This window comes from Uloborus diversus, chromosome 7, assembly GCF_026930045.1.
Source record: "Uloborus diversus isolate 005 chromosome 7, Udiv.v.3.1, whole genome shotgun sequence".
NCBI classification, from domain to species: domain Eukaryota; kingdom Metazoa; phylum Arthropoda; class Arachnida; order Araneae; family Uloboridae; genus Uloborus; species Uloborus diversus.
In genome coordinates this window covers 148,609,768-148,681,856 of record NC_072737.1, presented here as the reverse complement: position 1 = coordinate 148,681,856, position 72,089 = coordinate 148,609,768, and the positions used below count along the sequence as shown (strand labels likewise).

Below are 72,089 nucleotides of genomic sequence, written 5' to 3'. Positions count from 1 at the left end.
AAAAGGACCCACAAAATATTTTTATTTTCCCAACAGTTTTTTTTTTAATTAATTTTTTTAAATGTCCGATTTGTTAAATATGCGTGGTCTTGATGACGTCACAAATGATGCACTTTGCCGAATTTTCTATTACGTTTCCACGTTATGATAATCATGAAGCGAATTAAATATTGCGGTCTGCGCTTTCTATCAACCATATCGTTGCCAATGCAGCTGAGTAAAGATGCGAATTAAATATTTTGCATTGTGAATGGCAACACTGAATGGCATTAAGCAATAAAAGTGCTCCGCGATTTAAGTTTTTTTTTAATATTAAACTTAAACAAATTATTTAAAAAATGGTCAGATCCTATGTTTTTAAGCATACTCTTTCAGAAAAAAAAAACTTTTAAAATTTTAGAAACGACACCATTCTCTTAAACAGCATAAAAATTTCAATTTCTGCAGCAAATTCAGTGTCCAACCATGTATAATAAGTCCCAGTTAAGTTACAATATTTAAAAGCATGAAAATTTTCCGGATCCTGTCTGATACGTCGACTTATGCTTCTAAAATATACATTGAAAATAAACACTTTAAAGTAAAATAATAAATATCTTTGTACAGGGCCCGATTAACCTCTAAAACTAGAGGAAGCTCGACCTCATTCATTTTGGAGCCTTCCACTTCGTGTTAAGGTAATTTTTTCTAAACGTTCTTATATGCACATTGATACAACCCTGACTAATGCTAAGTGGCCCTGCAGATTTCAGTTAAGTTTATTCCACCTTACCGACTGACAGAAATTTTGTTTGTTATGTATGTTGCACTTGAATTCTCACCAAATTTGGGTAGTAACATTTTAAATCATATTTCGCACTTCACAAAGGAAATCGAATATCATAAAAGTACATTGTAACAAAATTGAATCAAATCCCACAGTTGAAAATCTAGCTTGTCCCTACATGTTATCAAATGCGTCCTCAATTTCAATAATTTTATTCTTTCAAACACTTTTGTTTAGCAAGTTCAAATGTTTGCAATCGTTAAAAAAAAAAAAAAAACGCAATTAAACGCAGAAACTGGAATTGTTAAGCACAGTTTTAGTGATATTTGGGCCCCCTAAAAATTCTAAAGGGGAAACTTAAGTTTCTCGAGCCTTTTGGGTAATCAGGCCCTGCTTTTGTGCTTGAAAATTAAATGAATGATGTACCAACGTTTTAATGCACAAAAAGTGCAAATTACTGCAGACACGTGTTTCGGTGTTACAAGGAACACTATTTTTCAATGCAAAGAAGTGTGAACTTTTGGATGAAGAGCTTGACTCCTAAAAAATATCAAAAACTGCGGTAATAATTTTTAAGAAACCCTGAGCAGTGGTGCTCCCGCTATCACGTTTGATAAATAGGTACCAACAAATTATTCTCTTGCTAGGGGGCTTCGCTCCCTGCTTGTTTCGCTCGGTCTTTTCAGATTAAACGGAAACGCCCTTTATGTATGTATTGTATGTATACTGTGGGTGTTTGAGTATTGCTCGAATTTGAAAATTATGTTAAACGCTATTTCTTTTTACATCAAGAGGAAAAATATCAAAAAAAAAAGAAATCGCACGCCTTCCACTGACGAGCCCTACTATAGATGTCTTTAGCTTGCTCAGTTAATCGAACTGGAATTTAATAAATGCACGCCATGGGAAGAGTTCCTTTTTTTTTTTTGAAGTGAAAACATCTTTAGGCGCGTTGAGCATTTTAGGTGGGGAAAAACCATCCATTTCGCGACACCAAAAGACCGTCGCCTCACCAACATTTGGAATGCAGCGCATGTGCGACTTTTCTCTCTGCTCCTTTACGCAATAGCGGATTTTGCGAGGGGCCCAGGGGGGGGCACGCCTTCCCCCAAAAAAAGGATAAATTAATTTTCCTGTTTCATTTATTATTTTTAATTAACTTCTCCACAGAATGTTTTTTTTAGTCATTTAAAAAGAACATAAAGCATGCAAAGCATATTTTGAATAAAAGCATTTTTGCTTGCTAAAGAAGTAATACTGGAGTCAGAGCTGCAAATTACATTTAATTCACAATTGATTTCGAATTCAAGGGAACGTAATATTGCGATTCGTCCATTCATTCTTCTGTGATGGAATTAATAATTAACAGTTTTAAAAAATGTGTAGACGTGCTTAAAATTTCGATTGAGGAAGCTATTTGCGAAATAATAGAATTATTTTTCAGCTTATAAAAAATACAAAATTAAAGAATTCACATGGTAGTTTATCTGCAAAACCATGATGTTAATGGAAACAACATGTAGTATCTATCAAAATGTCACCTTAACTGTATCGTGGCTTTAAAAACAAATCAGTAGCTACTTTTAAATTCGCAAAAAAATAGTTTCTGCAACCCCGGATGTATACATTTTGGGCCCCTTGCATCCTACAAAAAATCTGCAGGGCCCCTAATTGCCTACTGAACTGGATTGCTCACCTTTCCCCCACCCTCAATAAGGAATTTGTAAAAGATTGTTGTTTATTTTTAACTGCTTTAATATTTCTACCTGAATTCATTTGTGCAATCATTTGTGAATTCATTTGTGTAATGTTTATTTATTTACTACTAGCTGTACCCGACGCGCGTTGCTACGCCAACAAAAAAATACATCATTATACTGATTTTCATGACAATCGGTTGAACGGGGCAGAAGTTGCTACTCTGCAGTGCCACCTGGTGGCGAGTGGCTTCAATGAGCATATTATGCACCTTCTCTGTGGAAAAATACATATATATAGCAATTTTCATAATAATCGGTCCAGGTATCAAATGAAGCCGTGACTATACTCAAATTGTGTACTCACGCAGCTGGTAAGATCAATAAATCGCTAAAAACATCAAATAGAAAAAGTTTTAAATCCCCTCGTTGCATGAAAAGCCATAAAACAATAAAGAAAGAATTTATTTGTTCAAACTCAAGAAAAATGGCAACAGCTAACTTCTTATCAATGAGATCTTTCACGCGAATTAATTTCTGCAGCCGATAATTTTATTCGTATTTATCCAATGGATTGTGACTTAAATTGGAATAAAAAAGGAACTATCGATCGGATTTTTTCGAACTGGTGTATAAACATTCCCAGTACCAAAAATAACAAACGGTGAAAGTTTCAGCCAAATCTGCCGGGTATTTCATGGATGACATACAGACAAACATTCATTTTTATATATATAGAAGATTATTATTATTATTTTAAGGTTTTTAACTTGCCTGTTTAAATATTTCTAGGTAGTTATGTGGGTTGTTTAATCTTGATTTTTGAAAACTAATTTTATTTATAAATGATGTCAGCAAGGAGACCCTAGCTGACATCATTTATAACATCATGTAAAGATCGCTGACATCATGTAAAGTTATGGGAGACAAGTCTCCAATGACTTTACATTGCTCCCCTCCCCCGAGATACAACCCAATATTGTAATTTCAATTACGGTTCATTATTTCTATGAGTTAAGATTAGCTGTTGTTCTTGATGCGTGACGTTTTCAACTTTCCTCAATTTTATACTGAAACATTAAAAATATTTTCAAAGTTTTAAAACTTGAGTATAAGTTCATTTTATTTATTTTTTGGTTTCTTGGGCTGTGGGCCCCTCAGTACTGTGGGGCCTGCGATTGCGTAGATCGTGACCTGAGCTTCTGAATTCTTCAATACAACCTATGTGTTACGAAGCTATGATTTTCTTAATTACATACAATTTTATATTTAAAGTATAAATTAATTTATATGTACTCAAATGAGGTATGGGTTTATTTAAAAACCTTCTTCTCGTGTTATAGTCATTATTAAAATGTTCCTAATTAAAACCGTTCATTTTTGTAGCATAACGGTGTTATTATATTGGGTTTACTTTGCTTGAAATGTTAAAGATATTTTACGTCCACATTCAAAGCATATCAGCACATAATATTTATGTACCTAAAAGTAGTTTAAAAGGTTTAAGTGACCCTAAAAAAAACATTTAAAAATAAAGTCATGAAAACTTTGGCATGAAACATTGTTTGGGGGGGGGGCTGCGTTATTCAATTTTCGGGCCCCCTCCAAAACTTATTTCTGTATCCGCCCCTGCCTTTACGTGCGATTTTTACTTCTTTCTACAAAAAAGGAAGTATTGTATTCGCAAAAGAATTTTCACTCAAAATTCGGCCTTAATTTCCACTTTGCTCACCCTCGAATTAATGTTGAGTTTTTTTTTTTTTTTTCAACCTGACCACACGCGGATAAGTGCCTAAGAACGTATAAAAACTCTAAGTATCCATTTTAACATTCCCCGAGTTAATTACAACGACTTTTCTCGTGACGTCCGTATGTACGTATGTATGTGCGGATGTGCGTATGTATGTCGCATAATTCAAGAACGGTACGTCCTAGAAAGTTGAAATTTGGTACGTAGACTCCTAGTGGGGTCTAGTTGTGCACCTTCCCTTTTGGTTGCATTCGGGTATTTCTAAAGGGGCCTTTTGCCCCTTTTTGGGGGAAATCATTGTTAATTTCGATGTATACTCAAGTGGTGTTATAATTTGACGGACACTTGGCGATATATCGTGAGTCTTTTGGTCGCCAAGTTGGCGAAAAAATTGGTGATTTTTTTTTTAAATCTGATTTTAATTTAGCCACAGGTGGTGATATTTAGAGAATAAACTATTGAATCACATTAAAATTGCAAGTAATAGGAAAATGACATTAAAATTGGAGTAAAAGGAAGTTATGTGATGCACACATCAGCTCTTTTCGTTAAGATTACGATGCTCAGTGGAGCGATTATGTAATTTTATTAACAATAATATGAAAATTGGCTCAAAAAATTGGATGAAATTTCAAATCATTTTTGGAAGTTTAGGAAAGAGAAGTTAAAAGTACTTCTCAGGAATAAACTATTCACTATTTTTAAAGTGAAGCGATATGAAAAAGAAAGAAAGTGGCGGATTTTGGTAGAATAAAAAATAATCATTATGATCATTAATCGGCACTGACGATTAGTCGGCGGATTATCAACAGCCGGTGATTTGGTAATCGGAAAATTTACTTATTGGCTCATCCCTAGTTGCAAGTCTTTTTATACAAAAAAAAAAAAAAAAAAAAACTTTTAAATAAAACAAACTGCAACAAAATATCATGTACCGTACCTGAGATAAGGAACTTGAAAAAAATGGTCGAAATCGCAACGATACCCGGTCCATCATCTTTGGCGGAATGTATTTCGGTCTAGGAATTCTTTTGGACGAAACCAAACCCTGATCTTAGTTTTTCATGAGTTTTAAGATATGTTACATACAAAAAAATCCAAGACTATCAAGAGGTAACGCCCTGGATAAATTGACATAGATTATCCATTAAAATTATAACTATGCCTCCTTGACGAGGAGCATAGTTCTGCTTTGCATAAAAAAACATTAGTTTCTATACCCAATAGGTTCTTGGTGAACTAACTGAGATGCAGTATTTTGGTAACGGAAGGACATCAAATTGTCACCTTAGTAATGGACCATTTAATGGGATAATTTCATGGTTGAAAAAAAAAAAAAAGAGAATTTGAAATTACTTATCAAAAAGTTTAATTAGACATTCAAAAGATGAAAGTTAACCTAAATATTATATGCTGATGACAAGGTGATTGAAGTTACAGTGTGTAACAAAATTGAGATTTTTTGCTCTGTAAAAACACAAAGAGAAAACTTGATTTTTGCACTTGATTTTCTAAAAGTCATCAAACTATTTGGGAAAAACAAGTTAAGATTCAAGTTACTCATGTATTTCTGAAGAGAATGGTATATGGCAAGTGACAGAATATTAATTTTTAAAATTCAAGTGTCATGTCCCCTTTTTTCTGGAATTTACCAAAGACAAAAAATGAAATAAGAATAAAGAAAATATTTACTTTGAAGTCATAAAATTCTTTTTCTCTCACAAAATCATCAATTTTACTCATTTGCTGCTGATTTTTACTATGGCACCATTGAGTGGTGAAGGTTATTATGAGAGTTTACAAAAACATGGCTGCTAAAAATAGATTCTTAGAAATTAGTAGTGTCCCAAGGTACAACACTCTCCCCTGATATTTAACTTTTCAGAATAATAATTAAAAAAAAAAAATGTATGGTACAAGTCTGGGTTATTACAAACTAGACCACCTCCATTTGAAACACCTTTGCAATTTTGCTTTTCGAAGGAGTTTGATCGCTGCAATTATCTGTACCAAACCATGGCCCCACTGAATGCGCTGGCGCTTACCAGGCCTTGACAATTTTTGACTTTCTTGTGTTAAACCGGGGCAACTATTCCTGCACTTGAACATGGCCACACTAGATGGAAAAACTTCAAAACTTCATATTTGCCCATTCTGACCGCAAGGAGGCGCCACAAGCCACGGTTGCATCCACCAATCAACGACAAGTTTCAAAGCTTGTTTATTTTAATTAATAAATGGAACATGTAACAAACATCAATATTTCGCAAGATGCTCAGAAATATACCGTAAAAACCAATTCGAATCGAATTAGTAAAGTTATTTAGCTGATTATTTAATGCGTAAATGGTGGATCTAAAGTTGGTTAGGCAATTTCTTTTAATTTAATTTTACATGTTTATTTATAGCTTGTGTATCATTTGATGGATTATTTTACGCTTAATGGAGAAACATAATTATTCAGAGGATTATTTTTTATTTTAATGGACTTTTAGATCTTGTTTCTAGGGCTTATCGCTTCGCTTACAAGTCTTTGAAAAAGACAAGGAACTACTTTGATATACCCCCCCAAATCGGAAATTTGGCGACTTTTTTTGTTTTTGTTGACACAAAACTTCGTTGCCACAAAAATTGTTGCCACAAAACTTTTAAAAAAACTCAAAAAATGGTAAAAATACAAGAAAATACTAAATTTGGCAACAGCAAAAACCTAAAAGCTGAAAAAACCTAAATTGGCAACACCAAAATAAGAAACAGCAACCCTAAAAAGTCCGTAGGAAATGCCAGATTTGGCGTGTAATTTTTGGGGGTGTATATCAAAGTTATACCAAAGACAAAATAGTTTATGGTATCGCCAAATAAATACTTCATATGTAACTTGAAATAGTCCCCGACAATAAATAAAATTGAAACTAATCGCCAGATTAAAAAATGCTCCGCTACGTACCTATCACGGAAAATTACCCGCCCCTCCCCCCCCCCCCCCCCACTTTTTTTTATTTTAAGAAATGCTAGATATTTAGAGCTGCTCCTAATGCTATACTATTAGAACAAGATTACAAAAATTTGTAAGCAGATCTTAGATTCCTGCGGATACTTGACGGTCTACTGTGTGTGTGTATTTTATTTTTCCAACAGAAAATTCATATCCTAATTTTCGCCAAACTTGGCGATCAAATTTCCTGCAAAGTTTCTAGTTCAAAGCTCCTTTCTCATTCATGCTTAAAGTGTAGAAAATAGTTTTTTATGACGAATTCAATGTTTACAGGATTTTACATCGCTAAATATTTTAATTTTCTTAAAAGTATACAGTAAATTTGCGATACTTCGAAGTCCGATAAATCGAATATTACTATAACTCGAAATTTTTATCAAGTCTTGACAACTTAGTCTTTAATTCCATTCTAATTATTCTGAATAACTCGAAGTTAACTTCTTTCAACTCGAAGTTTTTTCCAAAATTACTCGAAATTATTTCGAAAGAACGAAAAAAAGAAAAAGAAAAAGAAAAAAAAAAAAGAAGTGACTATGGGAGAATAATTATTTCACCTTCACTTGCAATCCGAATTTGAAACGAATGAAGATGTGCACATTTCCTGAAGTAGAATCAGCTCTATTCAAGCGGTTCCAGCATGCTTTTGATTTTTTTCTATCAATACATTTGATTAAACTGTGCACATTGTGCTAAAAAACTTAAGTTCTGTAATTTTGTCAGTTATATGTATATATTAATTAAAGTATTCGATAGTTTTTAATATTAAAATATCAAAAACCAAAACTATCGTTAAGTCAAACTTTCTATAAGTCGAAGTTTTCCGTCGTTCTTTTTACATTTGAGCTATCGCAAATCGAATGTATGTTTAAAAATATCATAGAAATGGCAAGTAAAAAAAATCATATTGTTTTGCTTTTGCAAAGACAAAATAAATTTTGTACGGAACTCTCCCCTGCTAGGATTTTACAAAATATCAACAGTGTTGATATTTATTAAAATAATCTGTTCCCCATTTTTTTAAAAAAATTAGTTTCACAAATTCATGTGTAGATATTTGAGGAGTTTCTTTCCCTATTGCATGTATTTGTTAAATGTTAAAAATAAATTTTAAAAAATAATAATAATTTGAATTTTGACTGCTTGATGAGTTCGAATTAAATTATTCACGATCATGAATTGCGATAGGATCCTACTCGTTGGGTTTCTTGCTTCTACAAATGGAATGAAATGGAAATGACCAAGAAATTTGCACCCGTCATAATATGACTGTTGATTTTTTAGAATAGGTAATACGAGGCCGTAAGAAAGATAAATATTTTATGGCCGAATCTGACCTTTATCATAAAAATTATTTACTGCGTGAACACTTTATAACAATTGAAAAATATATTGAAGTAATAGCGCCTCGGATGCTATAGGTAAGGTGGGAGCCTGGGGGTGGGGATAGAACCTGAGCTAAAGTGAACGCTCTCCGGTCTGTGCGCCTTCCGATGTGTGTGTGTACACCCAAACCTGTTTTTGTGCGGACGTTTTTTTTGTGTAGTTTATAAAAATTATTTATAAAACGAGCGAAAATTATTTATCAAACGAGTGCTTGGTAGTATCATCAAGGGTCGACAGGGGCATCCGATGGGAAATCACTGTGACTTTCCAAAAATTTCTTAATTCGGGACATTTTTCGGGAGTCGGCAAAATTATCATCGCTTGGTTTATTTTGATTTCGTTTAAATATAATATTTAGGGTATTTTCTACGTGAGACTTTTTTTATGCAATCCCTATCCACCGCATAAAAAAATATTTTTTTACTCAGTTGCGAAAACTTTTTAAAGCTACTGGTGAAGTTTCAAGCATTTTTTTTTACACGATTTTTTTATGCGGTCCCTATTCACCGCATAAAAAGAGGATTGGGTGTGTATATATATACATTTTTTTAATGCTCAAAGCGTGTGAAGCAACAGGGTCGTTTCCGAAGTTTTAAGGGTTTTTTTTTTTTTTTTTTTTTTTTTTTTTGAAAGAACATTTTTAAAATCATAGGATCTGATCATTTTTTAAAATAACTTGACTAAGTTTAATATTTTTAAAAAAATGCATTAATCGGTGCGCTTTCATTGTTTACGCTTCTGCCGATGACATCACAAATGATGAAATGCCATTCACTGATGCCACTCACAGAGCACAATATTCAATTAGTTTCTTTACTCACAAGTGTTGGCAACTATATGATTGATAGTAAGCGTAGAGTGCAATATACAATTCGCTTCTTGATCATCATAACGTAGAAACGCGGTAGACAGATGCGCCAAAGTACATCATTTGTGACGTCATAAAGACCACGCCTTATTTTCAAAATCGGACATTTAAAAAAATTAATTAGAAACTAAGCTTTGGGAAAATGAAAGTTTTTTCTAGCTCCATGTTATTTTTATTTATTTTTTGATTATGCTATGAATTTCCTTTTGTAAGAAAAAAAATCTGCACTTTTTCGAAATAGCTCTTGTGCACTAAGCGTTTGTGCATCTCTATGCGTATAGTGCACTAATATACTACTAAAATCTACACTAAAGTTATTATAACATGAGATGTGCTAAAAATGGAAGGGGAAATAGATAAATGACATTATTGTGGTGTCCATACAATATTGGTGCGAGAACCACGGACCCGTCGTAGAACCATGTATTTGTCACACTCTGATTTTAAATGTTTTTAAAATTATATTAATGGTTCATTTTCTTAAATTGCCATCATATTTTTAACTTTTCTATTGTTCTTCTTCATTTGAAAAAGAATATTCCTAACCAGGCCTGTCAAGTGGGGATATCACGGTGGGGAGGAGGCAATTATGACACCCCTAAATTTTACAAACATACTAAAATTAGGCATTCTGCTCGTATTTTGTTGTTTTTTCATCTACACAAAACCTTTGCGCCCCCCCCCCTCGCGAATTTTTAAATGTCGGGCCTGTTCGTACGTTTTTAATTAGATTCTATTCGTTGTAAAATATACACTACATTACGAGCGAAAAGAATGGCAATTGTTAACGTAAATTCCTATACCCCCCCCCCCTCTAATCCCCATCAGGGTCAAAAGGGGCAATGAATGACCCTCTCAAGTTTTGAAAAATGAATGTATTTACAGATTGCGGAGCGTGTTTTTTTTTTTTTTTTTTCGATGTAATTTATTGAGCAGAAAAAATTCGCATGTAAATGAGCATGTAAAATTAGAAATGAGGGCTGCCTGCCATATATCATCAATCTTAGAACTGTTGTATCCAAAAAGGAAACCCCAGGGGATTTTCAATAAAAAATTTGAAAATTATTTGCAAAGCTTTCAAAAAAAAAAAAAAAAAAGTTTGAAAAAATATATTAAGAATTACGCATTAATATTTAAAAAAAATCATATGTTTTCTGTGTTTAGTTAAAATTTTTTATTACACGTAATTTTTGATATGATATTAAAATAACAATAAGAAATGCTCTTCACCTTTGTAATACAATGTTTATTCAGCACTTTTTCTCTTCATTCCTTCTTTTGGAATTAAAATTTTCGTCAAATGACGTACGCCCGATAATAAGTCGAGAAATCACGTATTCACAGATGCCAAAGCGCCAACGCTCACAATCACGCCAAGTGGAAACAAAAACAGGGGTAGCCAGTGGCGCCCTCTTTGTTGCCATGAGTTTCAGCGATTGCCACGGCCGTTAAGTATTCAATGGGGCCATGACCAAACTTAAATTGATGAAATGTTCTAGTTGCCACAATTTTTCATCTTTTAATCATTATTTTGTTCAGTATCATATTTGTCAGAATCAGTAGGATATTTTTCTTCCTTTCGACATGCTTCTTTTATTTTTATTTTTCTATACATCCTATTTGTATTTAACATTAATCTGCTTATTAAATTTTCTCAATTAGAAGTTTTTTTTTAAATTTATATTGCGTATTAAAGTATGAAAATTAACTTTTCACAGAAACTAAAAGGAATACTCCTAATAACTGCTTCTAATAATAAGACTAGCTGCATTGCCCGGCTTATCTTGAAAATAACCATTGTGTCAATGACATACATATTCAACAATCAGACGTAAATAAAAGGAAACAAACATCATGCAAAATTTCCCTTCCAAACAATTACGACTTTAAGAAATTAAAATGAGGCAGATTGATTTAAAAAGCGTAACCATGGAAACACAAAATAAAATAAGTTTAAAAAATTTTAGTGAGAAAGATGGAAATAAACAATGGATTCAAAGCGTTACCACGGAAACGCAAAATAAAATGGTTAAAAACTTGAATAGAGAACAGATTTTTGGATATCACTTAATTTGCTTGTAACCTTTTTTTCAATTGAGATAGAGGGTTAAACTTTTGACCTTAGGTCGAGCTAGATCTGGAGTAAAAAAAGTAACTCTTTCTAATGGTGTCAAAAAAAAAAAACTGTCTTACAGTTCCTTCACTTTTTAATAATGGATTTGATGAAGAAAGTAGTGCCTAAATCTCAACTAAGCCTAAAAAAGTTCGAGGCAAAAATGTAAATAACTCCCGCTGCAATTACGTTAGAGCAGTGAAACAAATTGCGTAGAACGCGGGAAATTCTACTCTTTCCAACGATGTATAATATTAATATGTGCAAGCAATTTTTCACCCCCATTTTCGGGAATTTATGTGGAAATTGGGCCTAAATTGGAATACAAAAAGAACTATTCACAAGGGCGCCCATATGCAAAATTGTAAGGGGGGAAGCTCAAATATTTTCCCCGTGGTTCAGCTGGATATTTTCCCCATAGAAACCAACTTCAGGACAGATTAGAGCCATTAAAATTTGACATTTTTAATAACTTATTCATTAATGGCTGGAGAAGAAATGTTTTTACATTTTTGCTAAGAAAAAAGTACTAAAAGATAGAAAGCGCTAATTTCCAGGGCGGGGGGCTCGAGTCCCCCCCCCCCCCCCCGAAATTAGAACGTTCATGACTATTCATCGAATTGTTTTCGAACTGGTCTGCAAACCTTTTTAGGGCTTCAAAGAACAAACTGAAAATTTCAGCGAAATCGGCCGGGTAGTTCTCGAGTTTTATGAGTTTAAACTCACAGACTCTTTTTGGAGACTTCATTTTACACTATGTAGAGAAATATTTAAAATATAGTGCATCAATAACAATATAATTAACACTTTAAGTACTAAAGTAAAATAAAATATACTTAAAATATACTAAAATGCAAAAATATACTTTTATCCGGGCGGCAAAACTACTAGAGCCGGCCCTCTTTGTATTCGCTCCTGTATTGTCGAATGTCGATGAATCTTTCGTGGTTGAATTAGGAAATAATTTCTCATAAGACGCAAGTAGCTCCATAGACATTTTTTGTTGTAGACGCTCCAAGTTCTAATGAGCAACAATGCTTTGTCTCCTGAACAAATTGTGCCTTCAACGTAAATATTAAACTTTCACTTTCACCGAAAGACTGAAATGAATTCAGGACTAAGCAGCCGGTAATCTTGGAAATCATTAATACTGATAGAGTGAAGTTCACTCTTACGAAAAACATGATGAATGGGTAAGAGGAACGTCCCCTCCCCCTTTTTTTTTTGGCAAAGCTATGTATATTGCTTTATAAGAGCAAAAACCTATTATTTTACTTGAAATCCACTTTTGTTTTTGTTGTCTCCTTTTTTAGGCATTGCCCTTACTTAGCCATCGAGATTTGTGACAGCCCTATTAATGTTCTAATCAGCAGGGATCTCCGAGAAAGAATTTCAACCATTTCTTGATGAAAGGTGTTCACATAATATTGAAACATTTTTTTCCACCAGACTTTTCTTCATTCAATCACCAAAAAAAATCGTCTGACTGGCTCGTCAAAATATTCATTCCGATGATATTTTTATTCATTTTTTATAGAATGTCATCCAAGTGCGTCGACAGGAACGTGCAAACGGCGGCACGGTTGGGCACTCATGTAATCCCCAAACATCTCGGAGCCCGGCTTCAGCCAAAAAAATGAAGACTACCCTAGCACCTTGGGCTAGGATAAGTGGAGCGAAAAATAACACCATTCCAGAAGATTCTCCTCCAACAATTAAAAACCGCTGGAACACGGAAGTATGTGTGGCGTAACGCGTTCCATCGTCCTGTGACGCTGAGCATAACGGACAATATCCCATCAGAGAAAGGAGGGTGGAGTCGATGCATAATAATGGAATACTACGACAGACAGAAAAGTTCTTTGCCCTGAACAAATCCGCTATTCTAGACTCTCATCTTCTCTTTGAAGTTACTTAAGGATTAGTAGTGTTGTCCAGTGAAAGGTGTTCTGATACAGGTTTCAAAAGCTGACAAGGATTTTTTATACTGTTAACTACCTAACTAGGTAAGTGGGGTTTGTGTTAAGTTGGTAGTCCGACAAACTTTTATTGATGGTCTTAAATGTTTTAGAAGATGTGTGCTCTTTGGATTATTTCTATCAATATCAACAATGTTACTTGATTAGGCTCTGTGATTATTCTTTGCAAGACGAAAGTAGTTTCGATTTTTGGCAGGTTTTTGATTGCCAGTTCTTTTCTACGAAAGAAACCTTGCCCTGATATAAGAAATTATAGCTTCCCATCTTCTGTTTGAAGTTACTTTAAGCTAAATAGTGTTGTCCAGTAAAAAGTGTTCTGATACAGGTTTCAAAAGTTGACAAAGACTTTTTAATACTGAAAACTATCTAGGAAGGTAAGTGCGGCTTATGTTAAGTGTTGTTTCGATAAACTTTTATTGACGATACTAAATGATTTCATAAGGTTTGCTCACAGGATTATCTCCATCTCCATCAACAATGTTACTTGGTTAAGTTCCGTAACTATTCTTTGCGAAACGAAAGTAGTTCCGATATACGTCAGGATTTTAGATATCTTTTTGACCGCTGGTTTAGTTTTCGAAGATAACTTCTTCTTGTGCATTTTAATATTGCATCTATTCAGTTAACTTCTGTTAGTTTTTACAAACTAACAAAGTCCACTACAAGCAATGACTTAGAATAAAGACCTTATCAGGAGAACCCCCAACAGAGGGTGATCGTGAGAGACAAAGCCAGTGCAACACTTAGGGCAAGTTGGGAAGGTCTTGGGATAGAGAGAATTTTCTAAGGTGACCTTTGATTAGCCTGCTAATGATCGCTTGCTCTTACCTACATTGGAGAGACATCCCCTTGTGTGCGGGTCGGATATGGTGTTGTTCCTTGCGGCACTATTATATATTTTTTTCCCTCGAAAATAGTTGCAGATAAGCCAGTGAATCAGAGATGCCCTGCCAAAATGTCCGCTGTCTCGCCTGAAGGTGTACCTCCCGAAATAAATCTTCATCTGATGCTTTAGTTTGTTAAGAATTGCCACACCTGTACCATCACCCACTTTGTGCCTGTTCGATAAATATCATAAAACTTCGGTTTTCAGATGAATAAGATCCGATGGCAGATGACTCAGAGGGGAGGAAGGGATGGAATGATTCTTTAAAGATGGAATGTTAATAGTATTTATTTTGACTAAGATGTTCAGTGCCGTAACCAGAAACAATGGCTGTCTCCAGGGCTCTATCCAACCGGTTAAACCACGTCTTAAAACTTTAAGGCTGTCTTAAGAAATGTCAAGGTAAATGGCGGAGGGGTTCTCAGTAGAAAAAATCCAAAACAGAAGTCTTAACGACTCAACTGGGCCATCTTTCGTGAGCATAGGGTGATGGGTTGAGGGCTTGCCACGCCCCCCAAAAAATTAGAAGCTGCATTGGAATTCTCGAACTAAACTGTCTTTCGGTAACTTACAAGAAAAAGTATCCAGAAGCTGACACCCAAAAAATTCTCGAAATTGCAGTCTTAAAACTTTTACATCGTGTTTAGAGATGTAAAGATAGAGCGGATGTTCTTTCTAGAAAAAAAATCCGAAACTGAAGCTTTATAAACGCTAATTTAAGTCATCTTCTGGTGAATTTACGAAAGGGTGCAGGGGCTTGTCGCAAAACTTTTTCGAAGCTAAATTATCAAGAACTCCGCTTTAAACTATCTTTGCGTGACTTATATGTGAGGAAGTTTTGGGGCTCCTGCAGGAAAAATTTCCAAAATTGAAGTAATAAAAATTTTATGTTGTCTTTGGGGATGCGAATACAGGAGGAAGGGGGAGACTGTTTAGAAAATTTTTTAAAACTGGCGTCTTAAAAACGAAAATTGATGCCTTTGGTGAATGTAGGGGAATGTTTGGGGATTCTTTCCCAGTCCCGCAGAAATGTTTAAAATTGATGATTTAAAGCTGTTGTGTCTTTTGTAAAGATGTGGGTTAGGGGGATGTTCCCTGAAAAATTTCCAAAGCTAAAGTATGTGTAAGAACCAGTGGCGTCGATTTAAGGGGGCAAGGGGTACCGCCCCCTCTCCCACATTTCATTGGAAATTTATTCATTTTACTTTCCTACAAAGAAAACGAAACTAGAAATTATACAATAAGCAGAAATGTCAAAATTTTCAGATCATAATCGTTTGTTTTACTTTGTATATCCGTTTACGAAACATTATTTAGCACAAACAGTAACTTTTGGTTTATGTATTCACTATTTAGATATTAGTAATTCAATTGTTTTACTTAAAAAAGCCATATTTGCTTAACGAAATAATTGTGAAGTGTTTGTGACTCTCAAAATACTTTGGAGTAAATAATGTAAGCTTAATTCATTTCTATGTGTTTCTTCGGGAAAAGTTATTGTATTCATAATTCATCAAAATCTGAAGAAAAACGTGAGAGAAGCTGTTAGATTTACATCAATTACCATTCATATGCTCTCGAAAGCAGCCTCAGCAAAATTTCATAGCCGCCACCCCCCCCCCCCCCCCCCCATTTTTTATTTTCATTTTTTTGCTGCCGCTAAAAATCTAACGGCTTTTAGTCGTCTTTCTTTCTTTCTTCCCCCCCCCCCCCCCATTCAGTTCCAACCGCGCGCCGCCGCTGGTAAGAACACTACTTTAGGAATTCTTTGGGTGACTTTAATGGGGAGGATTTGGGCCTTTGCTGAGAATAAATTTTAATTTTAAATTGAAGTCTTGAAACCTTTTGGCTGTGTTTTGTGAGGTAAAAGTAAGGCTCTTCATTGAAAATTTCCAAAACTGAAGCGTTAAAAACGCAAATTTAGGCCATCATTGGTGAACTCTGAGGTGAAGGTTATGGAGCTTTCTCTTGAACAATTTTCGTAGCTAGAGTGTTAAAAACACTATTTTAGGCCATCTTCCGGTGATTGAAGACTGGACGGCTGAAGGGATTCAAGGACTTTCCTGTAATTTTTTTGAAATTGAAGTCTTGAAAGCCCAATTTTAAGCTATTCGTTGTGAAGTTGGAGGAAGAAGTAGCGATAAGGGATGCTTTTTGAAAGTTTTTAAAAACTTAAGTCTAAAAACGGAAGTCTGAACCTGGGGATGTGTAAGACAGTGTCCAAAAATGTGCGCATTTACATGAGTACACGTACCCAATCTTTTAAATGAGTTATTAAAAATCATTGATTATATAATAATCGTACGAGGAAGCAGTGTGAAGTCTATATTAGATTTTTTAAAATAACTTCTGAAAAGATTTCTGGCGCTGAGGAAAAGAAACAGCTGCATTTATCTGTTCATCATTGGCCATGAGCCAGAAACTCGCCAGACATACCGAGCTTGAAAGCTGGCCCCTCCTTCCCATCCTTGACCCGCAATTTACAAAATTCTTTCTTCAATGTGTTTATAATAGTAAGACAAATTGTACCACTTAATATTTTTCGGAATAAAAGAGGAGAAAGCAATAATCTTTTCCAGGGTTCTTCAATTGATCGTCTTGGTGCGATATATTTTGTTTTCTTTGAATGGCAATGAAATCCTAGATTTATAAAATCTTTCACACTTTTTAAGCAAAGCTTTCTGTTTTTTTTTTTCTTTTTTTTTTCATTTTTGCCCTATCTAGCATATGAAGCATATCTTCAAGTGCTGTAAGGGACAAACATTCGCATCATTATTCAAAGCATTTTTTATGGCACATTTGCCCTATACTTCCGATTATTTAGCTCTTTATGCATTAGAAACGATCACTAGAAAATTTTGCACAAAAAAAAACTCCCCCTTCCCCCTCCCCCATTTTGTTTCCTTTTTTCTTTTCTTTTAACTATTCTACTGTTTTCTCCAACCTAATTTTAATGAGATCGTGCTTTTAAGAAGCTTGATATGGTCAAAGTTATAAAAATTCAGGTTTAAGTTTCAAAGTTCACCGTGCGTCAACGGTGTGAACGTTTTCATGTGTTAACCATAGTTCAATTCACCATGAAATTCAACCCTCAATGTCTAAAAACACGCTACCTTAGAATTTCTTTAAAAATATACATATTATTAACATAATTAAAACAATAAAATTAAAACAATAACATCAGAACAGAATTAAGGTCAAACATGCTACAAAAATACGTAAATATTTCTGATTTTTAGCAGTCCCTTGCCATTGCGATCCCAGCCTAAGTTTTGGTGTAGTAGAAGAACAGTGTTGGAACTATAAAATGTTTTTTTTTTGGAAAAATTCTAAGGGAGCGTGTTTTGAGATATTCGAGGTCAAAAATCAAGGTGAATGACCTTGAGTCTGAAACCTATCATGAGAAAGCCATGTTTTATCCTAATAGAAAGCTCTAGTCTTTAACTTTACAATGGTTTTCAAATTTTTATTCTCCTGCAATTAGGATAGAACGGTAGAAAATACAGTCATATGCATGTCACAACTTTCCGTTTATTTTGCACTTTTAAAGTTTTTAACAGCCCTGTATTTCGTAACATTTTTGAAGTAGAATTCTGAAAATTGGCAGGATTACTTATCATGTTGTATGTGTCCATCACTCGAAATTTCATTAAAATCGGAAATGGTGAGGAAGTCAAGAAGATGACTGACCTGACATATGGAATTCCACAATGTAAAACATGTGAATATTCTTGATTTTTTTTTTTTTTTTCAGTACCTTGCCATTGCAATCCCAGTCAAAATTTTGGTGTCGTGGACGAATAGTGTTAGAGCTATAAAATATATTTTTTTGGAGAAATTCTAAGGGGGCATGTTTTGAGATATTCTAGGTCAAAAGTCACGGTGAATGATCGTAAAACTTAAACCTGTCGTATTATATCAATAGAACGCTCTATTCTTTAGCTTTACAATTGTTTTTGAATTTTTATTCTACTATAATTAGGAGAGAAGTTGCAGTCATTTGAATGTCACAACTTTTCGTTTTTTTCGTACTTTTTCAGTTTCTTAACAGAAATGTGCTTCATAAAATATTTAAAGTAGAATTCTAAAATTTGGCAGGATAACTTATCTTGACATACATATGTGTCCCTCACACCAATTTTCGTTGAAATCGGAGATGGTGAGGTCAAAAAGTGATTGATCTGACATGGAATTGCCCTTCTTCAACTTCGTAAACTTTAGTACCATTAGAGGTTGATATTCAACCTCATGTAGGTCCTAGACAGGGCCGCGCCGTCCCTATATGCAAGGTCGTGCGTCGCACGAGGGCGCCAGAGTCAAAAAGGCGCCGAGCTCTGTTGTGGTATGGGGTAGCACTTTTGATGTTGGGGTAAAACTTTAATTTCTTTTTAAAAAAAATCTTTGAATAAAATTTTTTCAATAGTTACAGCTAATTGATCTGCTACTCCCCCCCCCTTCCTTTTTTTCATATTTTTTTTTTTTTTCTAGTTCGTCTGAAATTAAGAAAGTCTTCAAAATGCTACTCCTCCGAATCTGTCCCCCCTCCCCTCTCCCGCCAAAAGCATTACGGAGTATCTCAAATTTCGTTTCCAGATCTTAAGCTTCGCAAAATTTCACGAAAGTTCCCAAATACGAAATAACATCGCTTGAAACTGCGTTCGAAAATTACCTAAAGTTGTGGTTTTAGAGCTTCAATTTCGAAAGATCGCCTACTCTAATGTTACCAAATGTGGTCTTACAATAGCGTTTTTTTAGACATCAATTTCAGAAAATATTCGAGCAAGTTCCTCCGAATCGCTTTCCTTTAATATTACAAAAAATAGGTTTTTTAAACATGACTTAAGAAAAATTTAATTGGAATAGCCTCTGAACCTTTCCGCCCAATATCATAGAATATTGCTGAAGTTTTTAGGACTTCAATTTGAAAAAAATTCCAAGGGAGATTTGAAAAAAATTCCACAACCCCCTTCTCGTAAAAATCTTCAAAGTTGTCTACAATTGCGTTTTTTGGATGTTAAATTTAGAAAAATTGGAGGGGGGAGGAAAAAAAAGAGTTGTTTTCCATCTATATTTCAAAAAAAAAAAAAAAATCCTTGAGAGTCCTAGAGTTCTATTGCTTATTCTAACTTTATTAAATATGGCCTATAATTGCATTTTAAGGCTTCAACTTTTACAAATTTCCACGGAGCCCCTCGTCCCCCTATAGCACCGCCATAGACCGTCTAAAAATGCGTTTTTAAAACTGCAAGTTTCAAAATTTTCCCGGGGAGAAACCCGGACCCCTCTTTTTGAAGGAGAATTTTGTTCTCACTGTGGCCCCCTAAAACTATTTTCTTGTTGCGTCACTGCTCTTGTTGTCATGTTTTGACAGGCATAAAAGTTTTATCAATTATTCATCACTTAGAGCGCGGGCCTGGTCCTAGATTGCTTCCAATTTATTCGCATTTAGTTCTTTAATTTCCTACGTTTTAATAAGACTATGCTCAAAACAAAGTTATGCGTAATAATATTAAATGTGTGTACAAAATTATCGACAATTTTACTTAATAACCTGCTTTAGCTGTCAGCTAACTATCTTCAGTTTCAAATTTTGACTGTGCCCTCGTATTGACTGGGGGGGGGGGGGGGCGTGAGTTCCCGTCAGTGTGCAAAGGGAATTAGGGGGAGGGTCAAGGGGTTGAGAACCCTTGATTTACGCAAAATATCAAGGAGAAAAAAAAATTGGCGAAACGAAAGAAGGAGTGACAAAACTGTTTGGTTAATGCTTTTGGACGTTATTCCATTTGGAGAACCTCTTTCAGAGCTAAATGTATATGTTTCCTAACTAATAAAGAAGTAAAAATGTAGCGTCGAATATGATAACTAGACAAAGTTCTAAAGCATTTACTACTTGCATATTTGAATAACAAAAAGACTAATATGCTTTTGTTATTCTTGTCATTCGAAGATGTGAAAATGTGTCCTCATTTCTCCTGTTTTTGGGTGTCGGTATCTGTTTTTTAAGGAGATCTGCTGAATCAAGCGGGGCAGCGAAGAGGGGGTGGGTGGTTAACCCTCCATTTTAAGTCATATTGACAATCCTGTTATGGTAAAGGAACGTTATTACTAATCCCCTCCCACAAGGAGAAAATTTTCGCTGCGCTCAAAAAAATTTCAGGGTCATTCTTCAAAAAGTGTAACTTTTCTGTCCCACGCCTTTTACTGTAAAAACTTTAAGGAACAATTCATTTAACAATGCTTTTTAATTTCATCAGAAATATATCTATTTAAACCCGCCAGCAATTTTTTAATAATAATTTTTATTTTAACATGTTTTTGGTTCACAACATGTGGATTCTCACCGCCGTGGCATGTCACACACCTGGTGTAACTGTTTATGTGGCTTAATAACTTGTAAAAGTTATTTAATTCTAAAATAACTATAACTCTAAAAGTATATACTTATTTATTTATTATTCCTTTCACAAGTGTCTCAAATGCTAATTGTTTAAGTATATTTAATTTTTAAATATGTTTTTAGTTCGTTTTAGTAGGTTAAGGAATCATGTCACACAATAAATTCACACCTCCGTTACCTAAACATTAAATGCCATTTCTCATCAACACGTGGCAGTAATGACATCACGTTTCATTTTCTATGATAAAAGGAAGGTTTGTTAATTTTCCGCCATAAAGATGTTGTGAGATTTTTGCCGAAAAACAAGAAGATGGATTTTGTTTTAAAAACTAAGTGTGGTTATTGTGAATTCTCACCTCCGTGAACCTGAATTTCATGGATGTAAATTAATATAAAAAGAGAAGTGAACACGTTTTCATATGCTTAACGTGTGCAGATTATAGCAACGAAAAAAAAATATTTCCCTGAAAAATGTATCCATTAGACCTTTTATTAATGAAAATCCCTCACCTCCGTGAATCTCACCTCCTTGACAGACCTTATCAATGTTATTATTTCTGAGGTGGAGATAAATGATGGAGGAGAAATACATCAATCTTAGGCATTCTACCAAAATTATAAATTGCCAGTGTATTCTCAAATTTATTAAATGCTAATTTTTAACACACATTTGAACTAAAAGGATAACTACTAATTAAAAGCCGTACTTTAATTAAGAAGAGCTTAATATTAGATTCCCACTTATCATTAAAATAGCTTATTGCTTGCACAATTAACAAAATTACTACTTTAATATTGAATTGGCCTCGATTTTTAAACATTAAAAGCGTTTCTCCTCCCCCCCCCGTGAAGGAGACATTTTTAATTTTTTTTTTTTTTTATTTATGAGAAAAATAATTGGAACTTAGCTAGGCTATTGTTTATGGTTACTTCTACTAGGTAATACTTTCATGTAAGAATTTTAAAAAAAAAGGAAACAAAAAGTTCCGAAATTGAAAAATATTTTCTCTCAAAAGTTACATTTTCCGAAAAATGATCCTACAATGTTAAAACTGAAAATTTGATCTCTAGGTAACACCGCAGCAGAATTTTCAAATAGTTAATAGTTATATAGGTACCTAGAATTATTTTTGTTTAAAATCTTAAGTGCTCTAAACAAACCCGTCACAAATGTATTTCAGGGGGGGGGGGGCAAAAGGCAGTCATTTTACAGGTTGATAAAAAATAACTTGGACACACATAATACATTATATTTTAATGCTAATGAGAATATTACGATCAAACTTCAAAATAAATATGAATACATTATTTCGTCCATTATATTTACAAATTTTCAAAGTGGCTGCCTTTAGCCTTAATACAGAGCTCTAAATGTGTCACAAAATTTTCAGCTATGGGCCGCAACTCACTTATTGATACTTTATCTCATTCCTTGGACAAGGATTTCTTTAGGTATGCCAAAGTTTTATGAGGTTTAGCACACACCCTTGTTTCCAAGACCTTCTTGCATTGTTGAACGGCATCAACGACTCCAATTTGTAATGGTTTAGGGTGTTATATATGCTAGTGGGAAAAACTACTTGTTGTTGTTGATCAAGGGATAAAACATAATCAAGAAACATATCACAAACTCATTTTGAAGGATGTTGTCTTACTTTGGTGGTCACAAAAGTTCTTTGAAAACACAAGATGGACTTTCCAACAGGATTCCGCCATCTGCACACAGAGCTAAAGGCACTCAAGATTGGTGCAAGACACATTTTTTGGAATTCATTGGAGCTCAAGAATCATCACCAAATTTTTCCAGATTTGAACCCAATGGATTATTCTGTTTGGTCCATCTTGGGGACAAGGGTGTGTGCTAAATCTTATAAAACTTTGGCATCTCCAAAGAAATCCTTATGTAAGGCATAGGAAATATCAGTGAGTGAGTTGCGGCCGTAGCCGAAAATTTGGTTTTACGTTTAGAGCTCTGTATTAAGGCTAAAGGCAGCTACTTTGAAAATGTGTAAATATATTGGACATAATAACGCATCCACATTTATTTTGAAGATGAGTCGTAAAATGTTCATTAGCATTGAATTTATAATGGTTCATGTGTGTCCAAGTTATTTCTTGTCACCCTGTATTTAATGCATATCCTTAAAAAAAAACACACACACACTCCAAAACTCCAATTATACACAAAACAAAATTTGATTTTTCCAAGATAGGAGGGGCAATTGCTCCCTTCTGAGCTCTCTAACGTCGGACCTGATTCCATAAGATTTGTGAACTGAATAGACTGCAGATGAGTCGACGTAAAAAATAAAAAATAAAAAAAAATAAAAAAAAAAACGTTGGTGTTGTTTCTTATATTATTTGGGTATCCGAACCCGAATAGCGATTGCTATTCGCTTTATAGCAGTGAGGACAGCTTTCGTTTTTTATCGAACACCTTTTAGGTGGAAGTTCGAATTGGCTTAGACAGTAAACGATAGATGGAAGCACCATCTATCAACATTTTAATAATTTAGCACCAAACCAGAAGCCGAACAACCCCTGGTTCTCCACCCCGGGAGGTATTGATTCACATCTAAGACTTTATGACCACGGCATATTTAACGTGCCCAAACCATCATCAGAGAACATGCAGGATCTCCGACCGGCTGGCATCGAATCTGGAACTCTCCATTTACAAGCTCGACGGGGTTACCGATCTGGTCACCACTGCCTAAAAACCAACGCATTGTGAAATATAAACTATTACTTTTCAACAAGAATTACATATTTTGTACTCTTTTTCACAGGAATATATCCACCAGCAATGTGGGTTTTTCTAATAGTGACGTGCGTGGCGTCGCAATACGTCACCGGGTCATCAACAGGTGCCTCACAGACCGTCACCTTCAGCATGCGAAAGCTCGCCTTCTCCACCAACCAATTCGGCTTCGACCTCTACAGAGCTTTCAACATCAGCGACGAGAACGTAGCATTCTGTCCATTCTGCATCGGATCTTCGCTGGCCATGGTGCTCTTGGGAGCCGAGGGCGGCACAGCCATGGCCCTGAGGCAAGCCCTGTATCTGTGGGGCCTCCACCCGCAAGAGATTCACCTGGCTTATCACGATCTGATCGCCCACCTGGGGTTGAACCTCACGCCCCTCGAGGATTTGGTGATCGACGCCAGGAGATCGAACGCGGACGAGAATGTGCTGAAGATCATCAACAATATTTACATTCAGAGGCACTTTGCTGTACATTATCCATTCCAGTTCCTGCTCAATAGGTGAGTTCTAAACTTGATTTCGAAACAGTTTGCTGTATCAAAGTTTTCTCGCAATCTTTAGTACGGTAGTAACAGATTGATCAATGCAGATACTTAATCACCTATTTCAGTTGTGCATTATTTAAACCCTCTGAGGCACAACGTCTTCGTTTGAGTCAGCGGATCTACACAGCCTTTACAATGCTGCCAGGTTAGGTTTTCCCAAACTATAGTTGCTCCCAGCAACTATAGTTGTGGCGAACCTAATTTGACAGCATTGCTGTGATTAGGAACTGCATAGCCTTCACAGTTCTGTCAAGTTTGGTTTGCCCCAAATATAGTGTAAGCAAGAAAGTGCTTCTACTCCCAAAAAAATCAGTGCTTAGGTACTAGTAGCGGAAAGTTCTTTCTCTCATATCATGTATGAGCGGAAAAACGTGTTTTTTACCTTAAAATTTGAGATGAAACAAATACGGGATTCTTTCAGTACGGGCACTGCCCGACCTAGTTACGGCCCTGATTGCCAATGTTCCTCCAATCTCCACTCTCGCCTCAGTTTATTTCAAATATGTCCTTCGAAAAATTTAGGCCATTAAATTCTTGAGACTCATTCTCAGTCACCTTCCCGCAGGTACTACAACACCAGCATCTACCCTTTGGACTTCGTGATGAACGCCGAGCAGAGCACGCGCTACATCAACGTCTTCTTCGAAAGGAACATGGAGGGGAAGGCGACGCAGATTCTGTCCCACGTGCCCTCCCCCTCCACGAACCTGCTGCTCCTGAACGCCATCTTCTTCAGGGGCTACCTCGACATGAACATGGCCCAGGTGGAGGAGAACAGATTCGTGGGCAGAGCGGGAGAGAGCCCCTTTATCATGCTGGAAGCCAGGAAGGCAAGAGTCAGGTAGGGAAATCTTTGTCATCTTGCCGTCAGTGGAATTTACTGAAGCCCTGAGTCGTAGAATAAGTAGTTGCGACCACAGAGTTAAGATTGGTCCATTTTCACTCTGAGGTAGTGACACGTCCGCCATCTTGGGGCCAAACGATGCTTTCTTCCTGTGTCTGCTATGGTGAAGTAGCGTGTTTTGCTTCTTAATTGTGGTTTCGTATAACTCCATGTCAATTCACAATAAAGAAGCACCACAATCAAGAAGCAAAACAACATCATGATAGCAGACATCGAAAGACAGCGACATTTAGACCCAAGGTGGCGGACGTGTCGCTACTTATTCAACGATTCAGGGTTTTAGGATTTACAAGTTTGGGGGCCCGCTCGCAATGCATTTTCATGGCCTATTTGTATGTCACAGAACTATGTAAAAGATTTACCAGGTGCAGTTTTGGATAACTTTGGGGGACCCTTTGATCTTGGGGGCACCTCGCAATTGCGACAGATGCCACATGGTAAATCCGCCATTGCTTGTCCTTTTTGAGGCTGACAATGAACTCTGTACACGAGGTGTGAGTAGTTTTGATTTAAAGATAGTATAATAAGTTTACGTCAAATTAGATTCAATATCCTTCATAGCACAAGGTGATTGAAAACGATGGACTCGATATATAAAAATTATGTTTTCTAAACTACTGCACATATTTCAATAGGTGATATATAAGTGTGAAGAGAAATACAGAGTGTTTTCCATTTACAAATTAAAAGTGTTCGATGTGTAAGCCTTTTGCTCCATGACAAACGCCTAATCTGTAATCCAGTTCGTACCCCTCGCCATCTGATTTCCTTTTGTGGGGTAAAGTCAAAGACACTATTTATCAGTTCCAGTTGCCGAAAACGCTACAAAAATTTCAAGAACGTGTTTGTGCTGCAATATGAATCATAGACAGTTGACAGTGCGATATTCCAAAATGTGTAGAACACGAATTAGGTTACAAGTTAGATGTAGTTGTGTAAGAAACTGCTCCAGCATTTGAAATTGAACATTTTTCACAATGTGTTCTCACATTTGTATGATTGAACTTACTCGGAAAACAAAACTTGCCATATTTCTCTTTAAATTCATGTATCACAAACTGTAATATTGTCCCCTCAGAGCAGCATTAGGATATTTTACTATTATTCCTGGGATTAGATGTCTTACTGTTGCTCTGAGGCGACGATATGTGCAGTAGTTTCGAAAATATGATTTTTTTGAAATCGGGTCCATCTTTTGTGCTTACCCGTACCTGGCTAGCTTGTTAACAGCAGTGGAATTTCACGATGTACGATTTCTTTTAACATGCAGCTTCCTTCTATAACGCTCATTACACTATTACTCTCGAATATTTAATAGGTATTATACTAACGAATTCAAATGCATTACAAGCGCTTCACACTTTGTGACATCTGTTAAAAGATGAAGCATTAAACTCTTTTGCTGTTGTCATAAATGCAAGGGTGGATTTTTTCAGATTCGTCATTTAAAAATTCTAGGGGGGGGAGTATATATTCAATACATTTTTACTTCCTTTTACAAAAAAGGAAGTATTGTATTCGCGAAAAAAATTTCACTCAAAAATCGGCCTTAATTTCCATTTTTCTCACCCCAGAATGAATGTTGAGTTTTTTTTTCGACCGACCACACGTGGATATATGCCTAGGAACGTACAGACACCAGAAATATCCATTTGACGACCCCCGAGTTAATTACAGCGAATTTTCTCGTGACGTCCGTATGTATGTGCGTATGTGTGTATGTGTGTATGTATCTCGCATAACTCAAAAACGAGATGTCCTAGAAAGTTGAAATTTGGTACGTGGACTCCTAGTTGGGTCTAGTTGTGCACCTTCAATTTTGGTTGCATTCGAATGTTCCTCAGGGGGTCTTTTGCCCTTTTTTGGGGGGAAATCATTGTTAATTTTGATGTAAACTCAAGTTGTGTTATAATTTGTCGGACACTTGCCGATATATCACCAGTCTTTTGGTCGCCAAGTTTTGTCGACAACTTGGCAACAAATTTGGAGATTATTTTTTAATTTTTTTTTTTTTTATTTGGTTTCAGTTTGGCCACTGTTGGTGGTACTTAGGGAGTAAACAATTGAATCACATTAAAATTGCCAACAATGGGGAAATGACATTAAATTGGAGTAAAAGGAAGTCATGTGATGCACACATCAACTCGTTTTAGAAAAGTCTCCGAAATGTATTCAAAAATGCTCAATTACATTACGTTTCTAAATCAAGGGGGGGGGGAGGGACGATCCACCAAATGGCTGGCCTAATATTTTTTAACACCCTACTTTTCTTGATGAAGGGAATCAATCACACCAGAAATATTTTCCCTTCCATGCCTGTCTTTCTTGCAATATTCAGCGAGAGAGAGAGATCTTTAGATTTAGCATTGAACTGTTTTGTAGTCTTTATACGTGTAATAGTGTTGCGCTTTTAACCACCATTCTTTCTGACACAAATCGCAATAGCAATATTTTCCTTGTCGTACCAGATTTTCTTACTATACGGGGGGGGGGGAGGTGCAAAGCGTAGTCCGCGCGTCTCTGATGCTTCCTCCCGTCAAAATGACTACTTTCAGTGAATTAAAGTAACGAAGAGAACTTTCTCCCAACTAAAATTTCAAGTTGTGTAGCAAATGTTATGAATTTTCGAAAAGTTTGGATAACCTGATTGTGGAGAACATTTAAAACTTTTGGCGCCACAAACACAAAAAATCCCTTTGAAATGCAAAAATTTCGCCAAAGAATAAAAATTAGGCCATCAAAACCACTAAAACTAAAACATCATTTAAAATTTAAAATAATTGACCAAATAAAAAAATACCAATTAATTAAACTTCTTTAAAATAAAGAAAAATCCGCTAAATAAATTCAACATAAAAAGCTTCATTATTTTTCCCCAAACGATCATGTTACCGAAATCCAGCCTGATTTTTTCATATCGTTAATTATTTGGAGTTAAAGTGTAGTGCTAGTAGTGAAATTACCATTTTAACCAACAGCTGAGGTAAGGTATCAACAAAGCAGCTAATTAAACATGAGTAAATGTAAACAAACACCTGCTCTCTGAAGACGTTCTATAATCTGCTTCAGCTGTTTTCATTCACCTTGATCGTTTATTAAAATGCGCTTAAGTAACTTTCCGCCAGTATTGATTGTGCTCCCTTGCCTCATTATGCCTCCACATTTCCTCATTAAAAAAAAGTTGATCATGACAGCTTGATTTATTTCCGCAACAGGGTGAAATTTTCCTCCTTTACCGCGAGGCCTTGTTCGTGATCAAGGCTATGACGTCATCCTAACTGCGCAACAGTTGTTCTTTTGGTGACCACACATTGTTGACTCTATGGGATCGAACAAAAGTGTGGGCAACAGTTTTCGAGATATTGAACTGTCAAAGGATTCAAATCGTAAAACGCCATTAATAGAACTTTTTGCAGTGGAGCGTCGAAATTCCGTACAAATTGGGACCATAATAGGATATTCAAAATTTCAAATCGTTCAGATTTTTGAAAATTACCAAGAAAATACCCTTTTAGGAAAATAGTCTGCCATTTAATCAATTGAAGTAGTTAGAGGCCAATCATTAATTACGTAAGGATGATTTTGGAAATTTTCGACCCCAGCCCCCCACTTCTCCATCTAAGGGTATGTAAGATTTTTCAAGCGCCCCCCCCCCCCCGCTATTCTTACGTAAGATTCCATTTCGTTTTCCAAAATAATGAAAAACGGATTTTACATCACTGGAAAAGTTATTAAATTCGCTAAATTATACCTTTTTGTGTACAGAAATATTTACTAAAAAGTTGGAATCTAGACAAAATGTTTTTTCGACTTTTTTTTTTTTTTTTTTGTATATCATGCGATATCAATTAAAAATAAACCTGCCATACATAGTGCAATTTTTTATTACACTTTACACTATTCATTCTTTGTAAAACAAGTAAAATACAGCTCATTCTAAAACATTTTCACGTTCCAGACGAAAATGAAATATTATCCCTGCCAAACCACTTGAAAGCGCGATTCCTAATGTAAAATACCGACTTGGAAAAATATTACGAAAGAATGGGTTTGACTCCCCCCCCCCCCCCCATCCCAAAAAAAATTAGGCGATGTAGAGATTTTTCCAACCCCCCTCCCCTTTGGGACCCTTACCCAATTAATGAATGACCCCTTATACAATATGTATGTACGTAACAAACAATACAGTACATTACGCTGCAATAAATAAGAACATTTTTGAACAAAATTTTTAAAAAATTATATCTCATTGAAACTTAGAAAGCTTCCTTATTTGGCACATTTTGTCGGACGATTCGCGAAATTATCATCATTCCGCCAAATCTGGAGTTCCATTTGGCAAAACTATCATGATTCGATACAATTTGGAGTTCCATTTGGCAAATTTAGAATTTCTGCCCTCCAAAAGATAGGTTTGGAGAGTTTTTGTGTTTACTTAACAAAAAGAAAAATGAAAAATATTTTCTGTACTGTACGTACAGTGTAAGGAACTATTATACAGAAAGTATATTATCAGTACTAATATTCAGTAAATACAGTATACTCCCGATTATCCGTGTGCGGATTATTCGGCTTGCGGATTATCCGTGCATCATTTCATAATCACACTTTTCTACAGCTTCGATGATGTTATCGATAATATCGATAACATCATTGAGGAAGTTAAAGAAATCGAAGGTTTCGAATCAGTGGACGCTGAAAATGTCGAAGAGTGGTTTAAAAGCGACGAATGTGAATCAGGATTTCAATGTCTAAACTGACGAAAATATCATTGAACTTGTTACTGAATCAAACGCATGTGATGATACAGAAAACGAAGATGAAGAACATGAAGAAAATACAATTTCACATTCCACTGCTCTACAATCTGTGGAAAGAAGTTACGATTACGGAGAAATAATTGCAGTAAGAAAAATTCGTACGGACATACGCAACAATTTGAACAAACAAAGAAAACAAAAATGTATCATCGATTTTTTTTAAGCAATACATTTCGGAAAAAAGTTCCTGGTTTGTTTGAGTATATACATAGTTTTTTCTAATTTCCCCTTAAATAGTTACCCTGCATATTCCTTAAATGATTTTTCGGATTATCCGTGTTTTTCGATTATCCGTGCTACGCCGCCCGGTGATTAGCACGGATAATCGGGAGTATACTGCATATATAATCTTTTATTTTCATACTAGAAAGTCGCCCGTCGAGGTATGACGGGTGAAAATTACTTCTACATTTGAACGAAGCCATTGCCTATTTGGGGATATTTTGATGCTTGAAATTGTAACCCTAATAACTCCACCGGATGAACCCTTAACTCCAGTAGGTTGCGATCATTGTTGACCATTTTTTCGTTTCTTCATTCCCCTGAAATGACAGTCTTACCAGTAAGACAGTTTAGTTACCAGATCGAGTTCAGCCTTGTCACAATAAAGCCTGTCCCAGCATGTTAAACATTACCAAAACATATTATCAAATTATCATGCCGTGGCGCGAGTTTCTTTGTTGAAACTCGCGGGTTACTCGATCATCGGTAATTATTTATATGAGGATGTAATATTCCATCTGTATTACTCATGTACTTTAGTTTCATTTTAATTGCACGTGATTATTTATTCCGCGAAACGTAGTTCTTCCTTGGCAGTTGTCGAGCATTTTATTAAAGCTTAATGTGAGGTTTTATGGATTTTTGATATTCAAATGTATTTTCTCCTAGTATTATTTGGCAGTCAAAAAATACTAGCGCCCTGTAAAATAAACCAGAACAATAAAACTAAAGCCACTGCGCGCAAAAGGGACGGGTAAGTCCGCTGTCTCCTCTATAGCAATGATAGATAAATAAATTTACTTCTAGAACGTTCATTACAAATTGGCAACTGTCCCAGAGACAATCAGTCATTACTGGAACGCCCACACGAACTGAGTGAAAAGAGCAGTTCGTAAAACTGCAACACGTTCTCGTAACTACCCCTAAAGTATATTCAAATGAAGCATGTAAAATTTCAAAAATTGTATTTAACTTTTTGAGAGCTAAAAAATTGTAAAAAAAGAAGATATTTCCGAAATTAAGAACTGACGCACATCGGCAGATGCTCTCGTTATGTTGCAAGTTTTTCCTTCTTGTCCCGTAAGCGATGGTGTCTAAATGGTTAGAAATGATGATGATGATGATGATGCTAAAAAACGCAATTTTTAATAATAACAACAAAAGTAATAATGGCAGTAATGATAATAATAATTATTATTATAAGCAATGACAGTAATAATAAAAATAACAATATTAATAACAATGACAGTAATAATAATAATAAATAATAATAATAATAAAAACAAAAATAATAATGACAGTAATTATAATAATAATAATTCTCATAAAAATAAAAAAGAATGATAAATAATAATAATAATAATAATAATAATAATAATGATGATGATAAGGATAATGATGATGATGATAATAATAATAATAATAATAATAATAATAATAATAATAATAATAATAATAATAATAATAATGACAGTAATTACAACAATAACAATTCTCATAAAAATAAAAATAATAATGACAAAAAGTAATAATAATGATAGACAATAATAATAATAATAATAATAATATAATTCTCATAATAGTGATAATAATAAGCAATGGCAGTAATAATAATAAAAATAATAATAATAATTTTCATAACATTAATTATACTAATAATATTTTTATTTTACTAAAAGAATACAAAAACATCACCCAACGGTATAACTAATTACAAGAAGTGCACAATGCAATACGTTTAGTTTCATTAAAAAAAGAGCAAATATTTAGTTTCCTAAATATTTGATATCCGAGAATGTAACAGAAATTTCCAGACATAAAGACGATTTTGCAAAATTGCAATGTCCCTCTAAACTTGGCGCCATAATTTAAATGAGGTACCGAATCAAGCGTCGGCGTGGCAGTATTTTTCGGCATTCCCATGGAATCATTCCCCACGCAAAACTGTTGACGAAGTTAAGCTTGTTTCCCTTTCATAATCTCTGTAAAACTATCTTTCTTGCCTCTCTTTGCGGATTAGAAGGAGTCACATTCCAGGTGCATTTCATTTTTTACTAATGTTACTATACACACTTCTTAAGTGATATTAATTCGGTCTTTAAATAATATTTATTTGATTAAATATAATGAAATAAGCTTAGTATATGAAAAAGCAGCAAGTACAAAGAAATTAACTCTATACTTGAAAACTGGGCAATGTCTTCCCGTTTTACGGTAACTACAAAATTGATTCAAAATGAAGACTTGTTATAATTTTATTTGTTTTTAAGAAACGACATTTCTTTCCGACCGCCCGAATAATAAGAATTGCTTTGAGGATCAATTTCACTAAATAAAGTATTTCATCAGACCGTACATTTTACGGTACCCTCTCCCCGTCAAATGTTTCATGATTGTTTCAATGCATTTTTGCAAACAATTTTCACTTTCTTTCTTTCTTCATCATTTTTTTTTTTTCAATCATGCATTGGAAAAACTACAGCAATCCCAATTTCGATGCATTTAAATTAAACCATATACACGCGAACTAGGATAAAATAGAATCAGTGGCGTACCTAGCATGGGTGGCACCTGGGGCGGTAATTTGTGGTGTCACTCCCCCCCCCCCTTTCCTACAGCCGCAAAAGAAAAAAAAATATGTGTAAACATGAAATTCACGTAATTCAGAAACAAATAATTTTGTCTTATAACGAAACTTGAAGTCACCTAATGTACGAAAAGCAGATGAAAGTGTGGGGTTCGGGGGGTCTACTCCGGAAAATTTTCAAATTTGTAGCCCTAAAAATGTATTTTAGCTCCATATTTTTCAAAAACTTGCAATAAGGTTTAGGGTGTCACCCCCCCCCCCAGGTGGGTGACACCTGGGGCAGACCGCCCTCCCCCCCGGTAGTGACGCCACAGGAGAATTCATTTTTTCTTTCCTTCCATAAACCAGGGAAATTATCTCATTTTTTCACAGAAGCACGGCCCGTTATCTTCCAGGATTTCTTTTGCGTATGCAGATTTACCTTTTGATGCGATTTTATCAAAAACTAAACACGCGAAATGTCAGCATCAAGTTCTGATAAGAACACTTAAACATAAAAGTGTGGTGCTCTAAATCGACAGAACAATTTCTTCTCCAAAATTCCCCTACTTATTTTCGTTCAAGCCACTTAGACATCTTTTAAGATTCCCGAGAGCTCTGAGAAAAACTGACCAAAATTTTCTTTGCAATGAATCACCTTTGAGTATACAATAAACGTGCATTACAGCGAATAAAAACAAAAGGAAATTTACATTTTAACGAAATAAATGTTCAGTACTATTTTAATAGATACCGGAAGCAATCCAGATTTTTATTAGGAAGGACGGATCTTTTTTTTTCCCCCTTTCTTTCGTCCGTTTTGTAAGTCCAAATTTTGATTCATTTGAACTGCTCTGAGTTCATTTTAATTTGAGTTTCCGCAAATAAACCTTTTTTTTTTAAATTTATTTCGTTAATATATTGCTTTTTTCTTTTTTTCCATTCTTTTTTTTAGTCGATAAAAGTGCTGTAGTTGGGGGGGGGAACACGAGGGAAAGCCCCCTCCCCCCGCAATATTTGTTTTGTATTTTTTTTAACATAATGTGAATGTAATGTAAATTAGTTTCAAACGAGGGGAAGAATTTCCCAATAGGCAGAGTAAGCAGCTGCCTAGGGCTGCAAATTTTGCTTTAACCACACATATTAAATGAATTTTTTATTCTTGAAAGTAAAATATTAGCATTCTTTCTTTTTCACAGAGACGATTTTTCTTGCTTGCAGTTTAATAAAGCTTACTTTCACACGTCTTATGAAAATCAAATGTTTTTCAGCCATGATATGCGATCAACGTGAAATAGTTAGTGAAGACGAAAAGCGGGTGTCAATTGCAGAAAGTGTCGTTGCGTTTATCCAGAAGTCGCAGCGAGACTGGAGTTTGACTAAGTGCTATACAAAAGTTTATTTAGTACTAGTTTCTTGAGTGATTAACGTTTATTTTCTTTTTTACGTTATTAATATTTAAAAATTGTTTTCTCTTAATATGAGGTCTCGGAGGCAAATGAAAATGAGTTTCGTCGAAAAAGACTGAATGATTTTAAATAAAGGAAACATGCTACATTAAAAACCGAAAAACAAAAAAGTCTTCAAAAAAATTTTTAAACGTGATATATATTTTGTTTTTTCCAAATGGGCAGTTTTCAAAAGCGGAAACTTTGAACTCTTTGCAAAGTAATCCAGTTACAATTTACTAATGAAATACCATCGAACTGGGAGGAGTGGTAACAACACAAGTGAGCAAATGTAATAACACAGAGGAAATGATTCAAATCGTTAATTCGTAAATGAAAATAAAATATAAAGTATAAAGATGCGGTTATAAATAAAGAGGACAACTAACAAAATGGTTAACGCGTACACACATACACCTACACATACACACACACCTACACATACACACACACCTACACATACACACAATTACCCAAATACTCATGCCTGCACACAGATGCAAACACGCATGCCTACACACACATACACTCGTGATTGCGAAAAACATAACTCTGAATTCAAGATGTCAAAGTTCAAATTATTTTTTTTTCCTAAAATCAAAATGTCTTTTTGAGCAAACGATAAAAAATAATGAAACAACAAAGAAGTTAGTTATTTTTTTCTGAAAATAAAGATGCTGTCTTATGTGAAACATACTAACATGCTAAGCATTCGAGACACAAATCTCGGTTACTCTTTATCTCTCCATTTTCTATCAGTATATTTTCCCTTTTATGTCTAACTCAAGTCTTAATCATTTTTCAGAAATTCATCTACGTTGCCATTTTAAGGAAATGTTTTAAAACTTTAAAGAATGAAAGAGAACATGCTTTATGAAACTATGGAGCCATGAAAAAATAATAACCATGCTCTATTGTTGTTGTGTGTCAGCTAGGCAATTTGGGGTGCACTGCTTCACTTTTCCAACTGTACCGTAATTTGGTGTGAAATCCGATTTCTACAGTACACACATGACATAAGGACCCGTTTATAGGGTAGGCAACCATTCACATCACAGCAACACATTCACACAAAGAAAGGGCAAGGACAAGAGAGAGAAAGTACGTTCATGCCTGAGCCGGGATTCGAACCCGGACTTCCTGTCGCAGTCAGACTTATCTGACCGTTAGACAAGGCAGGTGGCACCATGCTCTATTAATTGATAATTGTAAACAAATATACGTAAATAAATAAACATGCTGTAAATATTATTTAAATTGGTCTTATGTGAATCGCTTGATAATCTGCCCAAGAGCAGTACTTGAGCCATGAACGATGTACAAAATGAAATAACATGAACAGAGTCGAATCGAACTAAAATTTTTGGGAGGAAGAAAATTCTAATTTTACCGAATGATAAAACACGAGCTTACACGCATATCATACATACGTACATAACATCTAATGAGAAGGAACGTTAGGTATCATTACAAAACAATTTTAAAAATTAAAAAAAAAAGAATATGTTGCTATATTAACTCCAAATTTTTCGAATCGTCAGCAAAATTGCCCGAATATTGGGGAGATCGCTGTGACCTCCCATCGGGGCACCCCTGAATGTGAAACGACATCATTTGCTTGCGACGACATAAGCTTGACAGTTTAAATTTCGGGAGCGCTTTTTTTCTTTTTTCTTTAAAGTTTTGTTTGTTTCAGGGGGGGGGGGGTGAGCGGCAGATATCAAATCTGCTTAAGGGCGGCATGGAGCTAAATTCGACTCTGTTCAAACGTCTTCTTTTGGTGAGTTCCCCTAAACTTTTTTTTTGAATCACAATACAGTGACCGCCGCTTATTAAAATCACATTCGTTCCCAGGATATTTGATTTTATAAAGCGGCTGATTTTATAAACCGGCATACCTACATTGTAAAAAAAGAAAGGTTTTGAAGTTTAAATACTTTAAAAAAAGAAATGAATTACGTCATTTATTTTTGTTTGAAGTATTTCAAAATACAGCTGTCATTTTTAACTAACCATGAGGGTTTTTTTTTTATTATTTTTTTACACACGGGTCTTAAAATATTGGCGTATTGCAGCTTGGTTAACAGAATTTGAGAGTAAGGATTCAATATCGTTTAAGATTTTACGAAATGCACTGTAACTTTCAACGTTATATTTTTCTCTTTGCTCTTACATAGTATAACGTAAACATCAAGCGCTTTTCTGACATCTATTGAAGAGGGGAAATTCGGCAACGAGATTTCCTCATCTTCTGAGACCTTCTACTTCACTTCTTGGAGCTTCTTTATCAATTTTGTACGCAACATGTCCAAAAGTGATTTTATAAAACGGCGATAATGATTTTATTAAGAGATGGTTTTAACATGTTTTGATATTGCAATGATTCTGTTCTTCCAGATTTGATTTTAAAAAGCGGCTGATTTTATAATCCAGTGATTTTATTAGTGGCGGGCACTGAACTGGTTGCTGAGAAAAATATGAAGTAATAAAATAAAAATAACTCATAAATTTACGTGAAATACACCGCCAGCTCAGTCATTTCCAGCCGAGGACTGCAGTTTCGTGCTTATTAGCACTCATCAGCCCGGCATAGGAAAGTGACTGAGCTGGAGATGGAAAACCTCTTAAGGAAGCCAAGAGTGCGAAACAAACTGGTTGCTAATATAGAATTAGCCGACCAGACGAGGGACCGAAGCTGGCGGTGTATTTCACGTATTTTTGCTTTAGCCCTGGCTAATGGGCGGTAATTTACTGAATATAACTCATAAATTTGCTTGTTTTTTTTTAATTCTTATGTTTTTCGCAATCTATGTTTTCCTTAAAATAATCTCATACATCGCATCATTTTCTTTATTTTTTTCCTTTGGTGGTTTTACGATTCCATAAATCTTCCCAAATATCAAAAATAGCTTCATAAAAAGTAACATTATCTCCCTCTAATGTTAAAAAGAAGCGAAGCTTTACACCTACATTTGACAGTGGTTTGCAAGAGCTACTTTATCAATGTCATTCCATTGAGCTACGTGTTCTTTGGAAGATGAATTTCACTAATTAGGCCGGATATTGTTGCGGCATGAGCAGCCTTTTCTTCTTTCTTTCTTTTTTTACACTTCCAGCTTTATTTCTCCTTTTTAAACTCTCGGATTTTTCTTATTATTCTTCTTTAATGCATTTCCCTTTAGACTTCATTTCTGCTTTATTAGTATTTCCGTCATTCTATCGCAAGCATTGTTGTTCATCTTATATAATTAAAAACTGAGCGTATCTATGTATCTATGTATGTTCAAGCTTCTTCTACCGAACGACATTGAATTGACCATCGAACCAGGTATCGATGAGTTCATAATCTTCCCGTCTTCATGTTTGGCTATTTAACATAATCCACCTATAATAATTAACGGAGATATCAATTAAAAACTATTAATTATGGCACTTGGATTTCGACATAAAATTCCTATTTTTCGAAGACTTTCCGCCATTCAAATTATTATTCAGTGCTGCATCTCAACTTTCCGCAACAATGCTTTTATTAAAACGTATAGCGTGAAGAAAATCATTGAGATATGAAAGATCTGTTGCCATTTTTTTTCTCGAATATAAACAGGTAAAATTATTATTTTTGTTTTGAGGCTTTTCCTGTAATCAGGGGATTTAAAATGTTTACCGTTTTGGGGGGTTTTCCGCAATCTGTCGCAAAATTTCACTGACTTTTTTTTTTTGTTGTTGTTGTTCAAGCCTGAGTGTTGAACTCGTGTCACTTGTCAAAAAGTTTATTTTCGAGGTGGACCGTGCAACGCCGGGCGACGCAGCTAGTTTCTTTTAACTGCTGTGACGTTATTTTGCAGTTAGTTACCGCTCCTAAGCTTGGGCTAAGGACTACATGCAATATACCAGACAGAGAGCCGTGGTGGCCTGATCGGTAAGGCATTCGACTTGTGACCGGAGAATCCCGAGTTCGATCCCAGCCGGTCGAAGATCCACCGTCTTCATTAATGGCGCTCCTAGTCACAAAGTCCTCAAAGTGAAACGATACGTCTGGGGGTGCTGGACCTTGGATTGCTTGGTTTCTGATCTGGATCAAAAAATCAGAGCTGTCTTCAGGGTCCCATCCAATTGGTTAAACCACAAACAGTGGTAGGGACGGAGAACCCTGGAATGAATAAAAAGAATTCTACCAGACAGCCAAGTTGCCAAATCCAGAGACTGCAGTTTCGTTTTTTTTAGAACTCATCAGTCTGGAACAGTGAATCAGATGACATGTTATTTATTTGAACTTTTGTGCTCAAAAACGTAGGCGTAGCGTCGAAGAGGGGGGGGGGCAGGATTGCCAGGAGCTAAGGCAGGCCCCCTGTCAGTTTGGGAGTCTGCCCTCCCCCTGCCCCTATAAAACCTGTCAAATTTGAATCAAATTTGGTGAAATCTGACGGGGCCCTTTACAGGATAGTTGTACAAAGTACAAATGCAAGTGCAAAAAACCAGACGTCTTTGGGATGTCAGAAGTGGAATGGACTTGCAGGGAACGGGGGAGCTTTTCTTGGAAATGTTTTGAAACGGAAGTTTAAAACGCAGTTTTGGCACGGAGATGAGGGTTTTTTTTGGGGGGGGGGGTTGCGTTAGAGGTCAGACAAATCACCCACGGTCCGCGGAAGAGTCTTCAAATCTGACGTCTAAAATCGTAATTTTGGACAATTTTGTTGAACATGAAGGAAAAGGGGGAGAAGCGGAGGTTACCTGCCTACCGAATTATTTTTAAAACTTAAGATAAGTTTAGATTAGTTTTGGTAACAATGTAACAATAGGGCATTGGGGCCTCCACTCAGAAATTTTTCCCGAAATTTTAGTCCCAATCGCGTGATGTTTGATGATAATGGAGAAGAAAGGAATTAGGTGATCTCCTGTGGAAATTTTTCAAAATCGAGGGCTTTAAAGCCCTTTTTTAGACTATCATTGGTGACGTTAAGGGATTCAGTGACTCTTCGAAAATTTTTCAATATTGAAGTGTTAAAAACTCAGTTTTAGGCCCTGTTTTGGTAAAGATAGAGGGAAAGGGAGGAGATTCCTCCCGGATTTTTTTTTCGAAACTGAAATCAATTTTATGCTATGCATGGGAAGAAAAAGAGTTCGAGAGTTTTCATGGTATTATTTTCTAAAAGAGAGGAGGGCTGTGAAATTTATGAATCTCCCTTCTTTGGAAATCGTTTAAAACTGAAAACTGAATAATGTAATTTTTTTTCAGTTTTTTTGGGATATAGTTGAGGTAAGAGAGAGAGAGAGGGTGGCCGTTTGAGTACTCTAATCCTGAATTTTTTTGAATAAAGTTTTAAAAACGCACTTTGAGTCACGTTAGGAAATATGTCAGGGTTTGTTGGCTTCCCCAAGGAATTTTTTGGTCTTGAATATTTAAAATCCTAATTCTATGCTATATGTATAAACGTAAGATGATGAATGGCAATTTGCTTTCTTTAGAATTGTTATGGAGATGTTTTACGCGGTTTTAAGTACGCAGTATTTGACGTTTATCATTTATTTATTTATTTTTCAGAATTGCACCTACGTTAGTGCTTATTATGTATTAAAGAAATTGTTATAGCTGCTGAGTTTTAGGATTTTTTCTCAACACAAATAAAGTAAAAAAATAATAAAAGTAATTATATAAATGAAATAAATTAGAAAGATAGCTTTAGAAATTCCTGAAATTTCGGAGTCGCGGAAAAATTTCCGCATTGCCCATGTGATAGTAAGATCCTGGGATAGGAGCCCTTGACCCTTACGTTATTATGGACCGTATTCATTGCTGATAATTATTAAAAATTTGTACTTTGGTTCCCCACTACTCAGTTCCTTTCTCTTGACTGGAAGTTATAAGGTACAGCGGGTACGGCCTTAGATATGGATTTAAAAATGTTCAACTGACTATATGTTTTATTTTTTTCTTCTGAAAATTTATTTCAGACAAGTAGTTTTGACCATATATCAGGATGCCTCAGGAAACTCCCCTTACTCCTTCAATCGCACTGAAAGTAGCTCCATAACCTCAGATTAAGTATCAGTTAAGCATATTATAATTAATATCAGTTACGTTCATTTGAACTTTTTATTTTTTTATTTATTTTTGTTAGGAAATTTTCTTTTAGATCGGGGCCCCAGCTGGCGCGGGGCCCCATTGGGCTGTTTTGCTCTAATCGGCTTAAGGCCGGCTCTGACACAAACTATTCAATAATGTTCATCGATAGTTGTAAAAAGGCCATAAAGTTTAATATTGCATGGCATTCATCGCTATGCCTCTCATATACACTTTTCAAAGTTTGGAGGAAAATTTTAAAAAGCGTAAAAAAATTTCATAACTGAATAAACTACTCTAAGAGAATCCTTTATTGTAACATGACATTTTTGCAGCACAAAAGCAAGTATTTTTTGCTTAAAAATCCCAATGGAAGAAGAAGTAAATATGTATGTACAACTAGGGGAATCCCTTTATTTTTTCCTCCACCCATATTATCACGAATTTTGGAATTGTTTGTCCTTGCCTTTTTTTTTTGTTAGTGTCGGATCTTGGGTTTTTCCGGGGCGGTGCAAAGATTTGAAACTACCGCTCTTTCCCATCCTCTTTCAAGTTTGTAGATCAAGGTCAAGTTTCAATTTAAAAATGTAACACTTATGATTTTTAAAAAGGAAAAAAAAACATGAATCAATGAAATGTAAGAAAAATTTTACATTGAGAAATTCTTTAAGTGCAATCTACTGCTTTGAAGGAAAGATGAAAAAAAAAGTTACCACTCCTAAAAACAAAATTGCTGGATTTCTTTCATAACGCTAGAAGTACAAAAGGGTGTATCAGGGGATCTCCTCCGGATTCTTTTTTAAAAATTTAAATCCTGAAAATACAGATTTAGTTAATGTTTATTAGATGTTCGGATCGGATAAGAGGGCCAGGGGGAATGGAAGAAGTTTAGGGTTATCTTCAAACGTAAGTTTCAAATTTGATGCCAAAAATCGCAATTTTAGCCAGTTTGTAGTAATGTTCACAGAAAGCGGAGTTCAGGGGACTCCCTGCAGAATTTTTTTCAAAATTAAAGTCAATTTTAGGCGATCTTTGGTGATGTTGAGAGAATGGGGAAGGTTCGGGAGCTGTCTCCGGAAGTTTTTCATCATCAAACTCTGAATAACGAAATGTGGGTTCTCTTTGTTGACGTTAAGGAAAAAAGGGAGATTCGGTGATCTCCTTTGGAAAATTTTCATAATTGAAGTCTAAAAAGCAATTTTAAAACCATTTATAGGGACATTCGAGGATCTTATGACTCTCTTCCGGAAACGTTTTTGACATAAACTTATAGTTGGGCTGTTTGATAAGGACACAAGAAAGAGAAGGGGTTTACTCCCAAAAAAATTTTCGAACTGAAGTCTATTTTAGTCTATCTTAGGTTAAGAAGATTCCAGAGTTCTTCCATGGAAATTTCAACAAAAAACGAAAATTTAAGAATCGGTGCTGACGATAGGCAGAGGAGAGGGTGATTTGTGAGCCCTCTCCCAGAAATTGGACCCGAATGGGGGAAATGTATGTTCTGAATATGGCGTATATTTTTGAAAAAACAACAAAATGTGTACACATATACATGCACAATGCATTCATATAAGTTGGGGGGAGGGGGTTCAAAAGCTTCTCCTTTATTCCTGAAATGAAATGACAAGCTTATGTACCCGCCTTCCCCGCAGTATTTGGTCATACTACGCTTATGCTCAAGACAGTTTATATTTTATTGGCAATTTTTAAATGTCTTTATTAAAAATGTAGCGCATCATATTCGCATTCCTCTTAATTCATTGGTGATCACCGATTACTAGTTGTGACTGATTTAATTATCTTAAGTTGAGCTGTACAAAGTATTTCTTACTAAAAAATCTATGAATACTAACGCTATAGAAATTCGACAGTGCGATGGATAGTCACGTGACAATCAAATAAACACTGTTTCATATTGGCGGCTGCAATCAACCCTGTACTTTCCCCATTAGTATTAGGTGTCTTTTGTGAGAAAGATATCGAAAGATGCGCGCTTTGTACCATTTAGAAATCCGCTTCTCTAAAAAAGTTGAAGGGACAGATTTACTTAAGAAATTTATAAGTTCTCTAAAAGATGAAATGAAAATTAGAAGATTTCCATAAATTCAATGTTTTCCAGATATGGCGTGCACGAATATCTGAACTGCAGTGCCGTCGAGGTACCATTTCGCGGAGGGCTGATTTCTCTGGTTGCACTTCTGCCCAACGAACCGGAAGGAATGGCCATGCTTGAGACCCGTATCAGCGCACAGAGGCTGACCGACATCATCAATTCCATGCAGGTCAAAAGGGTCAAATTTCAGGTCAGTACCTTTCCGAATCTCTTTTTTTCTGACTCTCTGGATGGTTGGGTGATGCCGCTTGGTGTTTCTTTTCAACCATCAAGTTCAATTGGATCTATCTACTTTGTTTGTTGACCGCAAAATGAGATTGGAAAGAAGCAAACCGTTGAAACATTTGACAGTTCGTAATCATTTCCTCTCATGGTCGGTTGAAATGACTGCGGTTCTTGGAGTCTAAGACGGAAGAACTTTCGGGGGAACAATCATAACGTGGAGCACGTCAAATTCGGTGAAAAAAATTCCCATTGCTGAAGCACATTTTAAAGACGACGCTTTATTTTTCGTTTTAACGGATTTTTCAATCTTCTTGAACCAAAAAGTTGTTAAAATCATCAACCTTAAACTATAAATCACAACAACATTATTTTTGGCAACGCTTGACAAGCAGATAAAGCGCTTTGCTTATCTGCAACTTGGCAAAGTTGGCAAAATAAACTCGCCAAGTGTTCCATGTAACGTTTTCAGATTCGTCCGGTAGTATTTTTGTGGGGCCTGAAAAATGATTTTGGTTTTCTAATATGTTACAAAATGTAAAAGCAATATTATCTTCTACTTCCAGATGCCCCGAATAAGCGTGAAACAAACTCATGGAAACTTGACAAAAGCCCTCTTCAACTTAGGATTGGTCGATCTATTTACTCCAGGATATGCAAATCTCTTTGGTATTAGCAACTTCGGCTGGTTACACGTTACCAACGTTACGCATGCGGCCTACGTTGAAGTAAAAGAAGGGCCCAGCTCTTCGTCGGGATTGGACAACAACCAAAGGGACGATGTCTCAGTGGTCTTAGACAGACCCTTCCTGTGGTTCATCATGGACAATGTTGCCGGTCTTGCAATTGCAATGGGCAAGATGGTGAAGCCGGCAATAGAATAACTGGAACATGTGTACGAGCTTATATAGAAGGACTTTCTACGCTTTAGCCAAGGGACTTATGTCATGACTTAGCAGGTATTTTCAAAATGTAAGCAAGTAATGGCAAGCTGCAGCAATTTCACCACAACGTAAACCTCAGAAAATAGCTGAGGTTTTAAGAATACGTGAAAAAATACATGTCTGACCTCCAATTGATCATTTTTTAAAAAATGGAAAGGGTTATTTATATGATTCTGCTAAATAAGAGAACTTGGGGCATTGTGAAGTAAATAAAAGGAATTGATGGCCTTGATGCAAGAACTAAGTAAGTCCAGACATATCTCATTTTTGGTGAGATTAACAAATAACATCAGTAGCCAATAGAAACTCTATTATATTTTCCACAATATTTACCACAAAGTGGAGGTGTGACCTTACATTCGCGTCTAGTTGTTGCACCAATCGGAACATCTATGTTGCTCAAACGCAAAAGTGACATTTTAAAAAAAAGAAATGAAAAATTTGGATTAACTTGGTTCTTGCATCAAGGCTTTCAGTTAGCCTCGAAATAAAAAAATAAACAGTATTTATTTTTTTAATACAATGAGAGAACAACCTTGAAATGTTACTTATTATTTTCCTGTAGTACACTTGCGCTTTTAAATTAAAATTTGAAAGATTTTAACACTTCATTCTGAATTTTTATTTCATTTTGTCCCAAGTTCCTCCACGTCAACAATTCCAGGCAATATATTTAACAGCTATACACGAACTGTGAATGTCCTTCTCGAATATATGAACTTACGAAACTGTACATAAATCTTTTTATAAAATCACGTACTTGATTTCTTAAATTTTGATTTTCAAAGTTGTGATAGTTATTTTTATCACCAAGGAACCACACGAATAATGTAATAATGAAAGAAGTTGAAATAGGTAGCAATCAAAACAGCACTTGGGACATTTTTTTGACGCAAAAATAAATTGCCCTCCTGCCCCCGTTATCTAGGTTATCGTCTTAAAGTCCACCGAAATTTTTAGAAACGCAACAAATTCAAACACTGGTGAGAAATGGAAGGTACCACACGACTTCACCATCTGCATGTGGCAAGGCATCCATCTACAAAACGTGTGAAAGATGCCTTCCCTTACTCAACGAAACTCGCTGAATTTGGCATCTTTTCTTAAAATTTCGGTAGATTTTAAGACCTCATAATTTGATTACGGGGACATGAGGGCAAATAATTTATGCATCCAGAAACATGGTTTAATACTCTTTCAATTGCTACTAATTGGTTTTCATTACTACACTATCGTATGGTTTTCTGGTCAAAAACTATTTTCATCATTTTAGCTTCACACGTGAGAGATTTATAAACCATACATTCTACAAAATTTTCTTGATGGCATGTGAGCGGGAAAAAAAAACCTCACTCAATAAAGAGAAAAAATATCTATAACGTTTGATATTTAGCAAACAAAAAATTTCAAAATAAAGAACTCGTTGTAATTTTTAACATTTGATTTACTTTAAAAAACATTGCAAAAACTGACGATCATTGAGTGGGATCATTTTATATTCGCATGTACAACTAAGATTTGCCCAGAACTATTGAGTGTCATCAAAGTTTACTCCAAAATTACGTATTTTATTCTCACTCTCTTCACAAACTGCAAGATAGTATATATTTTGTAGGAGCAGGAGCACAATAATTTTTACTCTTCTCGTTTAAATTTAGGGTACTGATTAAAAAGCTGGGTTTTTGGCAATTCTACTAATTGTGATTATGAGTTTGTTACATGGGGAAGGAAGGGGTAAAAGGAATGTGACATCACTAATTTTTTATAACAACATGTTTATGAAAAGTAGCGTAACATATGACAGGGGGGACAAGGTGAAATCTGACACTTTGTCACAAAGGGCAAGGGCGCCCATATAGGAAGGCAAGGGGGGCTCGACGAGCCCCCCTTAGAAATTAGAACTTCCTTGCTTTTAGTACTTTTTTCTTTGCAAAAATGTAAAAACATATGTTCTCCAATCATTAATGAATAAGTAATTAAAAATGTCAAATTTTAATGACTCTAATCTGTCCTGAAATCTGCTTCCATGGGGAAAATATCCTGCTAAACCATGATTCAAGTGTCTGAGCTCCCCCCCTTCCCTCTTACAATTTTGCATATGGGCGCCCATGACAAAGGGCAGCGAAGCGGGGGTGAAAAATGTTGAAAAAGGTGTGACATCATTTTCATACAGCCTCAAAGTTGGGTTGTTTGTAAAACTACTACGCTCTGGATTACTACAGCATTGATCATAAATTTGATCTTAATCGAGCTCCATAATTGTAATAGCAATGCATTTGTACTCAAACAGAAATGAGAACACAATGCGGATAATTAGATGCCTGGGTCGTGTTGATGTTCAATAACAACACAAATTCAAAAAATAAATAAAATACTTTTAACATTTCGGGGAAAAGCTTAATCTAATAAAATATAAGTGGTTATATAAGTAGGTATTTAAAGGAACGTGCACCTTTCTTACACATTAAAGTTTACATAACATTTCATTAAAAAAAAGACATCATTAAAATAAATTTGAACAGAATAATTCAAAAGTTTATAGTGGCGACGGTTTACAGTGAGTCAAAAAAATAGAATATTAAAATCAATGCGGCAATGAGTTCAATTTTGTTGGCGGAGTAAGGACTTGAACCTTTTTCTTTAGATTTGACGAGGCCACAATTTCTCAATCGTACTGAGATCGGTAGAGTTGCTTGACAGTTTAATACCGAAATCCTTGCTTCCATTTAAAAATATACGAGTCGATTTAGAGATGCGAATCGAAGCGGAATCTTGCTGAAAGATAAATATGTCATTGTTGTGCGCCTCAGAAAAGAGTATCCTAGAGTAATCCAGTATATCTTAATAAACAGCAGAGTTCACGCATTGTTTTAAGATGCATAACTATTGCTCAGTTCTAGCAACTCTTGGGTATCTCCATACCATAAAAGATTTCTTAAATTTGAGAGAACGTCTTACACAAGCTTAGACCATGACCCCGCTGGGGCCATGGTCCAAGCTTCTTCTCCTGAACGACAGTGAACTGACTATCGAACCAGGTATCGATGGATTCGTAATCTTTCCGTCTTCATGTTTGGCTATTTAACATAATCCTCCGATAATAATTAGCGGAGATATCAATTAAAAACCATTAATTATAAAAATTGGATTTCGACATAAAATCCCTATTTTTCGAAGGCTTTCCTCCAATTAAATTATTATTCAAGTGCTTCATCTCAACTTTCCGCAACAACGCTTTTATTAAAATGTATAGCGGTGAAGAAAATCATTGAGATGAAAGATCTGTTGCCATTTTTTTCTCGAATATGAACAGGTAAAATTCTTGTTTTTGTTTTGAGGCTTTTCCTGTAATCAGGGGATTTAAAATGTTTACTTTTTGGGGGTTTTCCGCAATCTGCCGCAAAATTTCACAGACTTTTTTTTTTTTCAAGCCTAAGTGTTGAACTCGCGTCACTTGACATAACTTTTATTTTCGAGGTGGACCGTCCAAAGCCGGGCAACGCAGCTAGTAATATCTGAAAAAGTTGTTGAAATTGTTTTACCCATTCGTTAATAGCATGCTTTACTTTGTTTAATTTGAATGCGCTCATTTTGCCCGACTCATTGATAAGTTTTGTTTAAACAGTTCTGATGTTCTATTATTTTGCATTTGGGTTGTATCTCCATAAACATAGCTCATTTGAAGAAATTCATTAGTACTTCTAGTAATAGGATAGGATAAACGCTTTTTAACCTGAATACGCAAGTAAATTAAACAATTTTTCGAAACAGAATCCATTTGTTTTTTCTCAATCTAGCATAATTTTTTCTGCAATTATTATTCTTATTATTTTTACTATATTTGTAATGTTTTCCGTAAACTGATTCTTGCTTTCCATTGAAAGTTATTTTTTGCGTTTGTTTCTTGAAATTTAGTTGGAAAATTACTAATTATTCATAAAACAACAGTCGTGTTGAACGATTGAAGCTGAAAACTTAAAACACAAATCAATATTTATTTCAATGAAAGTTAAAATTACTGCTTCGCGTCCCTTGTAAAGTAGTAAAACCTGTAAAGTTGACCACCTTTATAAGTTGACCACCTGTCTATGTTGACCGCTTTTGTCAGGAACGGAATTAGTCCTATGTTATATAATGAAGGAAAACCTGTGTAACTTGACCACCTCTCTATCTTGACCACCTGTCTATCTTGACCACTAATGAACACCAAATTTGGTTTGGAGTATTGTAAAAAACCCTTTGTAAGTTGACCACTTGGTTTATTTTTAAAATTTTTCTTAGCAAATTATTTTATTTTTTTTTTTTTTTTTAAAGCTTTCCAAGAATATTTTTGATACCAGACCAGCATTTTCCTAACTAAATGGAACAGCAGCATAACTAAACCTCCTTTTGAGCTTAACCACATGGGAAAACTACTAAGAACCCTATAGAGAAGTACAAAGTATTTTTTTCCAGTTGCAATATTTTGTGGCAACAATGGAATTGTGCTAAAGAGTAAAATTACTTGTGCATTGCAGTATTTCTGGTGCAAGGGATTAAGAGATACGACATTTTCATTTTCAACTGCTTTTTTGAACTATGAGTTTCCAACTTGTTGCTCTTTGTGTTATAGTTTTACATAAAATGGCTTCAAAAAGAAAGTTAGTTGAACTTGAGATTGATAAAAGTTATGAAATATTAAAATTAATTGAAAAGGGAGAAAGCCAGAGAAAAATAGCTGACACATATGGAATTTCTAAAACTAGTGTCTGATAAGTGCGCCAACTTCAATAAGGAGTTATTTTGTTGAAAAGTAGATCATCATAGGGTTATAAATGTATAAAAAATTTGTAATTTTTGAGAAGCTATGAATTTTTAGGAACTATTAATATCAAAATAGTAACTTTTCATAATTTTTTTTTCTGATCAATTTACTGAAATTTTAAATTTGCATGACACATTATGCGTCATTCCGGGAAAATAATCTTTAAAAATATTTGAATAACATTTTAAATTATTGTTTCAAAGTAATGCTAAACAATGAAAGTGAATTGAACAGAAAAAGTGTCAATCAATCAAAAAATGAATACATGGTGCAAGAAATGACAAAAAAAAATCATTACCCCCTTTATAAGTTGACCACCTGTCTAAGTTGACCACCAAAGTACTGCACCGCAAGTGGTCAACTTACACAGGTTTCACTGTACTGCGCAGTTCACATTCTAGGATGTAAAATATACTGGTTGTGCGAATTTATGTATAAATGTAAAAAACAGTTCCTGGAATAAAAATGTCTTTTTAAATTTGAGTTGCAATATTGATTTTCTCAATTCAGGCTTCCAAGACCTTATTATCGCTACAATAGGCCTGGTCCACAGCTGTTCACGAATTCCGGTATCAATGCAAATAAGAATATAAAACTGTATACCTTTTCAATGTGTACAGTTATACAGGGTGTCCGAAAAGTCCTTGACACGTTTAAAAAAATCATAGAAAAGCAATAAATTGTCGTATGAATATGCAGTTTGCCCCATAATACTTTACAAGTTCAAGAGTTTTTTTTATGACATCATAAAAAAATTGTAGTAATAAAAGACCTAGTGGCACACTCTTCCGGTAAGGCAACGAAATAGGTTTCGTACTTAGTATTTTACACAAAAAAGGTTGACATTGTTGTGCATGGTTAAGCATTTAATAATTCTGAAGTTACTGTTTGTGAGCTATTTTTGAGGTTGTTGAAAGTGCTCAAAGTCAAAATAAAGAAATATGAAAAATATCTAAACAGCAGTAGTATTTATTATTAAATATTTATAACTAAATATTTATTATTACATTTTTTTATGATGTCATAAAAAACTTCTTGAACTTGTAAAGTATTAGGGCGCAAACTGCATATTCATACAACAATTTATTGCTTTTCTATGATTTTTTTTAAATGTGTCAAGGACTTTTCGGACACCCTGTACATTCAGGACATGGCTCATACATACAGGAGAAGTTTTGCTGTATAAATGTACAGTACACAAAAAAAAAACTCCTATATTATGCAACTGGCTCTATACTATATAATTTCTTTATACATTTTGTTAAAACTCACACACTATATAGCTATAAGTATCCGGACACTTTTAAAAAGTGATATTTAAAAAAATTTCTCGAGAAACAAACTACTAATTTTTCGAAAACTTTTGTCACATAAAAGGCATGCTTCAACTCACTTTTCAGTAAAAATTTAACCACGTAGGGTAAGAGCTCCCTTAGTCGGCCAATTAAGAGAGCGATTGTTGATTTTAGTTACCCTATAAATTTCAGCAATCAATACAATAACAAAAACATTGAAAGACTTTAAGCTACACCTTTCTGATAATGATTCACTAAATTGTTTCAGAAATAAAAGCATTTTTATTTTAAAAACTAACCTATTGTTAATATGAGAAAATGTTCCAGTAGTCGGCCATACATAGAAGTCCAGAGCACGGCCATGTATGAGCCCAGTAGTCGGCCGCTTCATTTTCATTACTCTTATGGGGTATGAGTGAATAATTTTTAACAAATTTTAATGTGAAACTTATAGCACAACATTGTACTTACAATACTAATTATTTCAATAATAGGGAAGTTTTCGATTTTTCTATTTTATTTTTATATGATAGAGTAACATGTATGAACATCATAGGTGAAAAAATTTTGCGATAAGATAAGTAGTTTTTTTTTTAATTAATTTTTAAAGTTCAAGCAATTGTGACGTCAAATGGCACAGGAAGTGACGTCATGCGCTCTTCCGCCGCGGGAGAAGTCGAAGGACGTGCAATTGGTTTCGAAGACGAAACGTAAGGCTTACCTGCTCGTATTTAACTCCTCGCGTTTCTGGAACATTAAACCTCTCATCCTCTCGGAAATATTCGAATACCATCATTGATGTTACTTGAGGAAGATTATTAGATTGTGCTTTAACGAATCCGGCCTCCGTAGTGTGTTCAAAAGGATTATTGAATTTCTAAAAAATAAAAATATCAGCGCGCTCAAAATGTCCCTAGCGAAAACACGGGATCTTCGGCGGAAGGCTGCCCATTAGTGCCCTGTGACGTAAGCTGACGTTTCAGAAGAGCGCACTTTTGCGCGTGGATTTTTAAAAATTCAATAAAAATCAATCACGGTGTTTTAAAATTGGGCGATGGTGAAGTTTTTAGTTTTGAGTGTCAATTAACAATATCCAATAGTCAAAGTATGAACATTTAATAGGTTGCAACTTCCCTATTATGAAAGAATTCTGCATTCTTGATGTCTTCGCAACATCTATGCTTACATTATTTTTCAAACTGCAACCAGTTTGGATGTGCATCACATGCAATACATTTTTCATTATTTATATTTCTACATCACTTACTAAAGTGGTATCGTATACTACGAAAATAGAAATTGAAGAATGGAAAAGACCGGGGATAAACCAGGTTTATCGGGAAAGGAATTTTGAAAACATGAGAACGTGGATTGTCCGTCCTGTGCCTCCCTGGCGCAAAAAGGTTTCTGTATTAACTGTGTGCAAAGATAAAGACTGAATAAAAGAGTTCATAAAATTAATGATCGGTATGATTGACATTTGATTGGTCCATGTTCATTAGAACGAAACTTCAACATGCGGAACATAAAATTAAAATTGTAATTTTGGAAACAATTTCACCTAAAAAACAAAGCAAGTAAAAATCCATTCGAAAAGCACTTACAAGGTTGGCAATCATAGGCACATCTGAAACAAAATTTATCATTAAAAAAAGTAATTTTGTTGTGAACGAACTGGAGTAAGACGAATTATGTTAAAAGATCCGTATTTTCAAAGTTTTTCTTCGGAGGTGGGGGGGGGGGGCAAAGGGAATGAATTCAATGCATTTTTTAGGAAAAAAGCATCAAAATACGAGCAAAAATGCATTACTAAATTATTTTTTGAAAAATCCAGAGGATCGATTGCCACCCCCCCCCCCCCCCTCCTGATTTCTCAAATGACGGGCCTGTATGTGGGTAAACTGAAATTGCGAAATGGGGGATGCCATGAAGATAATCTTACAGCTTTCAACAAGAACATTATTAAAAAAATGAATAAACCAAAATGGAGTAGGTAGTAACGTAATGTATCTTTGAAACCACGTTATTTTAAAACAAATTCAGTATACTTTCAAACTGATTTCCTTGTGAAGAAAACCCAATGAATTAAATATTTGGTTAGAAGCAGTAATAGGAAGTGGTACCAACATTTGGAATAATTATTCTAGATAGAATACAGGTTTCTAGAACCATTGGTAAAGCAAATAGTTTAGCAAAATGAGCAATAGAAAGAATAATCAAAGGATTTAACGCTCATTGAAATAATTTGAGCTAACGTAACTATTGAAGAATTGCATCTTAATTCCTTACAATGGGAGTATTTATTTTTTACCGATTGAATACTAATTGCAATCAGATCATTTGTTTTATTAATTTCATCAACGCATCGTCGTCTGATTTTTTTAAAAAAATCCTGATAAATTACTATTTGGTAATGACAGGTTGAGTGTCAGAACTTATATTCTAAACGCAACGACGGACTGAATTTACAAACTGTTTTCAACCATGTTTTTGAGAATTCTTAACTAAAATCAACATACGAAGCAGTAAAATGATAAACGAATCTTTTTGTTAAAAAAAGTTAAAGCACAAAATTAAAACATTTCCTTTAGAAGAAATGACGTTAGAAAGGAAACTTTACTGAAAACAGCTAAATTGTAGCTGTGTCAATACTTGATTTTAATTACTATTTGATGAACATTAGAAAATCCATATTAAGTACATAGTCGACTGCTGGGTATATCAACCAAACAGTATAGAACCAGTGGTCAGTCCACCACGGCTGACTGTTGGAAATGCATAAGAATTCAGTACCCAGTGGTCGGTCAACCCTCTAAAAATAATTGAGTCGAAGAAAGAGTTTTTTTTTTAAATTCAAACGTTATGTTATATAATCCATTAAAACAAAAGTAAAAGCGCTACTTAACATTTAAAGATGATGTGTTTTCTTACCAAAACATAAGCAGAATCATAAACTAGGGTGATGGGCTCCCAATTTAAAGTAAAATGAATCATCAATCTATTCTATACATATCTATAATAAAATAAGATGTTTGTGTGTGTGTGTGGCGCGCATCCCGGGAAAACGGTAAGGCCTAGAAAGATGAAATTTGGTATACAGGTGTAGTTTTTGCTGAAGTTGTGCACCTCGGGCTTCGATTTTTGATATTTTAATTAGAAAAAAAGTTATTTAATGTTTTATGTGATTTTTAGCAATTTTTAGTACTTTTAACCTCACAGACTCCGAACCAATCGCGCCAGACAAATACTTTTTGTACTATAGTGTCGGAAATTAAATTTTAAAGATCATGAACAAAAATTTTTGAAAATAGAGCAATTTTTGTATTTTTAATAAATTTTTGGAAAAACCTTTATTTTGCATTTTTTTCTGGGTTTTATATTTTTCTAATATCATCCTGCGAGAAGTATCAAAGCCTCATTTCTAAAATTAAAGTTGGTTATAGTAAAAACATTTCGCCCTCTTCAGAAGAAAAAAGTTCTTAAAAAATCGCAATAGTTTTTTTTTTAACAATTTTTTTAATGCTGAACACATCATGTCTTTCCACGCATCAGTCGAAAAAGCGTTCTTCAATCTTCTATGGCTCTGACGTCACTACTTGGATTTCGATTCGATATTTACGACGTAATCTTAATCGCAAACAATGTTAATCTTTTTTTTTCTTACTATATAGCTTATTTCTAATTTTATGACGTGATGACCATGTGTTTTTCCGGCAGCGCTTGCTTTTTTTCTTTCCTTTTTTTTGTTTTATTTAGGGATTGCATTTATTTCTTTTTTCATCCCCTCTCCCCCCAAGCTGGACGTTTTGTTGTATCTATAGTACGTTACATTTCATAGTTATGCGCATTTAAGTCACTAAAAACAGCGAGATTTTTTTTTCTTTGTCACTTACTTTACTTTGTTACTTTTGGCACACTACGGGGAATTTTGTAGATAACTTTTTTTTTTCTCTACTTAAATAAAAAAAAGCGGTTTTTTTTGAGTGATCTTTGTTTTTATTAGGAAATGAGCTGGGAGGTTAAAATAAATAGAGATGGATAAGAAATTTTAGAGATAGATCGTAAAGGTAGATAGCCGCCGAAGGCGTCAATCTTGGCGTAAAAATGTGGATGGCACAAAAAAAGATAGAGATGGATTGTTTAATACTGCTGCCAAATTTATTTAAACAGCCGCCAAAGGCGGCAAACTTGAATTAAAATGCTTGCGTAGAAAGTTGAATGACGTAAGAAGGCGAACCAGCTGGTCGCCGCAGGCGGCTAGTGCTTAATAAAAAGTACCCACAACTTCGCTGCTATTGGATGATAATTAGGGATAGGTAAGTGAATGTGGAAATGCATCATATCCAATTTTGAGTTATACATATTCTATTTATAAGCAGTTTTGTGTCCTTGTGGCCGGCTACTGGAGCTCTTACCCTATGCAATGAGAATACAAACCAAAGGGTTTCTTGATGATCCTGCATCATAAAAAAGCGAGAAATAAGCTGTAAATTTCAAATTAGTTTGCTTATATACACATTTATTCTATGATTTTCGTAAAAGTATCGTTTAATGTTTTTTGACTCATAATTAGGCTAGCCAGACGCCCCAGTTTGATCGGGACAGCCCCGGATTTCAGACAAAACTCCGGTTTATATCATGTCCCGGTAAATGATAAATTATAGATGACCAAAAAAGTCTAAAAATAAGAAACTGTGAAGGATTGTTTAGGACAATTACTTTGTCATTTATAACATTAACATACAAATGTTTATTGGATTAGTGTGAAGATTTTTACAAACTTTAAAATAAATGAAAAAATTTTGCACACATTGCTCAAATTTTTATTCCTTATTCAAAGTCTCTACTTAAGTAAGAAATAAAATGTTTAAATTTCTTTGCTTGTGTCATGGGTTTTGGTTCACTCTTGGCATTGTTAGTTGGTAATCATTTCTTCATAGCATTGAGATGGATCTACCCTCTAAAATAATCTAAAAACCAGCCAATGATGACCAGTCCTTTTGAATACCCGCGACACGGGAGGGAGGGGGAGGTGTCCCACTTCTGGTGTCCCGTTCGAACATTTCAGAAATTTGGCAAGCCTACTCATAACCAGGGGCGTGCACAGGGAGGGGAAGAAGGGACACCTGTTTGCCCGGGCCCCGAGCCTGAAGGAGGCCCGATATTTTTTAAACGAGGGGTGAAATATAAGTTGGGACGTAGGGGCAAACAATAAAATAGGGGGCCTGTAAAAGTCATGTTTTCTTGACGGGCCCCAAAATTTCAATGCACGCTTCTGCTCATATCATGTACAGTTTTCCGTTAAAACTTCACAAAATATTCAGAAACCTGGACAGCATACATTATACTCAAATTTGAAAACAAAAAATCGCGTGGTTACAAAACTCCTTTTACCTCGTACAAGGAAGTAAAAAACATAATTCAATATTCAATTCAATAATGCACAGTTTTTCTAAAAAATGCACAAGCTCATAAAAAATTTACATTTATTATTTTTTACAATAAAAGAAGATTTCTTCATTACAGAAAAAAAAAGATGGATTTTGCAACATGTAGCTAAAATGTTTCGTAAAGCAAAAAACGAAAAAAGACACACACATTTTCAAAACCACAACACGTGTTTTGCTCGGGAAACAGGGCATGATTTTTAACAAAAGAAATGTGAGAGTCCTTTAGTCTTTTCAGAACCAGAACTAATTTAGGGGTGCCCACCTAGGGGAAAGGGGTCATGGCGCAGACTGCGCCATTAAGATTTTTAGTAGAAGTTGTTTTAGAGGGGTATTTTTCACTTTCTTTTTTTGGGGGGGAGGGGGTCTTGGTTCGGGGTTCTTTGCGATATTTAGGGAGGTTGCGCCCTTGCTCTTAGTAGGCTGGGTACCCCTGATTAATACATCAACGTTAATAGTCTGATTTCTGTCCAATAAAGTAAAAATACATGTAAAATTGAAGAGATTTATCAAAGCTGAGCTCCCGTGAGCTCACATAAAAATTAAGTCCAGTCCAGAAACTACAGAAGATCACACATAAACTACATCATAAACAAATTAATTATTAATCTTGACACATGTGTCAGGGTTTATAATATGAGGTTCATACCGTTATGTACCTATTACCCCGAAAGCAGATTTTTTTTTTCCCTTCAGACGCCTGCGGAGCAAATTAAAGACCCCTAAATAGTCTGCAAGATAAATCAATCAGTAAAATCCCTCAAATGCGGACACTGAAAAGACAGGTTTTTTTTTTTTTTTTTTTTTTTTTTTGTCCGCAATAGAGGGGTGTCCGCAAGATGGGGGTTGTAATAATGTTATTTGCCTTGAAATCGGGGAATTAAAAAATTGTCCGCATAAGAGGAGTATCCCGCATTAGAGGCAGGGTTTCCGCTACGGTCGCATTTTTCGCATAATGCGAAAACACTATCCGAATTGCGAAAATAAAGCAATGCATTTTCGCTTTTTTGCTCAAATAAAAAATAAATATTTTTTTTAAAAAAGAAGAAATGTTATGATCCTAGAGAGGAAGCATGCATGGCAATAATCAACTTAAATCTTTTTTAAATCTTAGCTAAGATGTTTTAAACTACAATTAAGTTCAATAACTATTAGTCTTATCCAGCATTATGTCCCCCCAATAACTGCTTTATTAGGAGGATGGGACTGCAACGTTCTAAATCGTGTTTTCTTTTTTTATTTTATGTTTTAAAAAAATAGCTGTTGTACTTATTTCTTCAAAGATGTCACAGATGAAATATGAATTTTATTTTCAACTGGAGATAAACACACTGAGGCATATATAAACATATGAGAATGTGTAACATTTTAGCATTTTGCTAACATTTTTTCCCTTAATTTTAGCTTTTATGCTAAAGAACTTTTGAACCCAGCTTAAACCCTGATTAGAGGGGTGTCCGTTAGGAAGGGTTTTACTATTGCAAAATCTTTGCTAATAATAAAACTGAAAGTCTGGATCCCTGTGACGCGCGTAGCGCTTAGAACTTACGGCTGATTTTTATGAAATTGGGCACAAAATTAGTTTGTTGCATAGGGGTCTGCACCTCGAAGAGATTTTTCAAAAATTCGATTTTATTCTTTTTCTATTTCAATTTAAAGCCATCATTGGTGGACTTAATTCATCTGCACCGAGCGAATCACCATAACATGGACGAGTAAATTATCGTAACGTGGACGAGCAAATTAACATAGCATATTGACGAGAAACTCATCATCCATAATTTGTAAATATACAGGCGAACTGAACGACCTTTTAATTTTCTACAACGGGCAAAGCCGTGCGTGTGCCGCTAGTGCAACGTATCGATGGCTGAAATTTAAGACTCTTTTCGTCAAAAAGTAGTTTTTTTGCCCCAACTAAGAAATAGTCTGAAAATGTTCCTGAGAATCTGCAACGTATGTCGCAGTGTCGCGCTGTTTCTGCTACAGGGCCTATTACATTAATATAAACATAGTAACACAACCAAATCTTGACAATTTGAATCTCTTTTATTGAGGTTTGATTAGCTGTTCAAAATGCTTTTCCTCACATCTCTTCTAACCTCACGAAGTAAAGGTAATATGAGTAGTTACATCCTTCAGTGTACACTGTACAGTACATAATAACAAGATTTGATTGTATACATAAATACGCTATTTTGTTAAAAAACAACAAAAAGAATAAAATTTTGGCACTCATCTGAAAACAAAGAACCACAATAAAAGTATATAATAAAACTTCAAAATATATAAATCATATTTAACAATAAAATAATATCATTATATTTAACTATGTACTGTGTATATTTTACAAATGAAACAATACTAAACATAAAAGTATTAATTAATGTGCCATTTAATAGACAGTAGTTAACAGACAGAAAAAAATCATTACAATTTGGTGTATGTGAGAATAATACTAATTTCATTTTTCGAATGAATTTAAAATAATGATTACATTACTTTTTTTTTTTTAAATCAGCAAAAAAAAAAAAGTACAGTAAAAAGCATTTTCTGAAATAGTTTTGAAAAACTTCGGAGGAGGTTTGATTTCAGAAAACCTACTCTTGCATACGGCCCTGATGCACTATGCTTTTGCAAGGGATTATTTACAGGTTCATGACTAGCAGATTCAGAGGCATTTCTGTTTTATTATATTGCAATTAATTTTTGCTTTGCTGCCTATTGTCACATGATCATAGGCATGGGCGCCCATATGCAAAACTGTAAGGGGGGGACTCAGATATTTTAACCATGGTTTAGCATGGTATTTTCCCCATGAAAACCAATTTCAGGTCAGATTAGAGTCATTAAAATTTGACATTTTTAATAACTTATTCATTAATGGCTGGAGAAGAAATATTTTTACATTTTTGTAAAGAAAAAAGTACTAAAAGCAAGGAAGTTCTAATTTGTAAGGGGGGCTCGAGCCCCCCCCCCTTTTGCCCCCTATATGGGCGCCCTTGATCATAGGCACCCATATGGTGGGGGCAAGTGGGGGCTCAAGCCCCCCCCCCCTAGAAATTAGAACTTTTTTGCTATTATTTCTTTGCAAAACTAAAAATATTTCTTCCCCAACCATTAATGAATAAGTCATTGAAAATGTCGAATTTTAAAAACTATAATATGTACTGAAATCGGCTTCCATGGGGAAAATATCCTGTTAAACCACGGGAAAAATATCTGAGCCCCCCTCCCCTCCCCTTAGAATTTTGCATATGGGGCGCCCATGCTCAAGATCAATGTCATAGCTGTTTTGCACATCATGAAGAACATACTATAAACAGAACACTTGTTCAACACTTTATCATAATACTCCAGTACACTCGAATTTGCAATTTGAGAGAAACCTACAATGAAGAAAAGCAAATCAAATTGACGAAGTACACATATACTTATACTTTGGAGGCACTGTGTAAAGGAAGCCCTTTTAATGTTATCACTTAAAGGCATTTTAAAGTTGTTAAATCACAATAATCAATCTGTGTACACCCAATAACATTTGTGCAAATGCTTATATTGTTAAATTAGTTATCTTTGCTATGAAACATCAACATATGTACAAATATAATGACATACAAGTACACATAGAGCATTACATATGTTAGAATAAACAGATTATTTGACTCTTACTTTCACGTATTTTTTTTTGCTCTATAACAATGTCATACGTCAATAACATCAAGTCATACAAATAATATTCAAAGGGGGGGGGGGGTATTTCGATAATTGGGAATCTGGTGCGATCGTCTCATTTTTGGCGTAAATAATATTATTTTGGTAACCATGCTGATTTATAGTAACACTATGTGAATACCTGTTTCCGATCTCTTTGTTTTGATTTGCAAAGAAAAATACCTCTCGCGCAGGCGCTGGAGCCAAAAATTGACGACAATGAAGAAAGATCGCCAGATTCCTAATTATCGAAATATCCCCTCCAAAGGTAATGCTGGGATATCCCAGAGTCGAAGGGAAGTATTCTGCATTTACAGTTTTTGGTTAACTGATAGAGAACTAACTGATCAAGTATATTTTGTTTTTGTGGCTTCTTCAATGGTAACACTAGATTTTAAAATGCATTCCCAAAATGCTGTTTAATGTATCAAGTAACCAGACGTAAGGCCCCTATATATACGAGACGACGCATCAGCTTAAGTTCAGTCATTTTAAATCAGTGAGTCATTTGAGTGGTTGCCTTTTCCGGCAAGTTATCGCGTTTGTTGAGTTTTACTGGGAACTATTATTAGAGCTGCAGGTGAATTATTTATTAAATAAACTATTACTTTTGGATAATTTGGCAAAACCCGAAGCTTTTCTCTGGTAACCCTAGCTCCGCAACAGTGAAAAATCCGTTCCAAAATGGCTAAACTTAAGCTAATGCGCCGGCCTATCTATATTAGCGGCTCTAACCAGACAGGGCTTCAGTTGCCGAGTGATATAAGCGATTGTTCACACACTTGAGGCGGTGGGTTCGACTCCCACCCTCGCTCTGGATGTACTTTCCCTTCTTTGTGATATAAATTCTTTTATGTGTTGCTTCTATGTATTCTGTACTGTGTAGAATAAAAATATATCATGCGTAAGGGAGGCAAGACACTCGGATTGCAATCCTCATCAAAATAAACCTCCGCAATATGCACCAAAAGAAAGAAAGTAACCAGAAATTGGGGGGGGGGGGGGAAAGAATGCAAACAAACCAAAATAATAGTAGTAACACAATGCTAACATGTAATTAATCACACTTTCACTGATTAAAAACATAATTCTATTGCCTGTGGAACTGATAATTTTATGACTTATGGTACAAATTTTTTTGGATAAATTATATTACGACAGAAAATCAAGAACCCAGTAAAATGTAAAAAGGTACCAATGAGGCAGAACTACATGTGTACCGACAGTCCGAACCGTTCACCAGTAAGACCTATCGCTTGTTATCCAAGCTTTTATCTTTAAATTTTGAGTTGAACCACACTATTCATTGTGGAATCTTGCTAGTGTGTTAAATTATTTCTAGCTACCAATTTGTTGGTAATATCAGGTTCCACAAGAGAACAATTTGCCTCCAGCTCTATTACTGGCTATATTCCAGACTGATGAGTCCATCACAAGAATGAAACAGCAGTCTTCAAGCATCATAAACCGGTTGCAGGAAGTGTGTGTGGGCCTGAATTTTTATTCTATGAAAAAATTCATACATAACATAAAATTGAAAAGAAGTGTAGGAGCTGAGCTCCCACACAAATTAAGCCCTGACCTTCATTGAAACAAAATAATCTGGGGAAAATGACATTTCAGAATAAATCTATTAATTTATAAAGTCAAAATTTAAATTCATTGATCCATACAGAAATAAATGCTTCATCAATAAAAGCGTTCCTAAAATTCAAAATATTCATGCACTTTCAAATGCAGAATAAAAAACTGAGTAAGAATAAATCAAAGACAACAGGAATGGAAAAAATTTAGATTGATTTTTTAAAGGACATTTTAAGAGTTTTTCAGATATTTTTAAAGTAAAGAAGTTTACAAATAGTTGTATAATGTTCAATAAGTTTGCATGGGTGTTACATTTTTTCTTTATTTCCAGAATTTAAAACTTTGGCTTTTGATTGTGATGTATTCGAACATAAGGAACAATCATGTTACATAAAATGCAACTTTCTGAAACAAATTTTGTATTTGAAAAATAATGATTTGTATGGCAGGGGTGTCCACCTAGGGGGATGAGTAACCCACCATAGCAGACTGTGGCATTGAAATTTTTAGGAGGAATTGAGGGGGATTCTCTCTTTTTTTGGGAGAGGCTCATGTTCTTGGGAGGGGGGATGCACCCTTGCTTTTGGGGAGTAGGCACCTCCCAAAAGAGGGGGCTACTCCCAAGCATGTGTTGTAGGTGTAGCCCATAGGGTCACGTCTGCAACACGTACAAATCATCATTTTTTAAATACAAGAAAACTTTTTACAGCACTGATACTTCATATCACTAGCACAGTCAGAAAAACCTTTTGGAGGGGGTTTTTTGAAAAAAAAAAAACCTTCTTAAGGGAGTTTCATAATTAAAAGTATTTTCATATGTTTAAACTATAGTATTAGAATACGAATTTTTGTTAAAACTAATGCCTCTGGGGGGGGGGTTACCCCCAACCCGCCCCCCTTTACTGTGCCACTGCTTCCCATTATGGTACAAAATGGCTCCTTACATAAGAATACAGCAAATTAAAAACTAAATTTTAAAACTGGTAGAATAAAGTACAAATATAGGTGTAAAAATGTCAGATTTATGCAAGTAGATTGAGCAATACTTGGTTTAAATACGTAAAAATATCAAATGCTTAAATGGATTTAAAAAATGCACATACAAGATTTCAAATGGAAACAAATGAAAATAGTTGTTTTAAAGTTAAGAAAAATGGTTTCATAATGCCTCATAGCTCTTACTCGACAAAACAATTTAACTAATTCCGAGTTTTTTTACAGCAGTATGTTGAAAAATAACTTCAAAACCAGGTTTTAAAGTTTGCAAGTCAAGTAAACTATAGGAGAAGCTGCAGACTCTAGCAAATGGCAGCTTGCTTTTCAGTTTTAGTGAATTACAGTATTTTTTTCTATATTTATTGCGTTTCTCATTTGTATTCTTTTCAAATTACAATATCAAAAACCGTCTGAAGCCTATGCTTCTTAAGGAAGAATGGAATGCTTAACCCCCCTATGGCTAATTTCTTAAATTATCAGGCCCGAAGAGAGGTCATGTCAGCCTAGTCGGAAACTAGGGGCCCGAGCCTCAAGGGCACCCATACCGGGGGGGGGGGGCAAGTGGGGGCTCAAGCTCCCCCTTTGAAATTAGAACTCCCTTGCTTTTAGTGCTTTTTTCTTTGCAAAAGTGTAAAAACATTTCTTCTCCAGCAATTAATGAATAAGTTATTAAAAATGTGAAATTTTAATAACTCTAATCTGTACTGAAATCGGTTTCTATGGGGAAAATATCCTGTTAAACCATGGGGAAAATATCTGAGCCCCCCCCCCCTTTAAAATTTTGCATATAGGTGGCCTTGCCGAGCCTGCAAGGGGGCCCGGCGACACTGACCAAAAAAAAAAAAAAAAGAAAGAAAGGAAGGAAGAAAGAAAGGAAGGAAGAAAGAAAAAAAAGGGGTTGGGGGACTTGAATAAGAGAAAATATAAAGAAATTTACTCTTTTGGTATTTACTGTTGTGGCACTTAAAATAGGGTTAATTGTTTTCCAGTAAGCAGCTTTGCTTTTTTTCTTTTATTTTCCCCTTTTTTTCCTTCTTTTTCTGGGGGGCGGGAGGAGCCCGGGACATACCTGACAAGGGGCCCGCCCTGGCTCTCTGCGGCCATGTAAATTACCAAAAGGTGCCATATTCAAGTTTTAAAAATGTAAGCAGTTAATTTTTTATTTATTCTTCTACGAGATGAGAGAAAAAACCCAAGTTTTATTATTTTGAAAAGTATAATATTTTATTGACAATTAGAGTCTCTTAAGACAGCAAAAGCTTTTAAAAAATGGACATTTTATTTTTATGAAATTTTGCATTCAATTTACGGAGGGATTCTTAAGAACTCAGCAGTAATTTAAGACATCTTCGTGAGATGAATCAAATGTATCACAAGCAGGATTGTATGAGTTTAGAACACGGGTGGATTCAAGCATGGATAAAACCAGTTAAAACTGATTCGGATAAAATCAGTTATGTCTATTTTTGGCCATTAGAAGGGGATATAGAAAATAATATGAAAAAAAAAAATGAGTAGGGGGAGGAGGCAAGGTAAAAACATTGGACCGGTCTCAATTATTTTAATACTATTAATATTTTTTATTTTATTTTATGACCAACAAATAGCACCTATGGTCCTACAAATCCTATAATGAAGTCACATGGTACAGTTATATTGAATAAATTTTATCTCAGAAAGTGTTTTTTCAGTAGTCCTGAGTAATTTTCAGAAAACTGTAACTTTATTTTTTTTTAATGGTTTTCATTAAGATTGCGGGGAAAAAATTTAACTCCTTTCTTAAAGTAAGTTTCTTTATAGTTCAATATAATTGGCAATTTTTTTCATTTTTTGTCAAAAAGAAAAAAATTATGACATCATTTTTTCAGACCAAGAAGGAGGGGTAGGTTAGTCCACTCTTTGTGGGGCACGTTGGACCCCAACCAACTTACCCTACATAATTTAAAAACTTTTTTTTTCCTCTTAAATCACAATAATTATAACAATATTCCATGATTTTTCTTTTGATTTTTAAAAAACAATTGCATACTAATGGTGAATGCTTATTGCTGTTTTTAAATAAAAATTATTTATAAAAAAATCAATTTAATATATTACATTGATCTTTAAACTTAATATTTTTCACTCTACACACAACAGAGAATAAGCTAGTTACAAAGTTTAATAGTATTTATTACTAAAATTATAACAAATGTTGTTTGAGTTATGAGGTCCAACGTGAACCACCCGTGGGGCACGTTGGTCCACTTTAAGAGACTTGGTTAAGAAATTAATATATAAAAGGTTTATCAATTCAGCACTTCCAAAAAAAATCTGTGAGGTTGAGAAGTGTTTAGTGAATCTAATTGTACAAAATTGAACTGATCATTAAATTTTTTGATGAGATAAAAAATGATAAGTAAAAAAGTGAGCCAACATGCCCCACCTCCGCTTACATGAATAAAAGAAATATGAAATAGCAATCTCATAATCAGCCACTATTCATTATTTAAGTTAACACTTAATTTTACACCCTATGCATGTAGTAACTTATACATGTTTCAAAAGGTTGGTCACATCACAAGATAAATATGAAATAATTTTTCTTTTAATGTTTAAACATTGGAAATAGCACAAGATATATTTGTTTCATGCACATAAAATGAATTTCAAATTTGTTCAAAGTACATTACTTAATTTTTAATAAATTGAATACATGTTACAAGTTTTATGAAAAAAAAGTTATTTCAGTTTATATTGCATGCTGATTAGTTTTCTTAATAAACTAGTGTCCGTTGTCTCAGTTGTGATTAATTAGTACTGTTAGTATGAGAAAAGGGGAATTTAAATCACTTAATCAGTTTAAAAAATCATTTCAATTATGATAAATTAACATCTTATTTCCTTTACGTGAGCATTAAAATGTGCAATATTATTCATATAAAGTGTATGTATACACATATTAGTGTGCTTTATTATTAATCCACTTTTGGCTGGCTTTAACCAATGCCATAGTCAAACTCAGTTTTGTCTGACCAAAACTACAACTGTCAAACAGCTCAATTTTATAAAAAATTACACATAAAAATATTTACTCCCCCTTCCTAAATTGGCAGCAGATTAATTTGCTGATTACTTTCTGTCCAACTAATTGGTAATCAGCCAATTTGCTCAGCGGTGCATCTTTATCATACATGGCACTTTTAGGCATCATTCGTAAAAAGAGAATAGGGTCAGGTGGGGTGGAATGGGTGTAAAAATAGGTATTTTTTAAATGATTATTAAACTATTCAAATTCGATATACAACAATTAAAAAATCTTCACTGAGTTTTTACATTTCAACAATACACTTCATATATCCATAGTTATTATTACTGAAATAATTTTATTATTTAGTGAAAAAGCAATTATTTCAAAGTCTGTTTTTATACCCAACTACCCCATGGGGTGGGGTGAAATGGGTAGTATTGTTTTCAATTAAATTTCAGAGATAAAACATGAATTTATCTATTATTTTTTCACAAAAATATATTAATATAAGGGTAAAAATCTATCAGTCTCTAATTTCACTGCAATTAAAGGTATAATATCCACGATTATTGAGGATTGGCTGACTTAGGTTTTGATGATTTGTTCTTCTTCAATCTCCATTCTCTCTTTATAGGGGAAGGTGAAAAAATTTCCCATCAAAGACTTCCTAAGAATTTTTACAACATAAGCACAAGTATATAAAGGTTCTAGAACTTGAGCAACAAAATACGTTTTAAATTTCTTAACACTGTCTTCAACTAGCACCGAATCTCCTGTAGATATTGTACTTTAACATAAGCTTAGTGGAATGGGAGTTTGATCAGAATGGTTTTTAATTTATTCAGTCAGCTCTGGAGTTGTCTAGTGGTTGCATGGCGGTAGGCAAATGATGATCTTTTCAGATGCCTTGCGAAAAGTTTAAACCATTCTTTAGAGATTGTGTCTTCAATCCAACCAGATTTAGGGCAACCATAAGCAACTCCGTAACATAAAGATTTCAGAATTAAAAACTTTTGATAAAATGAACAACTTACTTCAGAGAATAACTTTTAATGAGAAAAAAAGTTAATTTCACAGCCTATGTCAATAAGCCTAATATTATACTCATTCCACCCCACTTAAAAAATTTTAACATATTTCTTAAAATGCATGGAATTTTTCTTTTCTGATTTTTTCAGTTGACAAAGGAGACTTCCTTTTATGAAAATAACAACAATAGACTGCCATCTAAATACTAACAAAATCCTCAAAACAAAGTTTTAACAATATCGGTTAGTTTTGATTTTTACAATATAACTTACAAGAAGGCTACCACAAAATTGACTGTTTCCATTCAGTTTTTTTCTTGAACCAAAATAAAGTTAAACTATTGTAAATAACATGAGTGTTTTTATTTTTAATTTTTAATTATTTTTCTTTTTTGTAACTTGAAAGATTAATAAACTACCCATTCCACCACACCTGACCCTACATTTTTTAGACACCTTCTTTGAAATCATTTAAAAGGGCTAATTTGTAAAATGTATTCAAACAAACTAAACATATCATATACAATCAAGTGACAAGTGAAAACACATCTAATTAACACTTTTAAACAGGATGGTCATTCAAAAGCTTTCTCAATACTTTTTACGGAAAAAAGGCAACAGGATACACACAGAAATGCATAACATTATGTTTCCAAAATCCAGGAAGTGATACATAAACCCTTAGAATAACAGGCCTGCCTTTGAAGTACATAGGAATTTTGCTATATTCCTACTATTCTTCAAAATATACTTCATATATATGCATGGATATAATAACTATTAATAGATTTTGTAAAAAAATATTAATTACTATAATTTTCAGACGTTTTGAAAGATTTTCTTTCACATAAAAAATCTAGATTTTGAGTAAATTCCTATGGCACATTCATATGAAATATATAGGTCTGGAAATTTTTTAATATAAGGAAAAAATTAAAAATCTTCGGTTAGAGTTTTATCAAGTTGGTTTAAGAATATATCTGCATGCTTGGACTCAAAAATTAAAGCGGTTCTAATCCTCAAAGTCTTAGAACCACTTCCTCCACAGTGAATTCCTCGCTTGTGCAATGCTTTTACTGCTTTATCTCTAGCTTCGGGAGTTTGAAAATCCATAGCCGCGAAAGTTCCTCTGCCGCGCACGTTGAACAGTTTACCAGAGTGTTTCTTTTCAATATTCTTCATTTCTTTCAATAAGTGGTTGCCAGTAGTTTCCATGTTTTTCAGAAGATTCTGCTCTTTGACAACTTTTATGACTGCTTGCAGCAAGACCATCTTAGATGGATCTCCTAGCCAAGTGTTGAAGACACGGTATCCTTCGCGAGGTCTGAATTCATCTCTGTAAAAATATCCTCCAGTGAGCATCTTTTTGCTAAAAGTAACTATATCTGGTGGAATCTCTAAACCCCAATACTCATGGGCCCAAAATTTTCCTGTGGGACCACCTCCCGTTTGTACTTCATCACAAATGAAAGCGACTCCTTTATCGAGACAAAGTTTGCGAAGATTTCTGAAGTAATTATCCGAAGCATGGTTATCTCCACCCTCCGCTTGAATGGGTTCAACAATTAACCCTGCAACTGGACTTTTCTTTTTGTATTGGTCAATCAATTCAGCAACGTGAGATAAAGATTTTGAATCTTCGGCAGCATTTTCTCTTTCAAAATCCTCCAGTGGGTATCTATACTTTGGAAAATAAGCTATTGGCCAGTCGAAGGAAGGAACATCTAATTTGTGTATCGGTTTAGAATGAGTCGTGGCAAGAGCACCAAAGGTGCGACCATGAAAACCGCCATGAAACGATAAAATACTAAGGGCAGGAGAGCCAGGGGAACTATTTATCATGCATGAATTCAAATCTTCATCGGTTGGAGCTTTGCCACCACGTTCCTTATATTTATACCAGAAACATGCAGCTTTAAACGCATTTTCATTAGAGCACGATCCACAAGCCATTGTTTGAATTTCTTTTAAGCCAGGAGGTGCAATCGACATTAAACTAGCTTTCAATTTCTCAACAAAATTGCTTGGAGGTAAAACCCCTAATGCTGGTCTATTTACAAATGCTTCAATATTGGCTGGATCTTTAACTGCTTCCAAAAGCGCTGGATGATTATAGCCAAGTGGCATTGACGAAATTTGATTGTAAACATCAAGAAATATATTATCATCTGCATCATATAGGTAATTTCCAGTAGATTTACTATAATTAATAAACAGTTGGACAGTTGCAGGATTTTGAAGATAGCTTAACTCTTTTTTAAGAGACACGGACTTTGGACCGGGAATATCCTGCGTTACAATTTTCGGACCATTCGGCTCTGAAGAAAGGTTACGAATTGCATTATATGACATAAAATACGGTAAGTTTATGACACTTTGGAACAGTTTACATTTTTCCATACCTTTCTTTCTGAGAAAACACTTCGATGCGCATCTTGTGCCGGACAACGTGTATGCAGCAGCCATCGCGTTTGAACTTTCAAAGTGTTTTCCTGTGCGAGAAAAGATAAACAAATCTCCGGCAGTTCTGTCTTTAATGAAAAGCTGTGTTGAGTTGAATACAACTTGACTACGTACAGATCTAAATAAAAAATTTACATTATATTATACTACACGTAAATGGGAAAGGAAGTATTGAACTTCAATCAATAATAATACGAACTAAAATTCCACCATTATCAAAAATTATTATTAATAAATAAATTCGCAACTCCAACGAACTATAGGGGGCACTGAAGTCACTGTCTAATGGCGGACTTAAAAACTAAAACAAACGCACATGGTAACGAAGAAAATGCTAAAAGTGTTGTGATTTTTGTTCGTACGTAAGATTTTTTCGCTTTATTATTTTTAAATTAATTTTCAAAGTCTTGTGGATATTCTGGCCCACGTAGAAAGAAATGAGAATTCAAGAAGCATTACTAAACGTCAGCAGCTATTTCCACGATGTTGAATTCGATATTTATCAATTCTTGATAAAACGAAATAATAATTGTAGCCTGACAAGAATAACAATTAATGCTAGAAAATTCAATATGACATTACAAATTGTTATCGAAAGAAGTTGATACTTTTTTGCCTTGCTTGGCTAGCGCTTATTGTTTTCCATTTGTAGCTGAGTTATTTCTCTCGAATTCCCGAATCGGTTAATTTAAAAATTTTCTTTTTTTCAATTTTTCTAATTTCTGAGTTACGATTTAATTGTGTCATGTTATGCAAATCATCAACAAAATTCTCACGGATATATGGTGGTAGTTTTCTTTTCAGTTGATTGACCATTATTTCTTTTCACTTATCGAATTCTGTAACCTTACTACCATTTTATTCCACTCATGATAAAAATTAAAAATGGTTTAACTAAAAACGCGAAATCTCGCCAAGGCTACTTTGCTCGCACTATACTAAAACTATAACCCTAAACAAATTTGGCGAAACCTTTCAGCTGAGAATAAAAGGAATAAAGTAAATTCTTTCTCGGTTATTCATTTTGTTCTACGATAATATATTCAAGAAAATATTTTGCATACTGTCCATTCCAACTAAATGCTGCTGTAAAATATGGTAAGTTTAATTAATTTAAGATTAAAAAAAACCCCTATATTCTTACAAATTCATACAAAACATTAAAATTTTTTACCTTGTATAACGTTATCCAAGTTTGTTAATCCAGAATTTTCGCTTTCACCAATTATTAAGGAAATAATGAAAATTAACATTATTTTGAGAAGCTCGAGAATACTACTAAAGGACGAATTAATTTCTGTAGCTGAAAGCAAACTAAGACACATCGATTGCGTTAATAAATACTCAGAACAAACTGCCTGTGTTTACGTCAACAGACACACGTGGAACGCAACGTGGCAATGTTTTAGTTTCATTTGCAGTTTTGTAAATCACCGCAAGGTAGCGTATTCGAGCGCTGGAGTTCCGAATACCTGTGACCTCTATCGTTGAATTTCAAAAGCATGTTTGTACTGATAAAGGCTTAGCTTTTCTTAGCTGGTGCTCTACCTTTTCTTAAATGCATGACAACGGTGCATGATATTTTTTAACAATTTAAATCACAAAATATGAAAACTCCCAGCAAGTTCTAGCACAAAATAATACACTTCTCTTGCTGATCGATTTCTGGCCTAGTTTGAAATGTGTCTATGATGAATTACAGTTTTTTTTCTGGAGGAGAGAAGTTTCAAAGGATCCAAACTAGCGCCCCTTCATGTTTAATACAGGAACACTAGCCTAAATTAGAGTCCCTTTATAAAAACTAGTTCTCATACCCAAAGCTAGACTCCCTTCATATAGGGACTCTAGTCCAAACTAGCCTCCCTAGCGGAGGCCATTTTGTTTGGTGTTTCATCTCTGTACATGGGCGCGCAGATGCAAAATTTTAAGGGGGGAGCTCAGATATTTTCCCCATGGTTTAGCAGGATATTTTCCCCATGGAAACTGATTTCTATACAATTTAGAGTTATTTAATAACTTATTCATTTATGGCTGAAGAAAAAATGACGTTTTTAGATTTTTACAAAGAAAAAAGTACTAAAAGAGGCAAGAAAGTTCTAATTTCTAAAGGCCACTCCCCCCCCCCCCCACACACACATATATGGGTGCCAATGAAGGACGTCGGGAGCGTTAAATAGTGGAGATGGTAATTAAAAATCAGAAAAGTTATTTCTCCAATTATCATTTTTCATTGAAAGGTATTTCCGAAGCTAAACAGAAAAAAATATGAAGCGAGATAAATTAAACGGTACTGCAGTCTCAGAATGCCATAGCCGGGCTGTCTGGTATGTTGCATGTAGTTTAGCACTGGCTTAGGGACGGTGACTTACTGTTGTATATTTTTCTGTTGATGATTGATAAAAGCACTCTTTTTTCCGTGCGCTGTATTCTAATGGGTCAGTATTCTCTAGACACGGCAATCTTTATTTAAATAGGGATTTTTAGTGACTGTTATCTTTGTCCTAACGGCAGTTTTAAGGCCTAATACTTTACTTGGGATCTATTGTCCTTACTCTAAAGGGGAACTTTAAGGAAGTTCTTTGTTCCAACGGCAGTTTTTAGGCATTCATAGCTTATTTAGGATCGATTGTTCTCATTCTCAAAGGGGATTTTTAGGGACCGTTATCTTTGCTCTAGCGGCAGTTTTTAGGCACTGATAATTTTATTTAGAAACTATTTTCCTTACTCTAAAGCAGTGGCGGCTCGTTCCTTAATTTAGCGGGTGGACCCGCTGTATAAAATTTTCACAGTAATATTTATACAGATAAAATCTAGAGAACTGCAGTTAGTAATGCTGAACTTGCAGTTTCTTTATTTCGAACTTCTCTTCTAGCGTCAAAGTTGATATTGTTTAGAAAAATCTTCACTTGAGCATTTCAATTTTTTTTTTTAATTTCAAGTAAACAATCAAAATTTAAAGCCACCCACCCCATGCAACTAACAATAAACAACACACAGCATTTATCAAACTACTACATTACACTTTTGATGCCAACCGATCACATGATCACGCAGGGTAGTATTAACTTTCGTTTTAGCAATCTTCTTTATATCAAATTACAAAATTGGTAACTATTTTTTTCTAGAAACATAAACAGTTTCCTCAATCACTAGTATATTCTTATTAATCAAAATTAGAATTAGATTCAATTTTTATTTTGTGAAACTACATCTTAATACCTAGGGGTCACATCAAATTCATAGCATTTTTTAAAACATTTAAATAAAATATGTCATTCCTTGGAATCTTTGTATGCGCTTACTTATTTACCAATAAATAATTTTCATGCCCTTTAAACAAAAATCAAAACACTGAAGAACATTTCAACTTTTGAAAAGTTTAGATTTTGAGATCTTGAGTTGAAATTATGATTTCACTATCGCGGATTGCGATAGGAGGAGTTTCTTTTTTCTACTAATGCCTTTTGTCGCAACCATAGTTTGAATTCATAACGTTAAATTCAAATGAATGCCAGGGGCTGAATGCTGGATGTTATGTGCTGGATACTATTTTCGCGTCAAAAGGATTGTGTAAAGTCGTGAATGTCGTTAATAAATAATTCGATTCCGAGGCACATGGATACCTGCATTATAAAAGTAGAGAAATAAAATCAAAGGCAGACGTCATTCAACGGTCAAGTGAAAACTATAAGCAATTCGTGAATGCTCAGAAACATTTCGAAATCGAGAAAAAGCGCACCTAGTGTGAGTGATCTAAAGCCAATAACTTTTTAAATAATTAAACTAGAGCGTTGAAACTCTCTTCATAAAGTTTGAAACAATCTGAAGTTTTAAAATAAGCAATAGAAATTCGACAGTTTGATCATTTTTGATGTAATGTGGTCCTACGAATTTAAGGACTTGAAGCGATGTACTGGATCAACTTGAAATAATTTAGGTTTGTTCCACCTTAGAATACTATTGAACAGAAAACACATAACGATAAGATCTATTATACGATTAATACTTATTAATTGCGGCCAAATATCAGAAAGAAAAAGAAAATTGAATACATCTCACCGTTTTTTGTAAGTTTTTGGAAAGGAAGATTTTTGTAAAAGTTCCGGATCAATTCAGAACTTTTATTTGCACCACACTCAAAACCAACTGAAATGTACTGTGTGCTATTCGAAAACATACTCTTCATTCAGAAATTTAGAAAATTCTGCTCACATTAGTACCAAACAGAAAAATAAATAAATAAAAATATGCATGCGATGCGATGCGATTCAATCGGGGGGAACCCATAAAATGGTAAATGCT

The 72,089-nt window shown here is 34.6% G+C and overlaps 2 protein-coding genes across 2 annotated transcripts; one reads left to right on the top strand and one right to left on the bottom strand.

Moving 5' to 3' along the window:
• The first annotated feature begins 13,383 nt into the window (after positions 1-13,383).
• On the top strand, positions 13,384-44,196 carry LOC129226233 (leukocyte elastase inhibitor A-like). The gene is made up of 5 exons (XM_054860831.1): positions 13,384-13,578; positions 23,624-24,101; positions 24,712-24,987; positions 42,287-42,470; positions 43,069-44,196. Exons 2-5 carry the CDS (start codon positions 23,641-23,643, stop codon positions 43,384-43,386), a joined length of 1,239 nt encoding a protein of 412 aa, XP_054716806.1. The 5' UTR covers positions 13,384-13,578; positions 23,624-23,640; the 3' UTR covers positions 43,387-44,196.
• A 21,219-nt stretch (positions 44,197-65,415) lies between these two features.
• Positions 65,416-67,751, bottom strand: LOC129225691 (4-aminobutyrate aminotransferase, mitochondrial-like). The gene has a single exon (XM_054860168.1). The coding sequence runs from the start codon at positions 67,722-67,724 to the stop codon at positions 66,258-66,260; it is 1,467 nt and encodes a 488-aa protein (XP_054716143.1). The 5' UTR covers positions 67,725-67,751; the 3' UTR covers positions 65,416-66,257.
• Between the last annotated feature and the right edge of the window lie 4,338 nt (positions 67,752-72,089).

Bases quoted from the DNA above. Each gene is read 5' to 3' on its own strand.
- LOC129226233 (XM_054860831.1), top strand. From the start codon at position 23,641: ATGTGGGTTTTTCTAATAGTGACGTGCGTGGCGTCGCAATACGTCACC. The intron at 24,102-24,711 runs GTGAGTTCTAAA...ACCTTCCCGCAG, and splicing joins TTCCAGTTCCTGCTCAATAG to GTACTACAACACCAGCATCT. The intron at 24,988-42,286 runs GTAGGGAAATCT...AATGTTTTCCAG, and splicing joins GCCAGGAAGGCAAGAGTCAG to ATATGGCGTGCACGAATATC.
- LOC129225691 (XM_054860168.1), bottom strand. From the start codon at position 67,724: ATGGAAAAATGTAAACTGTTCCAAAGTGTCATAAACTTACCGTATTTT.